This window comes from Bidens hawaiensis, unplaced genomic scaffold, assembly GCF_021521415.1.
Source record: "Bidens hawaiensis isolate Kalapana, Puna unplaced genomic scaffold, B.hawaiensis_p1.1 tig00000670_1, whole genome shotgun sequence".
NCBI classification, from domain to species: Eukaryota; Viridiplantae; Streptophyta; class Magnoliopsida; order Asterales; family Asteraceae; genus Bidens; species Bidens hawaiensis.
In genome coordinates this window covers 1,748,730-1,820,818 of record NW_027491040.1, presented here as the reverse complement: position 1 = coordinate 1,820,818, position 72,089 = coordinate 1,748,730, and positions in this window count along the sequence as shown.

Genomic DNA, 72,089 nt, shown 5'->3' with positions numbered 1-72,089 from the left:
AAATATTTTCAAAACATCAAAATGAATTAGTCTAGGTCATTAAGTTGGACTTGAATATTTCAATAATTGTGAAATTGGTTGTTTTTTTAAATTAAAGTTGTTTCAAAATTTTCAAACGGATTTATCAAGTTCATTAATTTGGACTTGATCGGGATCGTATGTGTGAAATTTGTCAAAGTTTAATCATGTGAAAATTGCAAACGTATAAGTAATTAACTTCTATGGCTTATAAGTCTATTTGGCTTATACGACACATAAGTCAATTAACTTATACAAGCGTATATGTGTTCCATATAAATAAGATGGTTATACGCTATGTTTCATTATTACAAACTTATCCTCTTGTTGAGAACATACACACTGCTCTCTAATCGTTATTCATCTGTCCGTATATGTTGTGTGAAATTGATTTCTGAGATTTCTTGTCGTTGATCTGCACACCACTTGAGATTGAAAAGGTATAAAAGTATTCCAGAATCATAGATTTGAAAGTGTTTAGTTTCGAGGAACAGTACCTTATACACTTGGATCTAATTGGAGTTGATTTTGATATGTTGACATAGGGTTTCTGGTCTTATTTGTGCATCGAAGTTTTTCCGAACCCATTGATCTATATTAATTTGATTATCGCTATTGATTACTTCCAGATTGTATTTGACCTATATTTGAACGCATAAAGTTATGAACTTATACGATGTATAAGTCCCTTTGACTTATACGGTGTATAAGCTTTATAATTTTATTTGTTGAATGGTTTCTTACGGACTCATACGTGTAATGTACTTATACGCTGAACTGAGCTTATCCGTTTGTCTGAAATTACATGTGATATAGACTTATTCGTGTGATCTGTACTTAACCGTTGCATCATGCTTATCCATAATTAGACTTATCCGTTTTCTGCCTTATACGTTACAAGACTTACACGTTGAAATATAGTTTGATCTTATACGTGTGTTTGAGCTTATAAGTTTATAAAGACTTATCCGCTCATAAACATATACGTGCATACACATACAAGTTTTAAATATTTTTATAAATTTTACTAACTTGTTATCTTGTTTGTTTTTTTGTGTGTGCAAATCGTAAAAGTAAAGGATTTTGACACTATCATAATATCTGTTCTTTCTTAGATAGATCGGATGACAAGATGGAGCCGTTTTGCATAATATTACCGTTCTTTGAATGATCGAGGATCTTTAAAGCTATTACTGCTAACACGTTAATAATCAAAGAGTTTGTTGCTGAATTCTAGAAAAATTCAAAGGATGGTGAAAGGTGTTAAGGGATATTTTGGAATTATGTGATGAATCTACTGATCGTACTTCGTTGGATGAAAGGTTGTTTGCTAAGAATGGCTTACAAGAAATATTTGGATAGAGTTTTCTTGAAGACTAGGCTGACAAGACCTTGTAAGTTCTTGGTGCATGTGATAGTACATTGTTTTGGGCATCGAAAGGGTGGTTATGAAGAGATACTGGATTACCAAATGTGAATGATGGCATCTTTATGATTTAACTGGAAGTATAACTTTTCTAAAGTTGTATTCGAGCATATGAAGCTATATTTTGATAACCAATGGTTGATGTTTCGAGGTTTGTGCAGCTGATTATTGATCATCTATTTCCTAATATTGACAAATCAGGTGAGGAGATGAAGCTGGCACACATGTCTGTTACTGGATTTGCTAAGATGAAATCTTACAAGCATAAATTTGAAGACGAAATTCCTAAGATTTGTGCTTTATTTGGGCATTTATTAAATCCTAATTATGTTTCTCCAACGAATAATCAATGAAGAAAAGAGGAAAGTGATTCTGATAGGGAGAATGAGAATGTAAGAATGCAGGGTTATGTGCCTTTGGGTGGAAAATGGTTTATTAAAGCTGATGATGAAGAAGTTGGAGGTTCATAAAAGGTCAAGAGGAAATGTAAACTTGTGATCAAAACTGAAGTTGTTACTCCTCCTGCTGCTATTCCAGATCCTATTATTGCTCAACAACAAAAACCTATTGATATGAACCTGCTATTGTTGATTCAAATGTTGATATTGATGGACAAGAAACAGAATCTGATCTAGAAGTGAAAAAGTCTATATGGGGTGATCCTCGTGCAATACTTGACTGGAAAAAGGAACGTCGATCAAAGAAAAAGTTTGATGATGATGAGACATATGTTCCTGAAACGAGTCAGCCGAAAAGGAAACAAGTTAAGCATATGGTAAAAAGGTCAGTGATTGACGAATGTTTAGATGATGAACCAGAGAATGTATTGGTTAAAAACAGGAGGTAAATGTTAAAAAGACTCTTGAGAGATCAAAGGATGTTGAAAATGAAAAGACTCTTGAAGTAGTAGTAAATTTGGATGATGCCATTGACCAGTTGATGAAAACACCAAAAGCTCAAATGTTTACACAAAATGTTGATGAACAAGTGCATCAAGATACACCGAAAGATGATCCAAAAGCTTCTCAACAATATTTTACTGATATATACTTGCAACTAGATGGTCCATCAAAAGAAGAAGTTGAGTTGTTGAAAGAAAAAGTTGCAAATCAAGATGTGAAGATTACAAGTCTAGTTTATGAAATTGATCGTCTAAGGGCTGATAATGTCAAGATAAAGAAGAGGTTAGACGAGAGTGAAAGGAAAAGGATGTTAGTTGATGATTTACTTGTTGAAAATATGAAATACTTTGTTACCATCGAGCAAAAATTTGGTATTCGTTTTTAATTCAGAGGTTGACAGAGCTGAAACCGGTAATTATGTGTTTGAAAGGGTTTATGTGAAGATATTTGTGTGGCCGAAGCGTCTTTTCGTGTTGAGTATGATTCTGAAAGAATTGCAGATAATGGAAAGTCTAAGATAGAAGAACCTATTGTTGTTGATGATACTGTTGATGCTTCTTTGCAAGCTGGGGTATTTAGTCATGTTGATATACAGGTTACTGAATTAGTGGTAGAACCTATGATTGATCCTGTGATTGTACAACCTGTTGAACAAAAAATTGTTAAAGTTGCTGATGAAGTAAAGGTTATAGAGGAAGAGGAAGAAGACAAAGAAGACAAAGAAGATGAGGAGATTGTAGATTTTGAAAATTCAAATGATGATGATTATCATGATCTAGAAGATGATGATGATGATGATGATACACCACAAGGCGATGCAGGTGCTATTGCTGGCAAGTCTGATAAGAAGTTTGATTCTGTTGGTGGTGATGTTTAACACGATGAACCACAACAGGAATCAGAATATAAAAGTGTACCGACCGATAAGCCTTTAGAGAATTAGAAGATTTGATTACTTTTAACTTCCGTGTTTCTAATATGGTGGATGAACTTGAAGAGGGGGAGATTCCTATCGATAAGTCTGTGTTAACATTTGATTTTGAGAAGGACATTCCTGCACCTGAAATCAATGAATACTGGTTGAATCCTAACGTGGAATTTATTGTTAAACCTGAAGCAGTCAAGTATGTTGGTGAACAAGAAGAGTTTGATGCTTTCGATGAAGTGTTGATGAGGAAATCGATAGGTTGCCGAATCCGAATAAACAATCAAAGAAGTTTAGTAAAGATGAAATGAAGGATTGGTTTCCAGAAAACTCAGAAGGATGTTGCTTTTGGAAAGTGTTTGATTATTGCTTATTTAAGTAAGATTCGAAAGATCGGGATACGAAAACTATTTGGAGCACAATACTTCAATAGTTTAATGGAATTGAAGAGTTTGCCGTGGTTTGATGTATATGATATTTGTATGCATTATGATTTGTTGTATAAACCAAAGAGTGGGCTTGTGAAAGAGATTTGGGAGTTTATGTTTAATGAGGCAAAGCGTGGTGTCAAGAAATGGACACCTCAGTTGCCTAAGGTGTTCAAATCAAGAAATCGTAAGAATCCCGAGGAAGAGTTGATAATGACGTTGAGGTATACAAGGCCAGACTCGCTACGCACAATACTGTTGTACCCAATGGAACAGGATTTTCTACCTTATTTCCTTTGTTGGTGATATTTAGCGTTGACTGGTGAAACAAGTATATATTTGGATCATGGGAATGAAAAGTATGATGTTATTCGAGTGTATGATCCAATGTGGCTAGTAAATTGTTCATTGAATGACATTGAGACATTACATATGAACAAGATACACTGCAGTGATGATCAAGTAAAGACGAAAGCAAACCAGTTCCAGAAAATTGTGGATTTGTGCTTTGATAAGAAGATACATTCTAGTAGAGCTTGGGAAAATTATTGGAGGGCAGTCAGTGAAGAACATGAAAGGCTTGAGTCTGAAATGGAGGCTAAACGTCAAGATCAAGTTACTGACGCTTCAAGGAATAGATTTCAATATAAGGATATGCGTGTATCTCGACCTACCTCACAACAAGGATCAACCAAGCCGTCTTTTGAAGAAGTTACAAGGAAAAAGTATCGAAAAAGATTTTGTGGTATGGATTGAAGACCTAGAAATATCCAAGGGGGAGTTTGTTAGAGAATTAATGTCTAATTCTAGGTCTTATGGGCTTATTATGTAATAGTTGTAATGCAAAGGGCTAGAATTGTCAATTGTGTAAAGATGTAAGGAACGTATAAGTCATAATCAACCGTATAAGACTTATACGGAGCGTATAAGTCTTATACACTGATAGTTGACTTATATGTCTCACTGTTAGTATATATAGGTTGATCATGTCATATTTTGTAATAGGAGTAACAGTTCTGATAATTTTGTACTTGCATTTTTATATCAATATACGAAGTTTATGAGTGATTGTGTTGTGAATCCTTTATGATATTATTCCGCGTTATCGTATAGTTTAGCAAATATATGTTAATCGATCCTAATCATATAGTTTACACGTACATGATGATTTGCATGATCTTGATCATGTTCTCATATCGTCAATGTAGACCTGGACTATCAGCAAATGACCGTCTACTTCCTTTGTGAAGAGTGTACAATCGACGGTGCCATGAACAAAACTATTGTCTAACAGGTGTTGAGACAATGTTTCATACAAAGCTCTCGGTGCTTGATGTAATCCTTAAAGAGCTTTGTCGAGCAGGTACACCTTGTCTTAATGAATAGGATCGACAAACCTCGTTGGTTGTCCCACATAGACTTCTTCAACCAATTCTCCGTTAAGGAAAGCATGCTTTACATCTTGTTGATAAACCTTGAATCCTTTCCAAGATGCAAAAGCCAAGAAAATTCTGATTACTTCAAGTCTAGAAACGGGAGCATAGACTTCGTTGTAATCGATTCCCTCCCTTTGATTAAAACCAAGAACCACCCGTCGAGCTTTGTTTCTGACAACGATTCCATTTTCGTCCCTTTTGCAATTGAAAACCCACTTGGTATTAATACATCATTTGCCATCAGGTAAATCAACAAGTTTCCGCACACCAAGCTTTTTAAATGGTAACAATTTATCTTGCATCGCATTGACCTAACTTTCTTCTTTCAACGCTTGTTTATATTTCTTTGGTTCAATTTCTAAAATAAAACATTTGAACGAGAACCGGTTTTGAAGAGGAGCAACTTGAGTATAGTAACAGCTGAGATTCTAATCAATTTGACTTCAAGTTCGTACTCCAGTATAATGATCACCAATAATATTCTCTTCTGGGTGATATGATAATGGTCGAGGAATAACTTCATTAGAAACCACCACATCAGTTGGAAGATTATTGACATTCTCTTCACTAACCACTTCATCAGGAACCACTTCATCAGAATTAATTGTTGGTTGGAACAAGGACTCAATGACATCATCATGATCTTCACCATCATCATCAAAAGATGGTGTAGCCAGTGTATCTTCAAATGGATCATCAATATCTGGTGCCAGGTCATCAGTAAAGATTGGAATATCTTGTGGTGCAATAATGTGTGTCAAAGGAGTGTTTCTTTCTACGGGACTGACAATTAAGCTTTAAATTTTAAAACGGATTATTCTAATAGTACCACACACAACCGGCAAGTGTAGCGATCGTAAGTAGTATAGACTAAGAAGTCCGAGTATCGAACACAAGGACACATGAAAACACCTATGATTACTAAACCCTAGACAAGACCTTCCTAAGAATAATATTTTTTATTTGATTTTTAGTAATTAAAACTACCTGACCTAAATTACCTTAAACTAACTTAATTAACTTAACTTAATGGAACCAACTGAAACACAAAACGAAACTTAACGAGGTTTTAACGAATATGGAGAAAACGTCTACCTAGGTAAGAACCAAATTGACGGTCTAACAAGTTAATGGATTGAATGATCTCAAGATGCAGGGAATCGTGAAACTCCCAGGATATGACATATTCTCTAGTAACTTTCTCTACAAGAATGCAGAGCAACTAGCACTCAATGGGATGGAAGAGACCTCAGCTAACTTCTCCTTATTTGAAATAATATCCTTAAGGAACTTTGCATATTTCGGCATTTGAGTGAGTGTTTCAAAGAAATGGAATGATAAGGTGAAGCTGCTTTAAAAGATCAAGGAATTTGGAGATCTTCTCCACGTCTTTATCCTTGCGGAGTCTCTTGGGGGTATGGAACTCTAGGTTTATAGACTCTTGCTTGTGTGTTGGGTAACTGCGGGTTCTCAGCATGTGCTGTACTTCCTGGGGCTGCGCCTCTGATTCACCTTGGCCGGCAGAGACTCTATCTGAATCTCCTCGTCCACCTGCTCCTCAACATCGACTGCAGTCTCCTCAATGACTCCACTAGTCGCCTCCTGAATCAAGGGCTCGTCGCGAGCCCCTGCACCACTCCTCATCATCACTGCCTTTGCGAATCCCTTCAGGGTTTGCTCGGTATTGCTCGGAAGTGTACCCGACGGCCTCTTATTCAGAGGACTTGCTATTTCTCTCATCTGCTGCTCGAGATTTTGATTTGACACTCCCTGATTTCTCATGAATGACTGGTTGTAACGATTCCGGCAAATCCAGGTATACCCTAGCCGGTATATACTATTTACGTGTCATTAATATTGATTATATGAGTTATAGTACGTATATACGAGTATACATGATTCATAGTACGAATCATACTCGATTATATAGTGAATCGTATTGGAATTACAATTAACCAATGAACGATTATTGAAACCCGAACGAATCGGGAATTACATTATAGACGAAGTATATAATGTTTAGTGATGTTTACGAAGTATTAATGCTTCGGGATAAGTGAATTTTAGCACAGAAAAAGGATTTCGATTTATTAGTACGTCGGTACGATAAACGAAACCTTTAACATCAAACCAAGCAAGAAACGATCGATCAAGCCGAAAAAGATGCGTAATTATTAATAATATGATGTTTTAATGTCATGGTTTAAGTTTTTAAAGTTTTTAAGTCGGTTTTATGTAAATTTTATTTTAACCCGAAAAACAACCATTTTAGGCTCGTTTTAAGCCGAATTACGAGTTTAAACGAGAAACGAACTGAGCCAGATTATCCAAAACATTATCCGGATTACGGAAATCCGAATATGTGGCTAATATTGAAGTTGTGGGGCCCACCCCCACCCATTACTTGGACCGATCGGTCCCCTTTACACACATTATCAATTCATTTTCTTTTTTTACACATCAAACTCTCTCAAATCTTTCAAGTCTTCAAACATTCAACCCAAAAACCCTTGATCCAAACCAAGAACACAAGGTATAACACATGTTTTAATGTTTAAATCTTGTTTCCAACTTCATGATCTTGAGAAAAGGAGGTTTCAAATGTAAAAATGGGTGAAAACCCGAGTTGAAACCGATTCTCGCATGATCAAGTGATGTATACAAGTTATACAAAGGATCTTGATCCAAGTGATGAGTTAAAAGAGTTTATAACGAATTTTTACGGTTAAAATATTTAAAAAATGAATTTCCAAGTGAAAGACGGGTGAAAACCCGAGATGAAACCGACTCTTGCATGATCAAGAGATGTATACATGTTATACAAGGGATCTTTGTCCAAGAAATGAGTAAAAAGAGTCGAGAACGGATTTTTACGGTTAAAACCTTTGTTTTTATATCAAAACCGACACTATGAAAGAAATGGTTTGATTGTTGGTGTAACTTGCTTGGTATAGTGTTATTGTGCTTGTAAGTGTTGTATCTAGTGGCTAGCAAAGGCTAGAAACCAAGATCTTTGCGATCTAACGCTAGAAAACACAAGATAGTTCGGTTTTCGTGTGACTTAGTGATTTTGGACAGATTGTAATGTGCTTAGAGTTGGGTCACGAAATTTCACAGAGATGATCTACACATGAAAATATGAGATCTGTGAATTTTTGGTAATTTTTGGATAAAAGATGAATATTTGGTGAATTTAATGCTCGGTTTTGGCCAAAAATGGTGAAAAATAGCTAAACTTGATGAAAAATTCTGGAAAATTTAGGATAAGCTTTTTATAACATATAAAAGTCACACACAAAATTTGAGCTCAGTTGGAAAAGTCTAAAGGGGCTTTTCGGTAAAACGAGTTCTAGAGCTTTCTAGCTCGGTTTTTTGTGAAAATGGCTTGAAAAAATGAGTTTTGGGTTCTGGAAAAATTCCAGGGAGTTATGAGGATGGCAGGGATCATCCCAGAAAAATTTGGGATTTTTCTAAAGTCTTTTGGTATTTTTGACATATTTAGTGTTTTAATAAGGTTTAAAAATAGATAAATAAATGTAATATAAGAAAATAAATCTGGAAAATTTTTATAAAATTTCTTACTGTCAAAATAAGTTTTGTACAAAATTTCAAGACCCGAGACTAAACGGGTAATTATTTGTGCTAAAAAGAACATAAAAACAAATTTTTAAAGCTTAAAACGTGTAAACCGGCAAAACTCGCATAAGCGAGCTGACTGGTATATGAAAACCCTAAAAATGGACCATTTCCATAAAACTAAGTAAATTAAGTAAAAATAAATCATCCGAAAATAATTCGGATGATTTGGGTAATTTTACCCGATTTTATTGTTTCCGGCACCTAAATGACGGAAACGGGCCCCGCGGCCAAACGGGGTGTCCAAACCGAGCTCTAATTTCATCACTTTAACTAAATTAACAGTCAAACACCATTTTTGGGTCGGGTGTGACCAAACCCATTTTTTGAAACTAAAACGGATAACCGTGCTAGGCACGCAAATCAAGGAAATCATAAAAATGATAATTTTGACCGTCAGACTCTAAGCAATGTCACAATCTGAGTCCTTAGAAGTGTCACGGGGCTAACATTGTTCCCGAATCAAGTACAGTACTGGGCTAACAATGTCCCCAGATGTACCGATTGATACGTATTTAATTTATGGGAATTATATAGTAACGACTAGATATTATATTACAGATCCAGGCTTATAGCAGTTCATTGTATCACGTCTCGACTCACAGAAAGGTGAGTTTTCACGAGCCCCTTTTACTGAACTGTTTTAAATATTTTCCCGGGGCGGAAAGCATGTATTTATTAAAGTATTTAAGTACATACTGATCGTATGGAAATACTTGTATATTTAAATATATATATGGTTTGATGCATAGAATATATAAATTGTTTATCGTGTGGGATTGTTCTGGGGTAACATAGTTCCCAGAGGTTATTATTGTTCTGGGGTAACGTAGTTCCCAGAGGTTATTATTATTCTGGGGTAACCTAGTTCCCAGAGGTTATTATTGTTCTGGGGTAACGTAGTTCCCAGGGGTTATTATTATTCTGGGGTAACATAGTTCCCAGAGGTTATTATTGTTCTGGGGTAACGTAGTTCCCAGAGGTTATTATTGTTCTGGGGTAACGTAGTTCCCAGAGGTTATTATTGTTATGGGGTAACTTAGTTCCCAGAGGTTATAAATGTTCTGGGGAAACATAGTTTCCCGCATAATTACATCGTTTAATAAATGATTATTAAAATGATCTGTCAGTGTTTATTTAAATTAGTGAAACTCACCAACTATTCGTAGTTGACCCGTTTTCTTTACATGTTTTCTAGGTATGCCCAAGTTGGAATGATTGATATGTGCTTAATGATCTGTGCTACTTGTTGGAAGCTTGCTGATCTATATTTTGTAATGAATATATTAATGTCTTATCGGTAAAACTTGTGTGTAACACCTAGACAGTAACGAAACTAGCAACAATGTAATATGTTATAAGTTAATGTAGTGGTATTTTCTTTATAAGCAATGCTGTTGATATCAGATGTGTCTGCTGCATCCCGTGTACGTTTCCGCTGCGGTTACGGGGTGTTACAGAACTTGGTATCAGAGCCATTGGTTATAAAGAATTAGGATGTCTGAAAGAGATACCTAAAATATAACCAGTAGCTCAAGTATTATAGGATCTGAATATCAACTAATAATTTATTGTGACGGGATCTGGATGAACTTGGATGGACAAGTGAGTTATTATGGTCCGGAACATAATAACAGACTTGTCTGCACGGGAGAATTCAGGGGAAGTCACGAGGAACTTTAAATAGGTAAAATTGGCAACATATGTGTAAATATGTGATAATATTATTATGTGGTAAAGTTGTATAAATAAGTATGTATTAATTTGATTATGAATTACACTATGGAAAGAACTATATGCTTGTTAACTTGTGTGCAGGTAAAAATGTCAAGCCCGCATAGCTTATCAGTAGAGGAGGATCCGGAGGAGGTTAGCCCCGGAAACTCCGGGAGCCTACACATGTCATCCGACTCCGAGCCTAGCGAGGCGAGTCACAGGAGCTCGAGCCAGTCCTCCCCGGCCCGGGTCGTCAGATCCCCTACTCCACTCGCACCGCAGGCCACCTCTGTCCCTCCGGGATTTGGTCCCCGCCTTACGGCGCGGATCAGCATTCCGCGTGTCCCACCGACCTCTCCCCCACCCCGACCTGCTACTCGTCGGGGAGAGTCCTCATCTCAGCCCGAGCCGATGGCTCCACCTGTCTGGGGCCTTCCTAGACAGGAGCGGGATGCGGCAGCCTGGCTACGAGTGCTCACAGAGCAAGTAAATGAGCACTCAGCCGCCCTGACCATGGGGGTACAGAGACGGGTGTACCTTGGTGACCGCATACTGGATTGCCAGTATGCAATCGACCTGTTGACAAGGGAGTGCTCGTACTCCCTATTGATGGTTCAGCGGTTAGAGGCGTGGCTCCGGGGGGTGATGGCAGTAGTGGTGGCGTTGGTGGCAGTGATGATGTGGTGGGCATACCACCGTGTTTAGTAGTTATGTTTGGATGGGGATAGTCAGGTACAATTTTTTTTTGATACTCTGTGTAAGTAGTTAGTGGTGATACTAACACGGAGTGAATCTTGTTTAGTTATGATACAACCACTGGCCCCTAGGGTGGGTCTCTTTTGGGGCATATCTTTATAGATACTTTTGGGTATCATTCAAGCACTGACCCTTTTACGGGTTATGTCGAGATGATACCGACATAGGGCACTTGTATTAAAACTTAGTTGTGTAATGTTGACTGGAAAGTATGTAAACTGATGTTTGTGTAATATGTATCAATGTTTACTAATGAATGAAATATGTATTGTGTTTTATAATTTGAGATGGTATTGATTATATGTATTTCTTGATGTTGTGTAGAATGGCACCGAAACGATCAACGAAAATATCGGAAGTAGATGTGAGCCGTTTGATTGCTCAACAGTTGGAGGCGGCGATACCGGATATAGTATCGCGCATCGCCGCCAGTATTAATAACTCGACCAATCCAACCCCTCCGAGCAATCAAACGCCCATAAATAATGACGGGGAACAAAATGCTAATCCTCCAAGTAATGATAACACTATTCCGAGTAATGACGCACCGCCTAGGGTGGTCGTTACTGACAGCAATGGCCCTATACCTACGGTAGAGACAAACTGTACTGAACCAATTCGTGCATCCAGGGGATGTTCGATCAAGGATTTTATGTTGTGCAAGCCATTAGAGTTTAGCGGGTCTGAAGGACCGAATGGGTTAGTTAAATGGATAGAGAAAATAGAATCAGTGGTGAATATTAGCAACTGTCCCGAGGATTGTGTCGTTAAGTACGCCACCTGTACATTCACCGACCATGCCTTGACATGGTGGAACACCATAGTACAGACTCGAGGTCAGGCGGCAACAAACCACATGACCTGGACGGAGCTTAAGGCTCTTGTGTTGGAACATTTCTGCCCAAAGAATGAATTGCAGAAATTGGAAAATGAGTTGTGGAATCTGGAGATGAAGGGGGCGGACCACTTGGGTTATACCAATCGGTTTAATGAACTGTCACGATTAGTACCGTGGTTGGTCACCCCGGAGACGAAGAGGGTGGAACGTTATATTTGGGGACTTACTCCAGTAGTGAGGAGTATAGTCAACGCGGGGGGACACCGGACGTATGAAAGTGCAGTGACACAGGCTGGCATAGTCACGTATGATTTCTTGCGGAGCGGATCACTAAAGGTGACAGGAGAATCCGCTGGGGGAAAACGGGGTACACATGATCATAGAATCCAGGAAAAGCAGCAAAGCAAACGAGCTAGGCCCGCTGCCCAGAGCTATGCCATGACTAGTTCGGGCGGAAGGCAAGAACCGCAGAAGGGAACGTTTCCTAAGTGCGGGAAATGTGGTTACCACCATAGTGGCGTGTGCAAAGAGGTGGTGTGCCACCGGTGTGGCAGGATTGGACACTACGCACCAAATTGTAAGACAAATCTGAACAACCTGAACCGACAACCGCAACCTATTCGTGCGCAACCATTTAGAACTCAACCAGCCCGACAGCAAACCAGATGGTGACCACTAGCCGTGCTTGCTACGAATGCGGCAGCACGGATCACTTCAAAAGGAACTGCCTGAAACTGAACCAGGGAGGAAACGGGAGACAACTCACGGGTCAGGCATCGTCGTCCAATCCGGCGCGAGGCCGAGCATTCGTGATGGGAGCAAACGAGGCGCGCCAGGACCCCAGCGTAGTGACAGGTACCTTCCTCGTCTCTGATCATTACGCTTCTGTATTATTTGATACAGGCGCCGATAGAAGTTTTGTCTCCGTTAGATTCCTTTCGATAGCAAACCTTCGTATTGGTGAAACCATAGAACCTTACACCGTAGAAGTCGCTAACGGTAAAACCATGATAGTTAATCGGATAGTTCGGAATTGCCCTTTTATTCTGAACGAACAATCCTTCCTGATCGACTTGTTACCGGTAGAATTGGGTAGTTTTGACGTGATAGTGGGAATGGATTGGTTGGCACGTAACAGGGTAGAAATAAACTGTGAAAAGAAAACCGTCAAGATCCGGGTGTCGGATGACGAGGAGGTATTAGTGCAGGGAGAAAAATCCGGCACCATGATACCATTTATATCCTACCTCAAGGTGTTGAAATATATACGTCAGGGATGTGTGGCGTATCTAGCGAGCCTGACGGCCGCTGATTCTGAGGAAAAACGGGTGGACGATATTCCCGTGGTACGCGAATTTCCACAAGTTTTTCCAGAGGAACTTCCTGGATTACCGCCAACCCGACAGGTCCAATTCAGGATCGATCTGTTACCTCAGGCTGGCCCTGTTGCTAAGGCGCCCTACCGACTTGCACCATCCGAGATGCAAGAATTATCCAACCAGTTGCAGGAATTGTTGGATAAAGGATTTATACGTCCCAGTTATTCCCCGTGGGGTGCACCTGTTTTATTCGTGAAAAAGAAGGACGGGAGCCTTAGAATGTGCATTGATTACAGGGAATTGAACAAGTTGACAATCAAAAATAGGTATCCTCTTCCCCGAATCGATGATCTGTTCGACCAACTACAAGGTGCGAGCTACTTTTCAAAAATAGATCTTAGATCGGGATACCATCAGGTTAGAATCCAGGAGGAGGATATCCCAAAAACTGCATTCCGGACTCGCTACGGCCATTACGAGTTCTTAGTTATGCCTTTTGGGCTAACAAATGCGCCAGCAGTATTCATGGATCTCATGAATCGAGTCTGTAAACCCTATCTCGACAAATTCGTCATTGTATTTATTGACGATATTTTGATATACTCGAAGAGTAAAGAAGAGCACGAGCAACACTTAAAGTTAGTTCTAAAGCTCCTGGATCAGGAGAAGTTATATACAAAATTCTCCAAGTGTAACTTCTGGTTACAAGAGGTGCAATTCCTCGGTCACGTTATAAACCACCAAGGAATACACGTTGATCCGAGTAAGGTTGAAGCAATTAAGAATTGGCAAGCGCCTAAATCTCCAAAGGAAATCCGCCAATTCTTAGGCTTAGCTGGATACTATCGTCGATTTATAGAGAACTTTTCCAGCATCGCCCAACCTTTAACCCTCCTGACTCAAAAGGATCGGAAGTATGAATGGGGTGAAGAGCAGGAAACGGCGTTTCAAACGCTAAAACAAAGATTGTGCCAAGCGCCAATCTTAAGTCTCCCCGACGAAGATGATGGTTTTGTCGTGTATTGTGACGCATCCCGGAGAGGGTTAGGATGCGTATTGATTCAAAATAGTAAGGTTATAGCCTATGCTTCGCGACAATTAAAAGTTCACGAGAAAAATTACACTACTCATGACCTAGAACTGGGAGCAGTCATCTTTGCACTTAAAATTTGGAGGCACTATCTCTACGGTACAAAGTGCACCATCTTCACTGATCATAAAAGTTTGCAACACATATTCGATCAGAAAGAACTGAATATGAGACAACGAAGGTGGGTCGAGTTACTAAGTGACTACGACTGTGACATCCGATATCACTCCGGCAAGGCTAACGTTGTAGCCGATGCCTTGAGTAGGAAAGATCGAGTTAAGCCACTACGCGTGCGAGCGTTGGGAATGATAGTCCAGTCGAACCTTTCGGATTTGATTCGAGTCGCTCAACGCGAGGCGTTGAAAGGGGACCAATTGGAAAAAGAGGGACTTTTCTGTAACGAGAAGAATTTCGAACAGCGTGTGGACGAAATTCTCTATTTCAAAAATCGGATTTGGATTCCGACCCTCCATGACCTTCGTGAATTGATCATGGACGAAGCACATAAATCAAAATATTCCATACATCCGGGATCGGATAAGATGTATAAGGATGTGAAGGAGTTCTACTGGTGGCCGGGTATGAAAAAGGATATAGCCACTTACGTCGGCAAGTGTACGACTTGTGCGAGGGTTAAGGCGGAGCACCAGAAACCCTCGGGGATGTTACAACAACCGGAAATTCCTGAATGGAAGTGGGAGCAAATCACAATGGATTTCGTGACACACCTCCCTAAGACATCCCGGGGACATGATGCAATTTGGGTAATCGTGAATCGATTAACCAAATCGGCACATTTTATTCCGATTAGAAATAATTATAACACCAAGAGACTTGCGCAAATTTATATAAATGAAATAGTGTCTCGTCATGGCATCCCCATCTCGATCATCTCCGATAGGGATAGCCATTTCACCTCCAAACTTTGGCAAGCTGTCCAAGAAGCATTGGGAACACGTATTGACCTAAGCACAGCTTACCACCCTCAGACCGATGGTCAGCCTGAGAGGACCATTCAAACTTTGGAGGATTTGCTTCGTGCCTGCGTACTGGACTTTAAGGGAAATTGGGATCAACATCTCCCACTCGTTGAATTTTCCTATAATAACAGCTACCATAGCAGTATAAAGGCAGCACCTTATGAAGCATTGTATGGACGGAAGTGCCGATCACCACTTTGCTGGTCTGAAGTGGGTGACTCGCAGGTCATTAGATCGGATCTGGTCCAGGAGACGACCAGCAAGATTCTTGAAATTAAGAACAACCTGAAAGCCGCACGGGATCGGCAGAAGAGTTATGCCGATACCCGTCGAAAACCGTTGTCATTTGAGAAGGGTGAAAAGGTATATTTGAAAGTATCACCGTGGAAGGGTGTGGTTAGATTTGGAAAGGCGGGGAAATTAGCCCCGAGATACATTGGACCATTCGACATTATTGCAAAAATCGGTCCTGTAGCATACCGATTAGAACTGCCTGATGAACTAAGTGCAGTTCACAACGTGTTTCACGTGTCGAACCTGAAACGGTGTCTGTCGGATGAGACATCGGTATTACCCTTAGAGGGAGTTCAAATAAGTGATAGGCTCAACTTCGTAGAGGAGCCCATTGAAATAGTGGACGGTAAGATCAAGCAACTTAGACACAATAAGATCTCGTTGGTCAAAGTTAGATGGAATTCGCAACGAGGCCCAGAATTTACTTGGGAACGAAAGGATGAATTTCGGAAGAAATACCCCCACCTATTTCCTCAAAAGGAAGTAGTTGACGTGTAAAATTTTGAGGACGAAATTTTTATAACGGGGGGAGAATGTAACGATTCCGGCAAATCCAGGTATACCCTAGCCGGTATATACTATTTACGTGTCATTAATATTGATTATATGAGTTATAGTACGTATATACGAGTATACATGATTCATAGTACGAATCATACTCGATTATATAGTGAATCGTATTGGAATTACAATTAACCAATGAACGATTATTGAAACCCGAACGAATCGGGAATTACATTATAGACGAAGTATATAATGTTTAGTGATGTTTACGAAGTATTAATGCTTCGGGATAAGTGAATTTTAGCACAGAAAAAGGATTTCGATTTATTAGTACGTCGGTACGATAAACGAAACCTTTAACATCAAACCAAGCAAGAGACGATCGATCAAGCCGAAAAAGATGCGTAATTATTAATAATATGATGTTTTAATGTCATGGTTTAAGTTTTTAAAGTTTTTAAGTCGGTTTTATGTAAATTTTATTTTAACCCGAAAAACAACCATTTTAGGCTCGTTTTAAGCCGAATTACGAGTTTAAACGAGAAACGAACTGAGCCAGATTATCCAAAACATTATCCGGATTACGGAAATCCGAATATGTGGCTAATATTGAAGTTGTGGGGCCCACCCCCACCCATTACTTGGACCGATCGGTCCCCTTTACACACATTATCAATTCATTTTCTTTTTTTACACATCAAACTCTCTCAAATCTTTCAAGCCTTCAAACATTCAACCCAAAAACCCTTGATCCAAACCAAGAACACAAGGTATAACACATGTTTTAATGTTTAAATCTTGTTTCCAACTTCATGATCTTGAGAAAAGGAGGTTTCAAATGTAAAAATGGGTGAAAACCCGAGTTGAAACCGATTCTCGCATGATCAAGTGATGTATACAAGTTATACAAAGGATCTTGATCCAAGTGATGAGTTAAAAGAGTTTATAACGAATTTTTACGGTTAAAATCTTTAAAAAAATGAATTTCCAAGTGAAAGAAGGGTGAAAACCCGAGATGAAACCGACTCTTGCATGATCAAGAGATGTATACATGTTATACAAGGGATCTTGGTCCAAGAAATGAGTAAAAAGAGTCGAGAACGGATTTTTACGGTTAAAACCTTTGTTTTTATATCAAAACCGACACTATGAAAGAAATGGTTTGATTGTTGGTGTAACTTGCTTGGTATAGTGTTATTGTGCTTGTAAGTGTTGTATCTAGTGGCTAGCAAAGGCTAGAAACCAAGATCTTTGCGATCTAACGCTAGAAAACACAAGATAGTTCGGTTTTCGTGTGACTTAGTGATTTTGGACAGATTGTAATGTGTTTAGAGTTGGGTCACGAAATTTCACAGAGATGATCTACACATGAAAATATGAGATCTGTGAATTTTTGGTAATTTTTGGATAAAAGATGAATATTTGGTGAATTTAATGCTCGGTTTTGGCCAAAAATGGTGAAAAATAGCTAAACTTGATGAAAAATTCTGGAAAATTTAGGATAAGCTTTTTATAACATATAAAAGTCACACACAAAATTTGAGCTCAGTTGGAAAAGTCTAAAGGGGCTTTTCGGTAAAACGAGTTCTAGAGCTTTCTAGCTCGGTTTTTTGTGAAAATGGCTTGAAAAAATGAGTTTTGGGTTCTGGAAAAATTCCAGGGAGTTATGAGGATGGCAGGGATCATCCCAGAAAAATTTGGGATTTTTCTAAAGTCTTTTGGTATTTTTGACATATTTAGTGTTTTAATAAGGTTTAAAAATAGATAAATAAATGTAAATATAAGAAAATAAATCTGGAAAATTTTTATAAAATTTCTTACTGTCAAAATAAGTTTTGTGCAAAATTTCAAGACCCGAGACTAAACGGGTAATTATTTGTGCTAAAAAGAACATAAAAACAAATTTTTAAAGCTTAAAACGTGTAAACCGGCAAAACTCGCATAAGCGAGCTGACTGGTATATGAAAACCATAAAAATGGACCATTTCCATAAAACTAAGTAAATTAAGTAAAAATAAATCATCCGAAAATAATTCGGATGATTTGGGTAATTTTACCCGATTTTACTGTTTCCGGCACCTAAATGACGGAAACGGGCCCCGCGGCCAAACGGGGTGTCCAAACACCATTTTTGGGTCGGGTGTGACCAAACCCATTTTTTGAAACTAAAAACGGATAACCGTGCTAGGCACGCAAATCAAGGAAATCATAAAAATGATAATTTTGACCGTCAGACTCTAAGCAATGTCACAATCTGAGTCCTTAGAAGTGTCACGGGGTTAACATTGTTCCCGAATCGAGTACAGTACTGGGCTAACAATGTCCCCAGATGTACCGATTGATACGTATTTAATTTATGGGAATTATATAGTAACGACTAGATATTATATTACAGATCCAGGCTTATAGCAGTTCATTGTATCACGTCCCGACTCACAGAAAGGTGAGTTTTCACGAGCCCCTTTTACTGAACTGTTTTAAATATTTTCCCGGGGCGGAAAGCATGTATTTATTAAAGTATTTAAGTACATACTGATCGTATGGAAATACTTGTATATTTAAATATATATATGGTTTGATGCATAGAATATATAAATTGTTTATCGTGTGGGATTGTGTGGGGTAACATAGTTCCCAGAGGTTATTATTGTTCTGGGGTAACGTAGTTCCCAGAGGTTATTATTTTTCTGGGGTAACCTAGTTCCCAGAGGTTATTATTGTTCTGGGGTAACGTAGTTCCCAGGGGTTATTATTATTCTGGGGTAACATAGTTCCCAGAGGTTATTATTGTTCTGGGGTAACGTAGTTCCCAGAGGTTATTATTGTTCTGGGGTAACGTAGTTCCCAGAGGTTATTATTGTTATGGGGTAACTTAGTTCCCAGAGGTTATAAATGTTCTGAGGAAACATAGTTTCCCGCATAATTACATCGTTTAATAAATGATTATTAAAATGATCTGTCAGTGTTTATTTAAATTAGTGAAACTCACCAACTATTCGTAGTTGACCCGTTTTCTTTACATGTTTTCTAGGTATGCCCAAGTTGGAATGATTGATATGTGCTTAATGATCTGTGCTACTTGTTGGAAGCTTGCTGATCTATATTTTGTAATGAATATATTAATGTCTTATCGGTAAAACTTGTGTGTAACACCTAGACAGTAACGAAACTAGCAACAATGTAATATGTTATAAGTTAATGTAGTGGTATTTTCTTTATAAGCAATGCTGTTGATATCAGATGTGTCTGCTGCATCCCGTGTACGTTTTCGCTGCGGTTACGGGGTGTTACACTCGTGCTCCCGAAATTTCTCTTGGGTCTCTTTGTGACGGGAATCCTCTCGAGTAATGAGTTGTGACAACATCCATGTCTGTTGTGCCATCATCTCCTCTAAAGTGGGCTTCTTCTCTTTATTTGATCTTTCACTGGAATCCTGGAATAGACTCTGATGCTGCAGGAAGCTGGACTGGGTGTCGGAGGCAGATCCTCCACAGATCTCGCTGAAAAACTCCTCAACATGTTCCATGATGGTATCGATGAATTATAAGGAGTCATCAACAGATTTAGGGTGTTTCAGTGAGCGTCGAACGTCAAAGGTGACGTTCTCATCCCCAAATTTAAAAATCAACTTACCCTCGCATACGTCGATTAACGCCTGTGCAGTGGCAAGGAACGGTCAGCCTAAGATAAGTGAGACAATATCATCATCGTTCATGTCCAAGATGACAAAGTCAACCAGGAAGATGAACTTGTTGACATGAGCAAGCATGTTCTCGACCACCCCTTGGGGGTATTTCACAGAACGATCACAAGCTGGATACTCATCTGGGTAGGCTGCAGCTCGCCTAAGCCCAACTTGTGATACACAGAATACGACATGAGATTAATACTGGCACCAAAATCCGCCAGCGCATAAAGCACCGTATCATCACTCAAGATGTAGGGACCGTGAAACTCCCAGGATCAGTCATCGTCTCTGGTAGCCTTCTCTGCAAGACTGCAGAGCAACTAGCACTTAATGGGATGAAAGAGACCTCAACTAACTTCTCCTTATTCGAAAGAATATCCTTAAGGAACTTTGCATATTTTGGCATTTTAGTGAGTGCCTCAAGGAATGGAATGTTAAGGTGAAGCTGCTATAAAAGATCAAGGAATTTGGAGTTCTGCACCTCGTCTCTATCCTTGCGGAGTATCCCGGGGTATGGAACTCTATGTTTATAGACTCTCGCTGTTGTGCTGGGTAACTGCTGGTTCTCGGCATGCGCTGTATTTCCTAGGTTGCGCCTCTGATGCACCTTGGACAGCGGAGACTCCATCTAAATCTCCTCGTCCACCTGCTCCTCAACGACCCCTCCTCTAGTCGCTTTCTGAATCACGGGCTCGATGCGTGCCCCTGCACCGCTCCTCGTCGTCACAACATTTGCGAATCCCTTCGGGTTTTGCTAAGAAGTGTACCCGGCGGCCTCTCATTCTGACGACTTGAAATTTCTCCCATCTTCCTCTCGTTATGTTGAATTGACGCTCCTTGATTTCTCATGAATTACTCGTGCTCCAAAAATTTCTCTTGGGTCACTTTGTGACGGGAATCCTCTCGACTCATGAGTTGTGACAACATCTGTGTCTGATGTGCCATCATCTCCTCTAAAGTGGGCTTCTTCTCTCCACTTGCTTCTTCACCGGAATCCCGGAATATACTCTGACACAGCTGGAAGCTAGACTGATTTTCGTTCATCTAGTTGGAATTTTGAGTGCCTCTCCACCCCGAATGATAAGAATTGAAAGAATTTTGATTTCGGTTTGGATTACTAACAAAGTTTACCACCTCCTCTTGGAAACCGATGGGGGGTATTGAACAGTATCATGCCCTCCTCTACAAATCTCGCACAACTTGCTTTTCACCTGCAAGTCCTTCACAATCTTCGCTAACGCCTCAACTTGTGTCGCAAGTGCGGTGCTCGTGTCAACTGAATGCATGTCGCGTGATATGGAGTCGACGGTCTTAGTGCTCTTAGATGGTGGTGGCTGGTATCCACCCATGGTTAACCCGTTAAACAAAGAAATGCACTCTTCGGTATCCTTCGTCGTCAGCAAGTTACCTCCCATAGCCGTGTCAAGCATACTCTGCGTTACGTACGTCGCCCCATTATAGAACTTCTCAACAACTGCCCAGCCTTGCAGGCCATGGTTCAGACATAAAGCAAGAAGATTTTTAAATCTCTCCCATGCCTCGTATCTTTTCTTGATGAGAATTCCATGTCTGCGTGCTTGTGTTTATGCATTACTATGATTTCTGATTATGTTTGACTATGTAAATAGTTTGTCTTTATCAAAATTACTTTTGTGCTGAAACTTATGTGTCTAAATGAATTATCAAAGAAGTTTTCAAAAGTAAAATGCTTTTGATAAAAGAGTGAACTTTTGGTGAAGAGAGATGATAAGATTATTCAGTTCAAGATTTATAGAAGCTTAAAAGTTTTTGAATGGAAATTGATCCAACCTTTTGTGAAATGATAGAAAATTGGCTATTTACACTAAGCTTATGGGTTTAATAGGCTAAAAAGACACTTAGTGTAGTAATTAATGAATATGGTAGCTTTTCATGATGTGTAAAAGCTGAGGTAATATTAAACTAAATGAAAAATGTTAAACTTAATGTGGAGATACATTGTTGAAATATGCATGTTTCAAAATAAATCTCTCCAAATGAAAGACAAAAAGGTAACTACCTAGTCATACATAAGCGTGTTGGTATTTGGTCACAAAAAATGATTCATTTTATATACGAGAAAGAGAAATTTTATGCAAAAAGATTATATATCAACCAAAAGTTGACAAAAATACAAACTTGAGGGTTTAAACTAGAACTACAAAGGTGAAACATCATTATAAGTCCTAATCACCTTGAACGAAAGGCATGTAAGTCCGAACTACGTGGCATGTAAGTCCAACATTCAACCTCAAAGTTTGAAAAAATTTGAAATGATAAATTAATTATCAAAGAAAATTATTCTTGTACTGTCCTTAAAGATATTTTGATCAAATATCAAGGGGTTTAAGTCAATTTGGGGTGATTCGGAGAAAGCTAAATAAGCTTTGAGAAGAGATATAAGACATCATAGTGCAATAAGTGTTATCCATGTATGTATTATGCAAACAATTGAACTCTGTGCATATCACCAACGTAATGAAATTCATGCCAAGTTGTTACCTGCTACCAACCTGCCTGATCTCTCATAATGATGCTGAGAATGAAGTATAGAAAGGTGGCTTAATCAATATGATCCCATGTTGAGATTTTTTCATAAAAGAAAAGGATTTGAAAAGATAAACTGGAATTTTATCTCAAAATGCATGATTTGTTCCCAAAATTTTGATCCAAAAGGATAACTTGTTTAAAAGTAAAGTTTAAGCCAAAAGGTTGGAATGTAATAGCAAAATGCTAAAAATGAAACATTTATTGATGACTTTTCTATTATGATTATGTTGTGTGATTACTAAGTGTCTTGGAGTATACTTGTGTAATTATTGTATGAATATGTGCTTTCAAGTAAACTTGGATGTTTATTTGACAATTTTGTATCATTTATAGTAGTCTAGCATGACTTGGTCTTCAAGCCATCCACCTTTGGTTGAGACCAAACAATATATTTTTCACCCACAAATTAATTCGATGCGTCGGTCTAAAACATATGTTCCAACAATCTCCCCCTTAGACCGATGCCATCGAATTTCTTCCATGATCACCTCATAAATCATTGTCTTTCGTTGAAATTCTCCCCCTCACGTTAAGCTTCTCCCATTGTTCATTTCGAATTATCACTCTTATACCACTTCTGGATATAGTAGTATGGGCATATGAACGAGGCTTTGAACTTCAAAGATCAACTTCAAGTAACAAGGTCATCACAAAAAGAAATAAACTCAATGTGATCATCAGATAATCTTCAATTCTTCAAATTTGTCTCTTCCTTTGTAAATCATCTTCAAACTATTCCCTGAATCAAGATAGCATTCAAGTCAACCATAACCCGTTCTTGACTGTTCAATTGACTATTTCATAGGAGGTTAGACTCTACTGATCATCCTTTCAACAATGTTACTCGTGATGACTCTATCTTCTCTTCCGTACTAGGAAATCGGAAAACTTACAACTGATGAAACATCTTTGACAAACCTGGGATTATTGATCTTGATCAACTTTTCCTTATCTTGAGTCTTTTACTTGATTTGAAGCATGCCATTTGCAATGAAATTCAAAGATTTTTACTCCCCCAGTTTTGTTGCAATTGTCATTAATAAATGTGTCTTCAAATCAAGTGTGGGTGAAGCAATCTTGACCATCCTTATCAAGATTGTAAAAATCTGAAAATAAACATATTCATATGTTGGTTGACACTAAAAGTGATTAAATCCTTAAGCTTGGTCAACACTTGTTCTTGTAAAGCTTTTGATGAAGTCGTAAAATTGGATGAGGTTTGAATTCCATAAGCTTGTTGATGATTGGAGAAAAATTACCAAAATACCCCTGAGTATATATCTTCTGTAGAGAACAGCTTGGTCAAACGGTCAACAGTACCAAAAATCTCAAAAGTTTCTTCAAAACTTTGAAATGTTTCACAAATTCTGTTTCCTAGCACAAACTTTGTTCACTAGCACAAAGTGTGCTTGGGAGCACTTTCCTAGCACAAAGTGTGCTTGGGATCACTTTCCTAGCATAAAATGTGCTTGGAAGCACTTTCCTAACACAAAGTGCGCTCGGAAGCACTTTCCTACCACAAAGTGTGCCGGAAAGCAAAATACTTGTGATTTTTCATTTTTTTACTAGCACAAAATGTGCTCGGAAGCACTTTCCTAGCACAAAGTGTGCCCGGAAAGCAAAACACTTGTGATTTTTCATTTTTTCACTAGCACAAAGTGTGCTCGGAAGCAATTCACTAGCACAAAGTGTGCTTGGAACTTAAAAGATAGTTTTCTTGAGAAGACCAAGGATATGCAAGGGGTTATTCGACACTGGAACTTGATGTGCCCAAGATAAGATTTGCCCGAGATAAAGTGTGCCCGAACCAAAAGTTGTGCTTGGGCAAAACACAAATTGTGCCCGAAGCAACACTTAACCATTATCATTACTCGAGATCAATCTTATATGTTCATTGTGTGCCCGGTACATCAAAAATTCATTTCTTCATCATCAATCACTGATTTGCCCTTGCAGAACCTATTTGAATATTCACTTTGTATTTGCTACAACAAACAATGATAATATTGCATTTAGTACCTGTTCATTCTTGACTTGTAGCTTCTTCATACCAGTTTGTACCAACGGCAATGTTTTCCAACATACCATATCCTGTTTGTGCAGCACACTTATCAAAATCAATATCGAGCAAACAAAACCCTAATTCTTTTAGATCGAAAACTGGTTTCGAAATCCAAAAACAATCGATGTAGCAATATCCACGTCGTTTCGAAATCAAAGAAACCAATCTTCATATCATCAATCAACCTTTTCAGATCTGGAAATCACCAAATGAACAGATTTGCCCCAAAATGAGCCAAATAACACTGTTACATCAGATCTGGACCATTCTAACCAAATAAACATGAAATTGATGTTGGATCTTGTTTGATCCCCTGACTTACACTCGTTCTAATCAATAACTCAGATCTGATCCAGATCTATATGTTGATATTGATTATACGGATCTAACTCTTTTATACCTCAGTTTGATTGTTATGTAATATATATATTATCAATATAAGATTAATGTGAAGCTTGAGAGAGAGAGAGAATACTTTAAATATTTCTGAATAATGTTAATTCTCTCAAAACTTCAACTATTTACAAGTGAACAGTGGTTCACTATATAAAGAAGACGATCTGGTTCGCTAACATCCCCTAGCGAACCAGCTTCCCCTTCGTTAACTTAAATTAACTTAACGAACCACCCCCTGATTCGTTAACATCCCCTAACGAATCAGGAGGGAATACATTATAAAGTCCTAGTTCGCTAACATTCCTAGCGAAGACCTAACCTTAACGAACTAGTCTTAGTTCGCTAACATTCCTAGCGAACTAGACATAACATAACGAATTAGATAAATAAACATTAAATATTACATTAAAATAATCAAATAAACATTTAACGATAAATACAAAGACTCGAGACGCAAAACCGTGCACTAACAGACACCCCCTCGTCTTGAGCTCTTTGTCTTTAACTTATTTGAAACGCTTTGTCTGCTAATCTCTGTAACTATGAATCCCGTGCTCATGGCATACACGAACAACAACTTGGAATTGCATAGCCAGGTCGTAATCTTCTTGGCGTTCAAACAAAATTTGCTTCCTGTATAGCACGTCATTGTCTGTCCCTGATAAATTAACCAACCACATCGGATCGATTATCTTGATGAGCTCAGTCTGTAGTCCTCGACCACGAACAATAACGGCCTCGCCAGTACGATTGTCATAGTACCAACGGTTGAAAGACAGATAAATATCTTGCGGCATTGTCTTCACAGGAACTCTTTTCATTGTCTTTGGTGGCTTTACTTTCAAAACAAGTTTCTTCCAGCCAGTCCTCGGATCAATCTCATCAGTACGTTTACGTCTTGGGACCTGGGGCTTGAAGAACTTGAAGCCATAATTGACCTCGAACAGTAAGTGTTGATGAAACCACTCAGCAGTTCGGTTGCCCCCACGATTGATAAATGGACGTCTCGCGAGGGTGCGTACATCCCAACGCGGTAATGTTAACACATCCATTATCCTCTCGTAATATTGCACACCTTTTTCCCATTTCATAATACGTACCTTCAGGTCTGAATCATAGAACCAGGAGACAATGTCACCATGTACCTTAGAAACTGTCTTGAAGGTAGTTATTTGATTTGCCTCAATCCAAGCAGCAGCAGTATCCTTTCTTTCTTTATCTACATACCGAAAAGCACTGATGATCTTACCCACTTTCTGGCGTTTGAACCATCTTTCAATGTCATCATCAGTCACTTCTTTGAGTGAAGGAACCGTTCGCTGCACAATCTTCTCCAAATCGTCCTCAGTTTCTTTAATTACGTCTTCATGAAATACCGGAGCACCTTGATCAACATTTGCGTGTTGATACAAGTCCGGGTACTCTTCAGCAGTAACATCCTCCATTTCAATCTCTTCGTTCTCATAAATAAAGTCCTTATTCATAAATAACGGATCATCTTCCATTTCTTCCTCATTGATCACTTCGACATCGGGCTCAGTCTCTAATGTAGTCAGCTGATCGTCATTCAGCCCAAGTAGAATCGAGATCTGCTCCCTTGTCAAAGATCTAACCACAAACTCACCAATCTGTATCTCATCTCTGTTCATCATACTTCTAACTATCCCCAATTCATCAATAAATATTACCGTGTTAGCCTCAATCATCTCTATCGGCTTGGCCGCTGTTGGATCTTGAAATGAAATTATCTGTTTGTTTGAATCATCAGCGCCACTCACCCCAGCACCAGAGGATGAACCATGTGATTGTTTAGGCTCACCTCCTGCATCAGACTCGTCAGGATCATCATCGTCATTTTTGAGTTTCTTGAGGGCATCATCTTTACAAGTTAATTGTAAAATTAACTCATCTTGTTCTTTTAATTTCACCCCCTGAGACTCAACAATCGCACGCAGCGACTTGGTCTCCTTCTGACAAAACGAAATGTAACTCATCATTTTTCTTTGATTCTCCATGAGTCGTTCTTGATTGAGTCGGTCAGCTGCCATTTGATTTTCATATAAGTGTAACAGATTAAGCAGCATTTCTGTTTGACGTCCAGGTGTCAAATTGTATACAGATGGATGAACTAGTTGAATAGGACCCTGAGGCCGAGTGAATCTCATGAAAGAGACATCACTAGGCAGAGATGGAGGAAATGTAGTTGTTGGCAGAGGAGGAGGTCCCATTGTAGTTGTGGAAGAAACGGTTGACAGCACAGCAGGAGGCCTTGGCATCTCGGTCAACGCCGTTTGAGGAATTAAGCCGAGCCTCTCATGTGACACCATCGTCGTTGTTAATGTGAGCATCGGGGTGCTAGTAGTTAGCGGCACCGCCGAGCTTTGAGTAGTTGATTGACGAGGTGGTGGTGCACCAATAATTACACCAGCCCCAGAGGACACACGGGGCTTCTTAGGTGGCTCATCAGTAGCTACAGCCTTACCCTTTCGTTTTCTTTCTTGATGAGCTTTTATGGTGGCAGCTAGAGCAGCATCAACTGCATCTTGTTGTTCTTTCAGAGCTCGCTCACCAGCTCCATCATCACCATCGTTACCATCATCATCCCCACCATCATTGTTCCCACCTTCTCCCCCTTCACGCTCGGAATCCGAGTCATCATGGATCCAGCGCTCATTAGGAGGACATAAATAATCAGGGTTGATTATATGGCCAATCATCCTTTTGTCCTGTGGCTTATCCTTTCGATTAATTAACATCCGATGCACCGTTTTGGCTTTCATATGTTCCATATCAAGAACATCATTCACCAACGATAGATCAATCACCAAATCCGGTATCAAATCTTGAATAATTAATTGTAGAAAGCGTGGATACATCAAAAACTTCTTTGACGGTAGATTTTGCTGAACTTGCTCTTTCAAATGATCAAAGATGAGTTCTGAATAGTTGAATGGCTTGTTCAGGATTAAAGCAACAAATGCCGATTGTAGGCTCAGTCTACATTCATCGAAACCACCGCGACGTCCACTCAAGCAATGAAGCAAGACATGCAACAGGTACTTGTAAGGTGGACACAACCCATTCTTGTTCAACATGGACCGACGAATATCACCCCCATAATTTAATCTTGTGAATAGACCCCGAACCAGCGTCCTGTCAAATTCACTTGGGTAATCGTCACTGTCGTCAAACTGAAGTGCCCGACGAATGACCTCAACATCAATCGTGATCGAAAGTTGGTTAATTGTAGCTTTAACCCAATTACTTTCCTCAACATATATCGCCGTGTTCCAGAACTGCCTGATTATACTAAGATACACCTTAGGTTTAGTAGTGATTGCATAGTGTATCTTCGAACGGCGTAAGAAATTCAACATCGCTCCGAACGTCCTTAAATCAGCCACATCATGATCGAAATAAGCACAGATATTGTGCTTCTTATCGAACGGTAGTAAGACCATTTCAGCTTGTTGTGGTGGTTGTACTTTTGGTTGTTCCTGTGGTTGTTCTTGTTCAGCCATGATTCACTGTATAAATAACACGTATATGAGAATAGAGATCACCGTATATATTCAAAAGATAAATGTATTTACTCTAGTTACGCATATTAAACGATTTAAAACCTTTAATTAAATTAATTGAATATTCAATTTAGTTAATTAATTTATAAAATTAATAATATTTATGAGATTTTTTTTTATTGTCATTCGTTAACGATCACCCTGATTCGTTATACAAAGATAACGAATCAGGCGATTCGCTATCAAGTAAATTACTTAACGAACTGGACTTAGCGAATCACTAATTAAATTAACGAACTAAACTCTAGTTCGTTATATTTTAAACGAATCAAACTCTGATTCGTGTGACGTCTTATTCGCTAAGCTAGTTCATGTGAAATCTTAACGAATTGGACACGAAACAGTTCCAATTCGCTAAGACTAACGAATGGTCAAAATTATGTTTTTTTTCTTTGACTTCACAAAGTCAAGGTCAAAATTATCAAGAACAATAATAGTCAACATCGTAACCAGATTCAATTCGGCCATAACCATCGTTGAACCAACACGATAATCAACTCGTTGAGCTCGGAAACACATTGGTAAATGTAGGTGAATGAGATTGAGACTCATTACCTAAGTGTACTAATGATCAACGAACCAACAGTAACCATCAAGAACACACAATCATAATTAACCCAGCAAACAATAATCAAAAGATGATTAGAGTCCACCAAGGGTATCGGAAAGAGATTCCGATCAAAATTATATCAAAATCAGACAATTAAAAACATAAATTCTACACAAAATGGTTTCAGAAGTTCAAAACCCTTAAACCTCTACAATTACATAATTAAACAATCAAATCAATGTCATTGTTGACGAAAATGATATCGCCAAAGACATGTATACCTTAGACACTCAAATTAATCTTTGAAATGTTCAAACACAAAAATCGAAAATATCAGAGAGAATTTGAACAGTTTCTTAAAAATGAAGAAAGAAGACGACTAGTGAAATGCTTATTCGTTATCTTGTCTTATATAGCGATTCACGAAACCCTAGGTACATCTTGCGTGAATCAGACGATTCGTTTAACTTTAAAGGTTAGCGAATTAGTCCATTCGCTAACTCAATTCGTTACCTTATTTTAGCGAATCACAATGTGATTCGTTAAATTAAAGATAGCGAATCAAGACACGATTCGTTTCATGATTCGTTAAATATGTATAACGAAGGAATGATTCGTTACAGAGTGCGGAAGCGAATTAGGTTAGCGAACCAGATGCTAGTTCGCTAAGGAATCACCTAGTTCGTTATCCATAAATAACGAATGGATTTTAACGAATTAAACCCTTTTTATTTAATTTTAAATTAAATAAATAAATGAATAAATTAATGAAATAAATCAATAAGTTAAATTATCTAGAAATCCTAATATCCCGACAATCTAATACGTTAAAATTGTTTCAGATTTCTGAAACATAACTTAGATTTTATTTAAATATGTTGTATAAAGAAAACAAAACTATTTTTGGTATTTTGTAAACATTTAAGAATTAAATAATGTATTTACAGAAAAATATCCGAACTATTAAAAAATAGACAATCTTTTTGTATTTTTCAAAGATTTTATCAAAAGCAGTACATATTTTTGTAATTTTGTCGAGTTTGAGCAGAGAATCATATTGACCAAATTGCCCTTCCATCACAGTTTTATATTTCAGCTATATTATGACTGGCGATAAGTCGGTCATTGATATTGTTGTCCACATAAGTCTAATAACACACATTCAAGTATTTTTGTGATATGATTAAATAGTTCAATTAGAGCACAGAATATCAGAAATTATCAGCCTCTAATCTCGGTTCAAGCGTAGTTTGATTTTTGCCAAATCACCCCAACTTGACTTAAACCATTATATTGTTGATCAAAATTTTGATACCAATTGTAGAAATTTTGAGCAACGCATCAAGTTTCCTTAACTGTGAGTGAGTATGCACGAGTCAATCTGTCGGCTTACATACATTGTATCCCCTGGGGTTCGTTTCTTAATGGTATTAAGACGCATGCAAAGGAGGAACAATTTGTATGACTAACAGCGGATTTTGATCAAGTCAGTAATGTAAATTGTACGGGGTACAGCAGTGATCAAGTTTAATGACTTTGGGTTTGCTCTAGAAAGCGAGTGAAATATTCATGCATATGAATACCCAGATGGTTAAACCGCATAAAGACTCACAATATCCAGAAATTTAACGCTTGTTATTTGCTTTATTTGATTTTTGGGTGATCAACAAATATAAGGCTTGAGTATGACTGGTTATTACATTTCTGCCATCCTCACCAAGACTTTTGCTAGAGACTAACACCCCTTTCAATTTGGCGTTTCTTTATGTTTATATCGCATACTTTACTCTACTGGGTTGTTTAAGACATACCAATGCACCAATGCAATTAAGCACACAGTCTTTTAAGCTTACTTTTTGCTGAACTTGGGGTCAAAATAATCAATGTACTATCATTTTCTCTTTTTGCTTCAAAAACTCAATATTTTGAGGAGCATAAAAAACAAAATAAAGATAAATTTAATCGCCCCATTTAACTTAAGTTAATAAATAAATGGCTAACCTTCAATCCACAAGACATGCAGGCATGTTTCACAAACTTAAATAACCGACATAATTTTCAGCGAGAAAATAATCTAAAAATCTTTTTGGTTTTTCTCTGTACAAACTTTAAAAACACAATATTTTTGGTTTTTTTTTTAGATTTTTCTGTACAAAAACATAAATCACATTCTTTTTGGTTTTTCAAAAATTTTAAAAAGTTTTTGGTTTTTCTAGATATTTAATGGGAAAACATTAAAGAACAAAAATCGCAATATTTTTGAATTTTGAAATTTTTTTTTTAATGTTTTTGGATTTTATCTATACAGACGAAAGCACGTTCTTTTTGCATTTTCTATACTTTTCACCCCCTAAAATCTAAAACATAAAAAAATAAGACTAAATTTATAAAGCAATTAAAAGATAATTATCCTATTTTTAGGATCTCAGCAAGGGTCTTCAATCCATTTAAACCAAGCAAAAAAGTAAAACGTGTTTTATTAAACGCTTTGGTAAATAGATCGGCTTTTTGAAAATCAGTGTGTACTTTCTCAAGATCAATTAGTTTCTTTTCATAACAATCCCGTATAAAATGATATCGAATCTCGATATGTTTCGTTTTAGAATGTTGTACGGGATTCTTGGTGATACTTATAGCAGCAGAATTATCAATCAAGATGGGAGTAGTAAGAAACTTCAAACCGTAGTCGCGAAGATGTTGTTGTATCCACAGAACCTGGGAACAGCAACTCGAGGCTGCAACATATTCAGCTTCGGCTTCTTACAGCAACTCGAGGCTGCAACAGTAGAGACCGTTTTCTGCTTCTTACACTGCTAGGAAACAAGCCGGTTTCCCAAAAATTGACATCCTGCAGTCGTTGATTTGAAGTTGATCTTGCATCCTCCATAATCTGAGTCTGAATAGGCGGTAAAATCGAAAGAATTATCTTTGGGGTACCATAACCCGATGTCAGGATTTCGCAGTAGATATTGCAAAATACGCTTGACCGCTGCAAGGTGAGTCACTCGGGGACTAGCTTGGTACCTAGCACACACACAAACAGCAAACATTGTGTCGGGTCGAGAAGCAGTTAAATACATTAGAGAACCAATCATAGCACGATAAAGGGTCGGATCAACGGTATCCTCCAATTCATCCGGTGATAAATTGTGACCCACTGGAAGAGGAGTTGAAGGGATTTTTCCGGCAGTTATCTTGAATCGGCTCAAGACGTCGTTCACATACTTAGTCTGATGAATGAAGATTCCCTTATCAGATTGATGAACCTGCAGCCCTAAAAAGGAATTCATCTCTCCCATCGAGCTCATTTCGAACTTTGTTTGCATGGACTTCTCGAACTCCTTACATAAAGTGTCGTTTGTAGACCCAAATATAATATCATCAACATAAATCTGGACAAGAAGAAGATCATCACCAACAGTTTTATGAAATAAAGTGCAGTCAACAGTTCCTCGTTTGAAGTCATTATCCGTCAGATGGTCGGCGAGTGTGCCATACCAAGCTCTCGGGGCTTGATGTAAACCATACAGGGCCTTGTTTAAACGGTAAACACAGTCAGGATAATCAGGATCTTCAAAACCAGGTGGTTGTTGAACAAACACTTCCTCATGTAGTTCACCATTGAGAAAAGCACGTTTGACGTCCATTTGATAAACCTTGATATTCTTGTAAGCAGCATATGCCAGAAAGATTCGAATCGACTCTAATCTTGCAACTGGAGCATATACCTCAGTATAATCAATACCCTCTTGCTGATGAAAACCTTGCACCACTAGACGTGCTTTGTTTCTGACAATCACCCCTTGATCGTCCTTTTTACATTTAAATACCCACTTAGTCGGAATAGCTTTCTTGACTCTAGCAGGTTTGTCTATTAAATCCCAAACACCCAATCGTGCAAACTGCTGTAATTCCTCTTGCATAGCTTCTACCCAAGAAGGATCTTCAAGTGCCTTACGAGCTGTCGTTGGCTCAACTTGAGATAGAAAGCAATTGAATTTAGCAATATTCACAATTCTCGAAGAGTGTAAATTAGTGTAAGCACACAATACGTTATTGTCGCTTGACGAAGCAACTTGATGACGTGTACGAAAGCCCACATCAAGTTCTCCAATGATATTGTCCTGTGGATGATATCCATGAATCCGAAGAGTAGGATTTTCAGGAACAACAACATTGTCAAATAAATTAGTGTAATGTTCACCCAACTCGGGAGATGAGACATTATCACAATCAAGATCGATAACTTGAATCTCAGCTTGATCATCATCGGAAGAGGTAGAAACACTATCAATAAAAACTGGAGGAACAACTTGAGATTCTTCAGTTGTAGCATTAGGTTGAACTTCATCTGCATTAGTATTTGAAGAGCTTGGAATGTTCAATTGTTCTTCAAAGTAAGCTCTAACCAGATCTTCATCGATGTGATCAGTCGAAGGAGTAAACGAATTAAATAAACTATCGTAGTCAAACATCCAGTCTGGACCTTTCCCTTGTGGAGGAGTTGTGTACTTTTGACAGTTCACATGGTACCATTCTTCAACACAGCCAGATGTAAAATTAAATACTCTTTTCTTTGGAGACGCATAGCCCAAGAAATATCCTTCGATAGCCTTTTCATCAAATTTACCCGAATCCTTCTTCAACATTGTACACGGACACCCAAATGGTTCGAGGTACTTTAAATTAGGTTTTCTGTTATTTAAAATTTCATAGCTTGTCTTCTTGAGTCGTTTAACTGTTAGAACCCGATTAAGTGTATAACAAGCTGTGTTCACTGCTTCATTCTAAAATTGAATAGGAAGCTTTGAATCAGCAAGCATTGTACGTGCAGCTTCAATCAGAGTTCTATTTTTCCTTTCAGCAACACCGTTTTGTTGTGGTACATAAGGTGCACTATATTCTCGGTGAATTCCCTTTTGAATACAAAAGAAATCCAAAATAGTGTTTTTGAATTCAGTACCATTATCACACCGGATTCTCCTAACCTTTTGTTTGTACAGTGATTCGATCTTGGTAATAAGGTTTTGTACCAAAACAGGTGTTTGATCTTTTGAACTCATAAATAACACCCATGAATATCTTGAATAATCATCTGTCACGACAAGACAATACCAGTCTCCAGAAATACTAGCACGATTCACTGGACCAAACAAATCCATATGAAGTCGTTCAAGAGGAGTATTAATGGAGTTCAATAACTTAGATGGATGTGTCTTCTTCTTCTGCTTGCCCTTCTTGCATGCAACACAGTGATCAGATAACTTAAAGTTCATTAGCGAGACACCCTCAACTAAGTCATTTTCCATTAAATAATTCATCTTTCTAACATGAATATGACCCATTCTTCGATGCCACAGAATCGAGTCTTTCTCGGTTGCTTTCGAGACAAAACATGTTTCGATTGATGTTGATATCTTAGAACTCATGTTTAAGACATAAATATCATTTGATCGTGGTGATCGCATGACAACCATGTCCTCGGGAATCACGTAACCCGGTTTCAAGATAAGACACTCTTTGTCAGTAAATATTGTAGTGTACTTTTTATCACAAATCTGCGATACACTCAATAAGTTATGATCAACCTTGTCACAATAATTTACTTTTTCAAATGTAATATGACCATTTGAAACATCACCCTCTTGTGTGATCATGCCTCCAGAATTCCCAGCAAATGCTACATAACCACCTTGAATATTTCTTACGTTGGTTAATAGGTCGAGATTTCCGGTGATATGACGAGAACATCCGCTATCCATGATCCAGTTTTCACCAGAAATGGTCTTGGATGAACCCTACACATAAACAAAAGTGATTAGTTCAAAAAGGCAGCCCAGGCCTCAGTCTTGGGCACCTTTTGGTTTTCTCGTTGATCATTAACATTAACAGATTTCAATTGTTGTTCAGCCACTTGTGAATAAGTTACTGGCTTCTTAGACTTTCGTCTTAGATAAGCTGCCTGAACAATGTTTGAATTCCTGTTTTGACATAAAGGTTCAGTTGGAATGAATTTTGGTTTCACTTGACCGTGTGTCTCATTGATCTGAAACACCTTCCGAGGATTCACATCAGAGAACAAAATATGAGTATCATCAGCATACGACATTGGTCGTTTCAGAATCTCCTTAACCACTGGAATTGGCTTAGATTTATCCTTGATATAAGGATGAAGATTCTGATAATTCTGTTGATTACAATTTCTCATAACATGACCTTGTTGACCACATAAGAAACACGTTCGCATGTCCACAAGATGATGTTTAGAAGTAATTGGAATAGATGATTTATGATGACTCACATTCTTAGTCATGCTCTTAGCAAACTTATCAGATAATTCAGATTTCTTGTTTAAATAAAAATCTAAATTAGAACTGTTTGAAAAACTTTGTAGTGTATCTGTTCCAGTTGACTTAACAAAATTAATCTTCTTAGCTTGCTTTAAAAATTGTTATGCCTTAGTCAATGGATCAGATGAGACTGATGCTTTCGCTTGAGCATACACACGTTCAAGTTCACGAACCTTGGAAGTTTCATTGTAAAACACACTCTCAATTAGCTCAGGCTTAATGATACTAATTAGAATATCCTTTTCAGTGAACATTGTGTCCATCCCTTTTAACTTAAAAACTCTAGCAGCAGATGGCTTAGAATTAGAAGGATTAATGAAACGCATTAAATCCTCATCAGAAATTTTCGGTTTAACTGACTTCTTTGCCTTCATAGAGTTCACTTTCTTTGAATTTTCCTTTTTTTCTTGAGGTTTGTGTGAACTATACACTGCTTCCTCAAATTCGTGAGGTTCGCACAGAATATGATTAGAACTGGGAATGTTCTTATTCTTGTGTATAATCTCTGGTTCAAACACATCCTCGATAATGACCTCGTCATTGTGTTCAACAAACACCTTTTTGCTTTGGACATGAGATTTTTGAGGAGCAACTTAGGGTTTGACAATTTCAGGTTTAACCATTTTTGGTTTTTCAGAAATTACAGATTCCTTTTGAATCAAATCCTCTTCTTTTCTTGCAAAAGGATTAATTTTATAATCATTATGAAAAGGTGGTGGAATTTCAACAAAACCAATACCTTTCTTAGAATCCTTTTGTTTTCCAGAAACTTCAATAATTTCATTCAATAAAAACGAAGAATTTCGAAATTTACCCAACTTGTTCTTCAACTCAAGAACCTCATTCTCAAGCTCAGTTATTTTAGAACGATGTTTCAAGATTTCCTGAAACTTTTGTTCATTAATGGTCATTTTCACAGATAACTCGGCTTTGAGATAATGATTACTTGTCGACAATGCTTCAATCTTTTCTCGAGATTTCATTTGAGACTCAAGAGATTGTCGATAAGTGTCCTTAAGAGAAGCAATTTCTCTTATAAGATTATCATTTTGATTTTTCAAAGCTTCTAACTTAGAGTTATTAGATTCACAGTCAACACATGATGCTTTAACAAATGAAGTAGAAGAGATAGAATTACTAACCTCATTGATCTTAGCCATGCAAGCAAACATTGATTCAGAAGACTTGTCGCAAGAATCATCAGAATCAGATCCAGAATCATTATCTGAAGACATAACACTAGCAGTAGCATCTTGACAATCTTCATGTAACCCAAACATAGCTAAATTTGCTTGAACATCATTGCACAATAGCCTTTGAGACCAATCAGTTCCATCTGCTAACATCGCTTGTGTTGTAGACGTAGACGGTTTCTTTTCAGCATCACTTCCTCGTGGTGAAGAAGCGTTTTGACTTTGACCACGAGGTCTAGTGTATTCTTTTCTTGGTTTGTCGCATTCCTTCGCGAAATGACCGAATTCTTGACAATTATAACACTTCACCTTCAATTTGTCAAAACCCAACTTCTTGTTTAACGCTGGAAGATCTTTTCCAGTTCTCTGCATGAATCTTTTAACTTTACGAACGATCATGGCCATATTCCATTTTAAATCCATGATCTCTAAATCATCCGGATCTATTTGATCATAATCCTCATCTGTTAACTCACTCGTGGCAATTTTACTACTCACCAGGTTTTCATATGAAGACATAAATGCCGTCAGAAAAGCAAAGTTTTGCTCAGCTTCCTTCATATTCACACTAGGAGGTGTAGCAAATGGATTAGTACTAGTAGAACTTCCAGAACCACCTGAATTACCAGCAGAGTAGAAACAAACTTTTGGATCATTAAATAAAGCAGATTCTTTTTCACTTGCGGCATGAGTAAGAAAAGCAGTGGTAGGTGAGATTGTTGAACTCAGAGGCATACTTCCACCATAGAGAGCCGGATCTTGATTTTCTTTTGAAGACTTATGACACTTAAGATCATATTCTCTTGCTTCGATCTTTTGTAGGAATTCAAGTGCTGTCAAATCTTCATTCAGAAAATAATCATTCTCTTTCAAAACCATGAGAAATGTTGAATAGGAACTAGGAAGCACACTCTTGATAGTGTCAATTTTATCTCTTTCAGAAATTTCCATTCTCATTTTATCCATTTCAGCAATCAAATGACTAAATCTGGTAGTCATTTCTTCAACTGTTTCTCCTTTTAATAAATTAAAGTTTCGAAATTGAAACTTGAGTATCACTTTCTTACTCTCAGCTGTGTTTCCCATGCTTCTCATACGCAGATGTTGAAACAAAGATGCACATCTCTTGATACTTCCAACTTGATGAAAATATTCTCTGGTAAAGCCATAGTCAATGTAGAATATGCTTTTATCTCAATTTCTAAAGCTTTCTTCTCTTCTTGTGAGTATTGAGAGACAGCTTTAGGAGTATACCCAACAGTATCATCACCAATCATTGGTGCAACATAAACCTCATCCAGACAATATGAACAGTCAGGATGAACCGATCCTAAATGTGCACGAAACCGAGGTTCCCATTTGGTAAAGTCACTGAACTTCATCAATCTTGGACATTTAGAATGTGAACCAATCTCGGTATCAAGTTGCAACATCTGTTGCATCAACATATTTTGAGACGCCAATGCATACATACCAGCCATCTTTGAAAATAAACAAGTAATAAAATATCTTAACGAATCAGTGAACAGTAGTAGCGAATGGTGAACAGTTGTAACGAACTGAGACTTAACGAATCAAGTCTTAACGAATGAGGAAAATTAGTTAACGAATCAAAAGTCAACTAAGCGAGTCAACCTTAACGAATCACAACTAATTTTAACGAATCACCCAAATGGCGAAACAGATAACGAATGTGATAAAGGCTTAACGAATCACAAGTCAACTTAACGAATTGACTAAACGAATTGACCAAGTCAACTTAACGAATTATTAAGGAATGCTTAGCGAATTAAGATAACGAATCAGCTACAGTTGATAACGAATCAACACTATAGCGAATTATAATATAACGAATCAGGTTGTTACAACCGTTTGTAACAAACTTGATTCCTTTTTGCCACGTGGCAAAAAGTTGTTAAAGCACAAATTCCAAGACTAACACGTGTCAAACGAATCAGTTATTGTCACACCCTCAAAATCCACTAACGGAGTTTTACCGTCAGAGGTTGTGAACTAACAGGATCAGAATCATTAGTTATAATCAAACCATAAAACAAAGTTTCAAAACCATGAAAACGTTTACGAGTAATTAAATGCGGAAGCGTAAAACCATAGAAACCAATGTTGCGTCAAGCAGGACGACTTAAAACCCAATGATAACAGTTTAAAATAAGTTTGCATAATTAAAAGTGTTTCAAGCAATGCGTGATCCTAAACCGTGCGCCCGCCTCGGCTACCTGAGAATAACATACTAAAAGTGTCAACACAAGGTTGGTGAGTTCACAAGTTTATATAAAATAAAGCGTTTAGCGTTTGCGTTCAGCGTTCAGCGTTTGGCGTTACAGCGTTTTGCGTTAAGCGTTTTGCGTTACAGCGTTTTGCGTTACAGCATTTTGCGTTACCAGATAGTGTTATGTCAATTATATATCTATAGGTAGCTAGCCTATAAAACAAGTATCAATAAGTGTTCGACAACGAAGCTGACTGTTTATCATTTGCCTTGCCACCAGGTCATCCAGACCATGGTATGTGTTTAGCCAAAATTATACCCACTCGACCTCAAGTCGAGTTTAGCGTTGGGTGGGGTTTGTCAAACCCAGTAGTACTACTCAACAATGACTCGCTATTATCCAATATTAAACGGTTCGATGTGAATGAAGGACTTTAGTTAACGCGTTTTCCACTTAGTCTTTACAAGTGATATATAATCTATATTAACAAAATCTTAAATGCGTTTTCGGAGTATGTTATCTCCCCCAAGTGAAAAGCGTTTAAAAAGTTTAAAAGGGGTAAGTGAAACTCACTGTTTGCGAAGTATTCCCAAAATAATTCACCAAGATGCGCGTCACAGAAAAACTCTCTCTAGCGTTCTAAAACAACAAAGAGATTTTTCTAAGTGTCGGAATATTATCGAGTCTCTAGACCCGGCACATAATACCTATGCACACAACAAGTTTCGTGTTTCGTTTGTGAATCGTGTGTGACTTTAACAAGTACATTTGTGATACGATACGTGTGTGAACAATTATTTATGTGTCATGTATTAATAACGTATATCACTAGCAACTATTCCCCGCAGGGGCAATTTGGTCAAAATACCACACTTATTTAGCAAGTATTCCCCGCAGGGGCAATTTGGTCAAAACATAACAATTAACTAGCAACTAGCACTTTTCATGCATTTTCACAAAGTTCGGCAGTTAACTTTACCGAGACAGAATTCTACTTGAAAGATTATACTATTCCACCAATCATAGCATCTCAATTAATTCATCAAAAATCATCACAAAAGCATATATGTCTTAGGTTTCCAGAACATATTTTATTATATTTTTATTCTACATAGGTTTCTCACAATCATCAAATCATTACAGCAAACTCATAACAGTCAAATTCATGCGCAACAGAGTGTTATTTGAAATTCCCGTTAAACGAAAAATCCAATAAATGCAAGACCACTTGGGTTAGGTTTCTAACTCAATAAGTCAACTTCCAGAAGTGAAACCAACCCAATTGGTCTCGTAGTTCATGAGATATAATATTTACATAACAACCTAACAGCAGGTCTAACAACTTAGCTTTGCACAACATTTTTGTAAAATCATAAAAGTTAACCTTTACTTGTCCAAAAATTACAAGTTTGGACTTTATGAAAACTAGACTCAACAAAGAACCCTGTAGTGTTAACAACCTCAACCAATTTCCATATTAACATTTATTTACAGTCGTCTAAACATAACTTACAATCTGTCCAGTACCAGTTTTGACCTTTAATCACAATTAAATCGTTTGACCAACCAAAACACCTCCAAATTTGGCGTGGTTGGACTTTCTGAAAACTAGACTCAGAGTACTACTTTGTAGACTCATAATTTGCTCAGTTTGCTTTTATATTCAACAAGTTACACATCATTCAATCTTAACAATCACTGCTGTCAAAAACTCAGCAAGCCTAAACAATCATCTAACATGCATCCTAAGCATACGACATAACCCAAAACATGTAATACACATAATTAATCATAGAAAATCAGTAGCAATCCTCTAGGGTTTACAAACAATCAACGATTCATCAATCTTTCACCGTTCAAAATCACATATGATCCTCAATATCAACAACCAATACATAATCAATCATAAGAACACTTAATATGATATTCAATAGTTAGGGTTTCATATTTATACCTTAAAACGCAGAAATAAACCAAGGGAAACGTGAGGGGTGCTTAGAAACGAGTGTAGGATGCTCCGATTATGAAGAACAATATCAAAACAAGGTGATATGTGGGTGTGTGTGAGCTGCCGATTGCAAGGAGAGGGGATGAAGGGGCTGCCGATCGGGGTAGAGGGAGAGGAGAGAAAAAGTGAGTTAGGGTTTAGGTTTATTATTATTTATAATAATACTATGTTACACTCAAGTCCCTCAACTTTTGATTGTTGCTTTTCTAGCTTAACTAACTAGTTCTAATACATTGAGTTAACGTTTATAAAGATGTTATCACACAACACATAAGTCTAACACATAATTATCACATAATTACTGTTTTGACGTTTTTCGTTTATTCACCAACTGTTTGCGTCAACTCGTTTGCGTTTCGGTGCAATTTTCCCGAAAAACTACACATGTAGTAAGTGTTAAGCGTCATTTAAACCCTAGTTTAAATGCAATGAGGTGTGCGTTATAGATTCAGTGATCTTTAAGTTTGAATTGACGGAGTTGAGTTAACGGAGTTAACCTAAAATTGACGATTGTCACATCATTCCCATGTTAAAGTATTTTCGTCCCGAAAATTTGAGTCAAGTCGTGATGAGTGTCTGAAAAAGTAAGAAAAAAATTTTCAGTTTGTCATATCATCCCATAGTAGAAAGAAATTTCGTCCCGAAATTAATTCATACCTCCGGTGATTTCTGACAGTTTGCCGGGTTTCGCGGTTTTCTGTGTTTGGTCAGCCCTTCAAAAAGGTGAGGATACTTTTTCATCAGTTGATCCTCGCGTTCCCACGTGAACTCCGGTCCACGTCTCGAGTTCCAACGAACCTTAACGATTGGAATTTTGCTGTGCTTGAGCGTTTTGGTTTCCCAATCCAAAACCTCGACTGGTTCCTCAATGAAACGTAACTGTTCATCAACTTGCAGTTCATCCAAAGGGACTACTTGGGTTTCATCAGATAGGCATTTCTTCAAATTGGATACGTGGAATACATTGTGTACGCCACTGAGTTCCGTTGGTAGGTCCAGTCGGTACGCCACCGGACCAATGCGCTCAGTTATTCGGTAGGGACCAACATATCGTGGGTTGAGTTTGTTTCGCTTACCAAAGCGAACCACACCTTTCCAAGGTGAGACTTTGAGTAACACTTGGTCATTCACTTGAAATTCGAGAGGTTTTCGGCGCTTGTCGGCGTAACTCTTTTGGCGATCTCATGCTGCTGCCATGCGATTTCGGATTTGAACAATCTTTACGAAGTTTCGAGTACTAGTTCTGGACCAGTGATTTGGCTGTCACCCACCTCTGCCCAGCAGAGTGGTGATCAACACTTCCATCCGTACAGTGCTTCAAACGGCGCTGCTTTAATACTTGTGTGGTAGCTGTTATTATACGAAAACTCTACCAAAGGTAAGTGAGGTTCCCAACTTTTTCCGAAATCCAATACGCATACACGCAACATATCCTCCAGGGTCTGAATAGTTCGTTCACTTTGCCCATCCGTCTGAGGATGGTATGCTGTGCTCATATCAAGACGGGTGCCTAGTGCGCTTTGTAGTGACTTCCAAAGTGCGAAGTGAAACGAGAATCTCGATCGGAAATGATTGAGAGAGGCACTCCGTGCCTAGACACCACTTCTTTCATGTAAACGCGAGTCAATCTTTCCATTTTGTCCGATTCCTTAATCGCTAAGAAGTGTGCAGACTTAGTCAACCGGTCAACGATCACACAGATGGTATCGCATCCTGTCGGTGTCTTAGGTAAACCCGTGATAAAATCCATTGAAATGTGTTCCCATTTCCACATTGGAAGTTCCGGTTGTTGCAGTAGACCAGATGGTTTCTGGTATTCTATTTTGACTCTGGCACAAGTCAAGCAGTTGCTCACGTAGGTGGCAATGTCGGCTTTCATATTCGACCACCAGTAAAGTGCCTTTAAGTCATGGTACATTTTATCTGAGCCAGGGTGGATAGAATATCGGGACTTGTGTGCTTCGTCCATCACCAGAGTTCTCAACTCTCCGTACCGTGGAACCCAAATCCGGTTCTCAAAATATCGGACCCAGTCCGATCTGGTTTCAAGTTGCTTGTTCATGCCCCGCATGAGTTCCGATGGAAGATTATCATCTTTCAAAGCTTCGAGTTGCGCCTCGCGAATCTGGTCGGGTAAGTTTGCATGAATCGTGAGTTGTAATGCTCGCACTCGTCTGGGTTTATCTGTTTCTTTTCTACTGAGGGTGTCGGCCACTACATTGGCCTTGCCAGGGTGGTACTTGATGGCACAATCATAGTCCTTAAGCAGCTCGACCCAACGACGCTGTCGCATGTTCAGCTCCTTCTGATCGTAGATATGTTGGAGACTCTTGTGGTCGGTGTAAATGGTAAACTTGGTACCGTACAAGTAATGCCTCCATATCTTAAGGGCAAACACCATAGCTCCGAGTTCCAAATCATGGGTCGTGTAGTTCTTCTCGTGAACCCGTAGTTGTCGAGAGGTATAAGCTATAACCTTCTCGAGTTGCATCAGCACACAACCGAGACCTTGTATTGATGCGTCACAGTGTACCTCGAAATTTTCCGTTCCCTCGGGGAGGGCTAGAATAGGGGTGCTACAGAGTTTGGTTTTCAACAGTTGAAAAGCGGATTCTTGCACGTCACCCCAATTGTACTTAGTGCCCTTGTGAGTCAAAGCGGCGAGGGGTTGAGCAATCTTTGAAAATCCCTCGATGAAACGCCGGTAGTAGCCGGCCAGTCCTAGGAATTGCCGCACCTCAGTCGGAGTCTTAGGTGCTTCCCAGTTTTTGATGGCCTCTACCTTACCGGGATCGACATGGATACCATTCTCGTTGATCACATGTCCTAAAAAGTGAACCTCGCGAAGCCAAAATTCGCATTTCGAGAGTTTTGCGTTCAGTTGTTCCTTCTTCAATAATTCCAGAATTACCCTTAAGTGTTCTTCATGGTCAGCTTCGTCCTTGGAGTAGACGAGAATATCATCAATGAAAACAATCACAAACTTGTCGAGGTACGCCTTGCATACTCGATTCATGAGATCCATAAATACGGCTGGTGCGTTGGTTAGGCCAAAAGGCATAACCGAAAACTCGTAGTGACCATACCGTGTTCTGAAAGCCGTCTTTGAGATATCTTCTTCGCCCACTCTTATTTGGTGGTAACCGGATCGCAGATCGATCTTCGAGTAGTAACTCGATCCTTGGTGCTGGTCAAACAGATCATCAATTCGGGGTAAAGGATAACGGTTCTTGACCGTCACCTTGTTCAACTCCCGGTAGTCGATACACATGCGGAAGGTCCCGTCCTTCTTTCGGACAAACAAGACAGGGGCTCCCCATGGCGATGTGCTAGGTCGGATAAAACCCTTATCCAACAAATCTTGCAACTGAGTGGACAACTCCTGAAGCTCCGCCGGTGCGAGCCGATACGGGGCTCGTACTATGGGTGCCGCACCGGGTGTCAACTCGATTTAGAATTCGACTTGTCGTACAGGAGGGAGTCCAGGCAAATCCTCCGGGAAAACTTCCGGAAAATCTCGCACAATCGGTATATCTTCAATTCGCTTCTCCTCCGCGGGTTTCTCAACAATATGCGCCAAAATTGCCGGATGACCCTTTCGTAGATACTTCTGCGCCTTCATGAGGGTAATGACGCTGGTGGTCATGCCGCTTCTCTCACCTCGGATCGAAACGATCTCGCCGGAAGGGATAGTAATGTGAACTATCTTGTCGTGACATATAATCTCCGCTCGGTTCTCGGATAACCAGTCCATGCCGACAACGACATTGAAACTACTAAGCGTAAAAGGAATAAGGTCGATGTCAAAAACATGACCTGACAGTTTTAACTTACATCCCGCAAGTACATGAGTCGTTACTATAGTCTTACCGTCAGCTAATTCAACAGGAAACTTAGCATTTAACGTAGTTGGAGTTAAGTCTAAGAGTTGGCTAAAGGCTTTCGACACAAAACTTCTATCAGCTCCAGTGTCAAACAATACAGAAGCAAAACAATCGTTCACAGGGAACTTACCAGTCACCACGTACGGATCGTTGCGGGCTTAACCCGACCCAATAACAAAAGCTCTTCCTTTGCCATTGTTTCCACCACTACTGCCACTTCCATTACCTCCATTGTTGTCGTTCTGTTTCAGCTTGGGACAATCTTTCCTGAAATGACCTTCCTGCCCACATTCGAAACATCCCTTCGTCGTCATAGGTGGTTTAGGAGCACCCTTTTCCGCAAGGTCTCCTCTACATTCCTTTGCCTGGTGACCCATCTTTCCGCATCTCTGACACTTGACACGGTCACACGGGCCAGCATGATGATAGTTGCACCTATTGCACTTCGGATATTTCCCAGCATATCCGCTCGAACCCTGCCCGCCACCATTGTTATTGTTGTTGTGACCCTGATTGTTGAAGCCCCGAGTGAGTTCGGGCTTACGGTAGTGTTGTTGCTGTGGGGGGTTCGAGGATGAGGATCTAGTGTTGAAAAACTTTCTCTTTCCATAGCTCTGGTTGCTGTTGTTGTTGTTGTCAGTGCTCGAGTTGTCACGGGCTTTAGTGGTTGAACCCCTAGGTGGTAACGCACCATGGGTCACAGCTTGATCTGTCAGTTTGTGAGCTAAACGGATCGCTTGTTGAATCGTGGCTGGTCTGGAAGACGTCACCATGCCCTAAATTTGCGGTGCTAACCCATCAATATACATTTCAATCCTCTTACTCGGCGGATCTACCATCCGTGGACACATCATAGCTAATTCGTGAGAACGGGTAGTGTAGGCTTCGATTTCTGAACCCACCATCTTCAATGACCAAAATTCTGACTCTAACTTTGCAATCTCTTCTCTCGGACAGTACTCTTCTCGCATCATGTTTTTGAACTCCTCCCAGTTCATCGCGTTAGCCAGTTCCAATCCAAGGATCTGCACGTTTGAATTCCACCAAGTGAGGGCAGAATCCTCAAGTGTTCCAGCAGCGAATTTGACCCTACTGGCAGGGGGACAATTACACATCTCAAACGCCGACTTGGCCTTCTCAGCCCAACGCAGGAAGCCTATAGCTACCTCAGTGCCCTTAAACGTACTGGGCTTGCAGTCAAGGTAATTCTTGAAGGTACACGTTCCAATTGGACCTCCAGCTTGGTTCTGTACATGTGCGGCTAGAGCGGCTGCCGCGTGGTCATTCAGCAAAGTTTGGAGTTCTGCTGCAGTCAAGTTGATATTACCGCTACCGTGTCTAGATGTCATCGTCTGAGAACACCTCTGAGTGTGCCTCCTCCTCAGCCGGTTCTTCCTCCGGTTCTTCTTCAGGCTCTGCCTCAGGCTCTGCCTCGGGTTCGGCTGCGTTCTGAGCAACTTGCATTTGTAAGACATCGCAACGCTCTAGAGCTATCTCGGTTCGGGTCCTTGCTACTTGGAGTTGCTCTTGCAAGTCTATCATCTCGGCTTGCATCTTTCTCATAATCTTCATCTGTTGATCACTAGCCTCTTGCATTTCCTTCATGGCCGCTGTCATGCGGGAAATTTCCTCCTTAGTCTCGGTTCCATCTTCTAACAGTCCGGAAACGTTAGCTCTCGTATAGCGCATGTAACCCACGTCACGCTCCAAACAAGAAACGACAGCTGCGAGAACTTGCTCTACAGGTTCGGTTATGGGTGGTAGGGTGTTGGGATAAGCAGGATGGTTCGGGTGAGGTAACGGGGGAACTTGTTCGCGATAGACCATACGTCTGATCATGTTAGGGTACCAATCCCAGCTAACTTCGTTTTCGTACATGCCTCCGGATAAGCGGTACCTCTTCGGTGCGGAAGCTTCGAGTTCCGGGACTACACGGGGTGGCGATAAGGTAGGTAACTGCGGTTCCTTCCCATGAGCATGAGTCATCGGATCGGATGATGATGAGGGTGGCGTCGACATTCCTACAGGTAAGCCGTGTATGCGCGCGCGTATGAGTGAAAGAGGTAAAGAGATAAGATAACAAAGACTACACAAACCTATGCAGTGCGTATCATTATAACTAATGGGTCGTCGCGGTTATAGTCCAGTATGCATGCAGCTTCTAGTTCGCTATAACCAATGTCTCTGATACCAATCTGTCAAACCCTAAAAATCCACTAACGGAGTTTTACCGTCAGAGGGTGTGAACTAACAGGATCGGAATCATTAGTTATAATCAAACCATAAAACAAAGTTTCAAAACCATGAAAACGTTTACGAGTAATTAAATGCGGAAGCGTAAAACCATAGAAATCAATGTTGCGTCACGCAGGACGACTTAAAACCCAATGATAACAGTTTAAAATAAGTTTGCATAATTAAAAGTGTTTCAAGCAATGCGTGATCCTAAACCGCCCGCCCACCTCGGCTACCTGAGAATAACATACTAAAAGTGTCAACACAAGTTTGGTGAGTTCACAAGTTTATATAAAATAAAGCGTTTGGCGTTTGCGTTCAGCGTTCAGCGTTTTGCGTTACAGCGTTTTGCGTTAAGCGTTTTGCGTTACAGCGTTTTGCGTTACCAGATAGTGTTATGTCAATTATATATCTATAGGTAGCTAGCCTATAAAACAAGTATCACTAAGTGTTCGACACCGAAGCTGACTGTTTATCATTTGCCTTGCCACCAGGTCATCCAGACCATGGTATGTGTTTAGCCAAGATTACACCCACTCGACCTCCTGTCGAGTTTAGCGTTGGGTGGGGTTTGTCAAACCCAGTAGTACTACTCAACAATGACTCGCTATTATCCAATATTAAACGGTTCGATGTGAATGAAGGACTTTAGTTAACGCGTTTGCCACTTAGTCTTTACAAGTGATATATAATCTATATTAACAAAATCTTAAATGCGTTTTCGGAGTATGTTATCTCCCCCAAGTGAAAAGCGTTTAAAAAGTTTAAAAGGGGTAAGTGAAACTCACTGTTTGCGAAGTATTCCCAAAATAATTCACCAAGATGCGCGTCACAGAAAAACTCTCTCTAGCGTTCTAAAACAACAAAGAGATTTTTCTAAGTGTCGGAATATTATCGAGTCTCTAGACCCGGCACATAATACCTATGCACACAACAAGTTTCGTGTTTCGTTTGTGAATCGTGTGTGACTTTAACAAGTACATTTGTGATACGATACGTGTGTGAACAATTATTTATGTGTCATGTATTAATAACGTATATCACTAGCAACTATTCCCCGCAGGGGCAATTTGGTCAAAATACCACACTTATTTAGCAAGTATTCCCCAGGGGCAATTTGGTCAAAACATAACAATTAACTAGCAACTAGCACTTTTCATGCAATTTCAAAAAGTTCGGCAGTTAACTTTACCGAGACAGAATTCTACTTGAAAGATTATGCTATTCCACCGATCATAGCATCTCAATTAATTCATCAAATATCATCACAAAAGCATATATGTCTTAGGTTTCCAGAACATATTTTATTATATTTTTATTCCACATAGGTTTCTCACAATCATCAAATCATTACAGCAAACTCATAACAGTCAAATTCATGCGCAACAGAGTTTTATTTGAAATTCCCGTTAAACGAAAAATCCAATAAATGCAAGACCGCTTGGGTTAGGTTCCTAACTCAATAATTCAACTTCCAGAAGTGGAACCAACACAATTGGTCTCGTAGTTCATGAGATATAATATTTACATAACAACCTAACAGCAGGTCTAACAACTCAGCTTTGCACAACGTTTTTGTAAAATCATAAAAGTTAACCTTTACTTGTCCAAAAATTACAAGTTTGGACTTTATGAAAACTAGACTCAACAAAGTACCCTGTAGTGTTAACAACCTCAACCAATTTCCACATTAACATTTATTTACAGTCGTCTAAACATAACTTACAATCTGTCCAGTACCAGTTTTGACCTTTAATCACAATTAAATCGTTTGACCAACCAAAACACCTCCAAATTTGGCGTGGTTGGACTTTCTGAAAACTAGACTCAGAGTACTACTTTGTAGACTCATAATTTGCTCAGTTTGCTTTTATATTCAACAAGTTACACATCATTCAATCTTAACAATCACTGCTGTCAAAAACTCAGCAAGCCTAAACAATCATCTAACATGCATCCTAAGCATACGACATAACCCAAAACATGTAATACACATAATTGATCATAGAAAATCAGTAGCAACCCTCTAGGGTTTACAAACAATCAACGATTCATCAATCTTTCACCGTTCAAAATCACATATGATCCTCAATATCAACAACCAATACATAATCAATCATAAGAACACTTAATATGATATTCAATAGTTAGGGTTTCATATTTATACCTTAAAACGCAGAAATAAACCAAGGGAAACGTGAGGGGTGCTTAGAAACGAGTGTAGGATGCTCCGATTATGAAGAACAATATCAAAACAAGGTGATATGTGGGTGTGTGTGAGCTGCCGATCGCCAGGAGAGGGGAGGAAGGGGCTGCCGATCGGGGTAGAGGGAGAGGAGAGAAAAAGTGAGTTAGGGTTTAGGTTTATTATTATTTATAATAATACTATGTTACACTCAAGTCCCTCAACTTTCGATTGTTGCTTTTCTAGCTTAACTAACTAGTTCTAATACATTGAGTTAACGTTTATAACGATGTTATCACACAACACATAAGTCTAACACATAATTATCACATAATTACTGTTTTGACGTTTTTCGTTTATTCACCAATTGTTTGCGTCAACTCGTTTGCGTTTCGGTGCAATTCCAGAAAGACTACACATGTAGTAAGTGTTAAGCGTCATTTAAACCCTAGTATAAATGCAATGAGGTGTGCGTTATAGATTCAGTGATCTTTAAGTTTGAATTGACGGAGTTGAGTTAACGGAGTTAACCTGAAATTGACGATTGTCACAGTTATCTAGTTAACGAACTAGATAACACGAATTAATTAACTCACACGAATCAGTTAGCGAACTGATTAGCGAATGGCACGAGTTGATAGCGAATCAAGTTAAAAACTTAGCGAATCGCTTGAAACTTTATAGCGAATTGCCTTCATCTTCAAATCTTCAAATATTCAAGAACAAATTTCCAGAAATATGAAGTTCAAACCCAGAAATACATCAATTCCAGATCTGTATTACACACTCAATTGTCAACTAAAACTAACAAATAATATACCAAAATGCTCGTAATCGCAAAACGAATTCAATCCAGCACAACTCGTAACCGATTAACACCATACATGAATCAATTTTAACCAAAACCACTCCCCTGTTCATGGACTCAAACCGAAAACCCAATACACATCCCAAATCTAATTCACACTCCAATTCCACACAATTGAACCTCAATTATACCTTAACTAAACCAGTTTCACTCTAATCCATCCATAATCAATCCAAAACAACCCAAATTAATTTAAACTCAAACTAAACAGAAAATAAATCAAAAAATATAATAATAACAATCAAACCAAGTGACTTGAGCCTCGAAAGCTCTGATACCACTTGTTTGATCCCCTGACTTACAATCGTTCTATATGTTGATATTGATTATACGGATCTAACTCTTTTATACCTCAGTTTGATTGTTATGTAATATATAGTTATCAATATAAGATTAATGTGAAGCTTGAGAGAGAGAGAATACTTTAAATATTTCTGAATAATGTTAATTCTCTCAAAACTTCAACTATTTACAAGTGAACAGTGGTTCACTATATATAGAAGACGATCTGGTTCGCTAACATCCCCTAGCGAACCAGCTTCCCCTTCGTTAACTTAAATTAACTTAACGAACCACCCCCTGATTCGTTAACATCCCCTAACGAATCAGGAGGGAATACATTATAAAGTCCTAGTTCGCTAACATTCCTAGCGAACTAGACCTAACCTTAACGAACTAGTCTTAGTTCGCTAACATTCCTAGCGAACTAGACATAACATAACGAATTAGATAAATAAACATTAAATATTACATTAAAATAATAAAATAAACATTTAACGATAAATACAAAGACTCGAGACGCAAAACCGTGCACTAACAGATCTCCAAACGAGTCATCAACCCAAACATCAATCCATAAAATTTTCTCCGAATCATCAAATAATTTCAAAACCTCCAAAATTAATTTCAACAAACTTCATCATTTAACGTTCATGGTGGATTCAAGAGCGAAATGAATCGGTTCATCGGTTAGTCTGAACGATTCGGTAACACCTCTCTGATACCAATTGAGAGAACCGAGCCCCGGTGCGGAAGCGTGAATAATCGGTATTAAAAAACGGTGTGGAGCTCGGATCTAGGATTGGGATCGTATCTCACTCAGATTCACTCTTGAAAGATGTTTGAACGGATGAGTTGTATTGGGAGAGAGCCTGATTTGATTAACAATCAATAATAGGATGAACAATTGTAATCAAAACACAAAAGATAGAAATGGTAGTATGAAATATTAGCCAAATGATTCTTAATAAGATGAAACATTCATACATACATTCATACATACATTCAATTAAGAAATATCAGCCGCCACCAGGAGAGCTCATCCTAGAGGCGGAGACTATCTCAAAGGGATAAAACCCTAGATCTTACTAATACACAATACAAACACTCATACTAGACAAATGAATAAAAAGAACTATATATACTAGTCTAGCATGACTTGGTCTTCAAGCCATCCACCCTTAGTTGAGACCAAACAATATATTTTTCACCCACAAATTAATTCTATGCGTCGGTCTAAAACATAAGTTCCAACAGGTTCCTAAACTTCTTATGTTAAGTGGTTTGATTCACAAGTCTTAGCTGATGATTTGAATTAAGAATTTTGATTAAGTAATGTTTTTCCTTTTAAGTAATGTAATTTATTGCTTTTAAGAATTTGATGTGTATTTCGAACAAATGTATGTAATCTAGAGGTGTTTAGGGGCATCTGAGTTTGTTCCAATCTAGGGGGAGATTGTTGGACTAAAAATGATCAAGGAAGATTGGAATATTCTCAACCTCCTCAAGAAATATGCTAAGTATGGAATACAAGCCTAATACTTGTTCTAGCAAGGTATCTTACTTCGAGAAAGGTTATCATCTGAGATTCTTCTTAGTGTTTAGTTCGACAAATTACACTTCACCAAGCAAGGTTGTTCTACAGTCGAGCAAGGTTTTTTTTTTCAGAGCAAACCCTTGAGTTAACTTAAACCAAGTAATTTGGTGGGGTGAGCAAGGTTTCAATAAAGTTGATCACAAGCACACTTGTAGGAAGTTAAAGGAATTATTCTTAAAGGACTTCTAAGAGCAAGGTTCAACCTCGAGTAAGCAACAGTACCAAAGCACACTTAGTTTGCTAGGAATAAGTCTTTGATAAAAGGTTGAAGAAATAAAGAAGAACAAGTTTGCTCATAGGATACTCTCAAGTAAAGTTTGATTATATTATAAAGATTGAAGTCTGCTTGAAGATTATTTTCTAACGAAAATATTCAAGAGTAAAAGCTTTCTCAAAGAACTATTCCAGCACACTTATGAATTACAAGGTCAAATCGATAAAGACAAAGCTTACTCGAAGACCTATCTGACACTTGTAATATATTTGAATACATTTGAATATCTTTTAACAAACATTAGGGTTCTTAGAAGGTTCACATGTGCCTATTTAAGGAAATACTAGGTCATATTTTTGACAACGGCTGATTACACACTTTCCAAGCATACATAATACTAGCTCTGTTCAGAAATTTCAAGTCTGGGAACTAGTTGACAAACAAAGAGGAAATTTTGCAATTGGTACCAAGTGGATTTTTAGAAGAAGGATGAAAGAGGGATTGTAATGAAAAACAAAGCAAGATTAGTTGCACTTGGATGTCTACAAGAAAAAGGGATTGACTTTGAAGAAGTGTTTGCTTCTTAACCTATGCTGCATCTAAGAATATACGAGTTTACCAACAAGATGTTAAATATGCTTTCTTAAAATGAAAGATAGATGAGGAGATGTATGTCACTCAACCTCCAGGTTTTGAGGTTCCTGATTATCCAAATAGAGTGTATAAACTCAACAAGGCTCTATATGGATTACATCAAGCTCCAAGAGCTTTGTATCATGAGCTATCTAATCACCTACTTGCCAATGGTTTGCAAAGGTCAGCCATTGATTGACAAGACCCTTTTCTACATGAAAAGAGGGAGATTTACTTCTACTACAAGTGTATGTTAACGATATCATCTTTGAGTCAACAAATGAAAATATGTGTTTAGAGTTTGAAGAGGTCATGAAGTCTAAATACTATATGAGTTCTATGGGAGAGAGAAATTTCTTCCTTGGGTTGAAAGTTCAACAAAAGATGGATGGAATATTCATTTTCCAATCCAAGTATATATAGGACATCTTAAACAAATTCAAATGTCAAGACTTGAAACCTGCTTATACTCCAATGGACACAGACTTGAAAAGGGGGAGCCTATGGATCAACATGAATAAGGAGCTAAGATTGGATCATTGATGTATCTGACTACTTTAAGACCAGGTGTCATGTTTGATTTGGGCGTGTGTGCAAGATTCAAAGCAAATCCTAAGGTTTCTCATATGACTACTGTCAAGAGAATCTTTAGATATCTGAAAGGAAAGTCTGACTTGGGTATTTGGTATCCCAAGAATAATGCTTTTGATCTCCTTGCCTACACAGATAGTGACTATGATGGATGCAATATGAGTAGGAAGTCCACATCAGGTGGATGTCAATTCTTGTGAGACATGCTGGTTTCATGGCAATGCAGCTAAAAACTGTGTCAATTTCAACTACTGAAGCTGAATACATTGCTGAATCTTCTTGTTGGTCTCATGCCCTATGGATTCAAAATCAACTGTTTGATTATGGTTTGAATTACTTGAACACTCCTATATTCATTGATAATCTGCTTCTTTGTTCATTGTTAAAAATCATGTTCAACACTCAAAGACCAAGCATATTGAAATCATACACCATTTTATCAGAGATTGCAATGAGAAAGGACCAATAGAAATGAAAAGAGTTGACACTAGTGACAACTTGGCTGATTTATTGACCAAGCCACTAGATAAAACTAGATTCAACTTTCTATTAAAAACTTTAGGCATGAAAAACTCTAATGAAATCTGATTAATGATATATGTTCAATGTGCTAACTGATTATTAGCTTAATGGTCTTGAGTGAGTTATGTTTGAATATGTGCATTTTCTACGATTGATATGTATTTGAATGAACATGTCTGACTCAAGTATCTATGATGCTTAGGTATGTTTCTGTGATGAGTTTGATTAAATCTACTTTGAAATGGTTTTCTACATACTTATCTGCTAACTTGATCATGGTTTGATGATTTGAAATGATTATGTGCTTAGGGCAGGATAGACTATATATGATTTATATTGATTAAAACTTCATGTTAGCCTGCTTGTTTTAGTGCATTAGTGTCATTGTCGATTATGTTAAAGTTTTCTTGTGTCAAGAATTTTCTTTGGTCACAATAATATTTTTTTTTTTGCTAAAATGAACATTTTTAAAGAAGGTTTTCAATGTAAAATATTTTTGAAAAATGAGTAATTTAATGGTGTACAAATATGATAAAACTATTCAGTTAAAGCTTTAAAGAAGCTTAAAAGGTTTTTAAATAAAAAATGATCCAACCTTTTGGGAAATGATAGTAGATTGATTATTTATACCAATCATATGGTTTTAATAGGCTGAAAAGACTATTAGTGCAGTCATTAATATGTATGGTAGCTTTCAATGATGTGTAAAAACTGAGGTGATATAAAAAAATGAATGTGCTAAACTTGATGTGGAGATACATTGTTGAAATATGCATGTTTCAAGATAAATCTCTCCAAATGATACATTGAAAAGTAACTACCAGTCATTCATAAGCCTGTTGGTATTTGGTCACTCAAAATGAATCATTTTATATACATGACAAAGAACAAATTTGATCAAAATGATAATACATCAACCAAAAGTTGATGAAGTTCACAAACATGAGGGTTTAAACTAGAACTACAAAGGTGGGGCATCAATGTAAGTCTTAAACACCATTAATGTAAGGCATATAAGTCTGTATTGCATGTCATGTAAGTCCAACATTCAACCTCAAAGTTTGAAAAGTTTTGAAAAGTTGAATTTGTTAAGAAATTTATAAATGTTCTGTCATTAAATATTTTGAACAAATATCAGGGGCTTGGAGTCAATTTGGGGTGATCTGGAGAAAACCAAATAATCCTTGAGAAGAGATATGGAACATCATATTGCAATACGTGTTATTCATATATGTATTATGACACTAATTGGATCTTAAGCATATCACCAAAGTAATCAAATTCATGCTAAGTAATTGCCTTCTATTGACATGCCTAATGTGTCACAATAATGCTGATAATGAAGTATTGAAAAGAGACTTAATCAATATGATTCCATGTTGAGATCTTTTCATAAAAGAGAAAAGGAATTCTAATGATTAAACTGAAATTTGATCTCATAATGCACCATTTGGTCATAAACTTTGAACCAAAATGAGAAAATTGTTTAAAAGTAAGGTTTAAGTCAATAAGTGTTGTATTTTTACTCTGAATATGTCTGAATATATACTTTTGAGTAAGCTAAAATGTATATGAACTTTCAAGTAAACTATGTTGTTTTATTTGAAGTTTGACTCATTCGAGCTTACTTAATAAATGGGTGATATGAATGTCTAAGTATGTTTGAATATGTGTTTCGAGTAAACTTGTGTGTTTATTTGGAATATGTCTATTTCAAGCATACCTGATAAGTTCTAATTTAAAATGGTCTAAGTAACTATTTTTATAAGTAAACTTGACTATTTACTTGTTGTTTAGCTCTTTCAAGTAAACTAGGTATATATTCGAGCAAACTTGTTAAAAGATTAGCTTACTTAAGTATTGATTTTGTCTGAATACTTTTCTTATGAAATTGCAAGTGTTTTCGAGTAACCTTTGTTTATCGAACAAACTTTATGCTTAAAGCACACTTGTATATTAAAAAGTTAATTTCTCAAGTGTTCTTCAAGCATACTTGCAAATTTCAAGTGTTTTTTTAGCAAACTTTGTTTCTCGAGTACATTTTATGATTTGAGCACACTATTATGTTAAATTTAACATTATAATATTCTCAAGCATACTTATATTTTTGAAGTATTTTCGAGTAAACTTTGTTCTTCGAGTATACTTGATAGTATTATCTCGGAACAATGTTAACTCTTTGTTTGTCTAAGTAGATTCAAGTAAACTTTGTGTTGGTAAGGTATTCGAGTAAGGTTTGACATTTAGGAATATTTCTAAGCTACTATTTTGGGATTTTTATTGATCTCGAGCAAAGTTGTTTATTTGAACAAATATACTTGATTACAAGGCTTGTGATTAACTTCTCGACCAATCTGGTATATTCGAGTAAAATTCTTTCATTTTATTTCCTTAGTATATTTCTAATAACTTTAAAACACGAGTAAACCCTGCATACGAGCAAGCTTGGGTAAAACACTTTATTGAGCAAGCTTTGTGCTTGAATATCCGAAACTTGGCTTTTTGGCAGTATTCATGTACTAAATGACAAAGATCCAAAAAAATCCACTTTCAAATGCACAAAGGGTATACTATAAAGGGGGGACTCAGAAAAAAATTTTCTTTCATCTTTTTCCTCTCTCTCTCTCTCTCTCTCTCTCTCTCTCTCTCTCTATCTCTTCTATTATCATACAATTTCTCGCAACCTAAGATACCCAAACGTTGCTCACTATTCCTTCCCAAATATTATCATCCACATAATTCCGACTAGGTAAGCTTTAATTGAATGATTTTCGACACTCATTATATGGGTTTAGGTCTTTAATTTTATATTTTACTAACATCTCTGTTTTCTGTGTAGGTTTTTATATTATTGTTGAGTCAAACAATTGACCTAAGGGGGAGATTGTGAGACAAAGATTTGTTCTAAAGAGACATATGGGAGATTGGAATCTTCTCAACCTCCTCAAAATTCGCTAAGTATGGATCCGGGCACACCTTAGACTTCCGAGCAAGCTTTTACTTAGCAGGGTACGATATTTTGTCTATCGGGCAGGGTTATCTTCTTTAAGTCTTCTTTAGTGGAAATCCGGGCAGGGTTTGCAAATTAGTGTATTACCGGGAAATGTTCACTAGTTTATGAAAGACCGGGCATGGAGCACTTTATCAAGTAGGTTTGTTCTTTATAGCCAAGTAAAGCCCTCTCCCAAGTAAGCTTTAGGCTAACCAAGCTCATGAAGCCAAGTGATTGGAAGACCGGGCAAGGTATTCATTAATAAGTATGGTCCAAGTTTGCTTGATGTCTTAGTGGAATATCATAAGGATCATAGGGAAAGGTTCAACTCAAGCAAGGAACAGTGCTACCGAGCACACTTTGCTAATAAGTTATTTTCTAACAAAGAGTTGAAGGGACCATTGAAGAACAAGGTTGCTCGTAAGGGTTTGTCGGCCAAAGTCTGGCAAAGTCAAGAAAATTGAAGTCTACCCGGTGAATATTTTACTTGGTAAAAAACTCTTCAAGTAAAGTCTACCCGGAAACTGATTCCAAGCACACTTCTATGTTACCAAGTTATGAAGGATGGCAGAGCATACTCGGAAAGACAAAATTGATGCAAAGCCTACCCGAAATACTTGTTTTACACTTAGGATTATTTCTGAATATGTAATTTGAGTAAGTTTTATCATTTAGGGTTTCTAGAAGGAATGACAACTGTTAAGGAGGTGTCAGGCCTATAAAAGAAATAAATTAGGGCACGCCTCCTAAGGTTGACAGTCTCATTCAATACAGAGAAAATATTTGAGTGTGGCGGCTTTCTTAGAATAGTACGGACATAACCTTCCTACAAGAAACCCTAAATTGATTATCCTTTTGTATGATGATCTTCGTATAAATGGAAATCTTTTGAGTGAAACATGTGTGTGTTATTTTCATATGAATATTGACAGCAACTACCCTGTTTATTATTGATTCCGCCTTTAATAAACAGTAATCTTTCTAAATATAGCAACCCGCCATTAACTCCCTTGTCGACACATTTATTTGTGAGAGTTATGACATGATTTTAGTAAGATCCAATGTTAAAATCAGGGACCTGACAAGTGGTATCAGAGCCATTTGCTGCTATTTTAGTAAGATTCTTGTTGCTGATTGAAGATTTGAAGAAAGATGACGTAAGCAGACAACTGTTCTATTGAAAAGTGACGTCAGCAGCTCTGTTTTTCATTTTTCTTCCAGATCTACAATCTATTGGTGTTTTCTCTTCCTTATTTCAATTAAAGTTTCAATCTTTATTTTTAATCTTGCTCTAATCATATCAGACACATCAGATCTAAAAAACCTATTTTCAGATCTGATTATTTTGAAACCCTGCTTTTGCCAAGAAACTGATTTTGATTCTTTAAAAAATGTCTGGATATGAGGAACAAAAAGAGTCTACTAACAAGATTCCAAGATTGTATGGACAGGAAAACTTTACCAAGTGGAAATTACTCTTTGAAGCAGTCGTTTGCTACAATGACGTTGATATGTGGAATTCAATCAAGAATGGACCACGGGACAACAGTGAAGGTGCAAATGCTAATGCTACAGATGCTGTAAGAGAAAGATTGAGTAAGATAGATGACATGGCATTAACTATGATTAAGCTAGGAATGTCTTGGGAAATTTTAACCAAGGTGGAACATTATACAACTGCCAAGGCAATGTATGATGCCATTCTTGATATGTATGAAGGGAATACTGAGCTGAAGAACATAAAGAAGCAAAGATTGAAGCAACAGTTGGAAAGGTTCAAGTATAAGGAGGGTGAAAGATTGAAATCAATTCTAGAACGATTTCTAGCTATTGTGAATGAGTTGAGGACAACTGATTATGTTATGACTGATTTTGATCTGAACACAAAACTGCTCAATTCAATGCCCAAAGATTGGTATACTGCCTGCAAGTTCATCCTTCAAAAACCAAATTTCAATGATTTGAAGGTTGATGATGTTGTATGCTTCCTTCAAGCCGCAAAAATAGAAATGATTGAGAATGAAATGATCAAAGAAGAAAAGCAATGTTTTCATGTAACTAATGCTCTCATTGCACTAATGGGGAACTTGTCAACCAAAAACCAGCAACAGATTCCCATCATTGAAGAACCAATTGAGCATGGTGTTGATACACCTAAACCTTTTGTTGGTCGTAGTTCAAGCAACTCACAAAATCAGCAAAGGTTTAATGTCTAACTCCTAGAAGAACATGATCCAGCCTCAATGGTTAGTGGATATACACCTTTTTTTGGTGGCAATGGAAGTCAGGGATCAGATTATCATGGTTTACTCTCAATGTTCATTGAATCTTATAATGCTTTGTTGCCAAAGAACATGGTTCATACAAGCATTGTTCAAGATGGTTTGGAGCAAATCGATGCAGATGATTTGGAGGATATGGATTTGAAATGGCAAGCAGCCATGTTGGCTCTAAGAAGCAAGAGGCTATATAACATGACTGGTAGGTCTCTTCTATCAGGACCTAAAGAAAAAATTGGTTTTGATAAGTCAAAAGCCATTTGCTATAACTGCCAACAACCTGGTCACTTTGCCAGAGAATGCAATGTGCCAAGAAACTTTCAGATGAACCAATACCAGAATCAACCAAGAAATCAGCAGCATCAATATCAACAGTTTCAAAAGACTTCAAGGAACAACAATTTCAATAACAACAACTCCAACAATTATAACCCCAACTTCAACAACTTTCAACAACCTCAAATGAACAATAATCAACAAGTTGTGCCACAGAATCAAGGATTTCAAAGGAACAACAATCAGAATCTTCAAAGTGTTCCAAACAATTCAGTTCCTACCAACCAAAATCAACCAAGAAATCAAGGAAATGTGGCTGTAACTTCACAGCATGAGGGTAATTTTGATTGGAGTAATCATGAAGAAGACATTGCAGATGACATCAAGAGGGAAAATGTGGCTTTCATGGTATTGATTGAAAACGAAGTTGGATCATCATCTCAGGTACACTCTGCTCCTACTATTGATTTAAATGAAATTATCAATGAATTGAAAACAAAAGTAGGCAAGCTGGAAAGTGAGTGTTTTAGGAAACAAAGTATAATCAATGGGTATGAGTCTAGTGAACTGATCAGTGAAGAAAAGATTAAAAGTCTGGAAGATGATTGCATGACCAGTTACAGAACTCAAACCAGATACATCACTGAGATAGATGGACTAAAGAAGATGTTGGTTGAAGAAAAGGTGCAGAACACAAAACTGCAAGTTGAAATTGAATTCCTGAAGAACTTGGTATCTACAGGAAACATCTGTGGTATTCTAAACCAAGTAAGTGACAAAGACAGATACAGAGCAGTTCCACCTCCATTCAACAACAATTTTATGCCCAAAGTTGATAAAGAGAAAAGAGATGCATACGTGCAACAGTTCAGAGATGTCTTTAAAGATAAAAAAGATTTTATTAATCTATACAAAAATGTTGAAGTAAATGAAGAAGGTGAATATGTTGTGAAAGAAGAAGTAAAATAAGATAAGTCAATTGGAGTTCAAGTCTCTGAGGATGACTTTGATTCCAATGATCTCAATCAAGATGATCTGAGTGATTTGAGTGATCAGATCACTGATGAACAGATCAAAGAAGCTGAAAGAGGAAGAAGATACAAGAAACCAGAATCCATTGACAAACTTCCTATGTATCCACCTGTAACACCTAGAATGAAGAAACGGAATGTGAAAATAAGAAGAGAGCATGTGTCTTATGACAGTTATGAAAAGAGAAAGGTAAGCTACAATGCAGTCAAGCCACCAAGCAAGGATGTGTTGGAAAGGATAAAACAAAACAAAAAAAAGAAAGTAACTGAAGAAGTTGATACAAAAAATTTTATCTCTGTTTATCCAATCTTTTCAAGTCATGAAGTGCTTGATGTTGGAGAAGTGGAAACTATGGAAGAATATGAGAAAATACAGTCAAGGCATAAAGAAAGCAGTGATGAGGAACCTATGATTATGGAGAAAATTGTCTTTGTTAAAAGCAAATTGAAAAACAAGACATCAAAATTGAGGAGTTTGTTCCCTTCTATATTGATTTTGATAGTCTGAAGACTCAGAAGACTCTTGGAGTCAAGCAACCTAAACCAAGTGAAAGATTCAAGAAACCAAAAGAACATGAGATATTCAAAGGAAAGGTTTGGTGCAAAAGGTGTGATGAATATGGTCACCACACAGATTCATGTAATGAAAGATTCAAATTCAAACCCTTTCATGTCCCGGATGAAACAAAGTATGGCCAAGACTTTGTTCAATACAAGCAAAAGTATGATGCATACCTGGGAAAAGGAAAGGTGCATGGAAATGAAACCATGAACAAAGATGAATTAACATCAGCAAAGGAGACAAGAAATGAAAAGAAAATTGATATCAAAATAAAGAAACAAGTGACCAAATCAGTAAGAAGAAGTATGTCTCCTAAGAAGCATGAGAAAGCAATTAAAAAGGATTGTCAGCCTTTGAAAATAAAGCAAGACACTCAATCAGTCAAGTCTGATGAATATCAATGTTCACCGAGTAATGAAAAGACCAGAAACAAAGGTGTCTTTTCAAGAAAGAAATCAAAAGAACTAACAGGTGATGAGAAGTTCTTGTTAAAACATGGATATAAACCACAAGGATTTCTTTGGAAACCCAAGGTGGAAACCAAAGCTGAAAGGACTGATGATGTAACAGACTATTCTGAAAAGAAGGAGTATGTTGTGCAAGAAGTTACAAAAACAGATGTTGAAAGAAAGAACATCACATCATTAGTAAAAACTCCTAGAGAGTGTAGATATGAAACAGATAACTCAGACAACCTTGAGTTGACTCATGAAAATCCTAAACCAACAACACTCACTTCTAGTGCAGCTACTGAAATTGAAAATGATGAGTTGCAAGATGAAATGACTTGCACTTCATCACCTAACTAATAAACCTTTTCTTTTGTGGTGGAACAGTCCACTCCACTGAATGACATATGGTACATGGATAGTGGATGTTCTAGGCACATGACTTATGACAAGAGGTCACTGGTTAATTATGAAGACAAATTTGACGGTCCTGTGGCATTTGGAAGTGATGAAATGGTGGAAAGATAGTTGGGAAAGGAATTTTAACAAATGGAAAAGTTTCATTTGATAATGTGTTCCGTGTGGAAGGCTTACAATACAATCTTCTAAGCATATCACAAATGTGTGATAAGGGATACAAAGTTGGTTTTGATGACTCACATTGTTTCATCCTAAAACCTGAATTTGTTATCCCACCTGAAATGATTATGATGATGGCACCTAGAAATGGCAACCTATATGAGCTCAACATGAAGGAAGCTGTTTCAAGGGGTGGTACATGTTTTGTTTCCAAAGTCACTGAAAATGAGTCTAAGTTGTGGCACAAGAAACTATGTCATGTTAATCTGAAGAATATGAACAAACTTGTTAAGGGTGAGCATGTCATTGGCTTACCTACTAGAGAGTTCAAACTGGATGAACATTGCAGTTCATGTCAAAAGGGCAAACAACACAAGTCAAAACATAAGTCAAAGCAAATCATTTCAATTGATCAAGTACTTGAATTACTTCACATGGATCTTTTTGGTCCTGTGAGTGTGCCAAGTATAGGGAAGAAATATATTGTCTTGTGATCATTGATGATTATTCAAGATATACTTGGGTTTATTTCCTGAGTACAAAGGATGAGACTGCAGAGTTGATTAAGGGCTGTGTTATAATGATTGAGAACAAACTGAATAAGAGAGTTAAAACAATGAGAAGTGATAATGGTACAGAGTTCAAAAATGGAGTTATGGAAGAATTCTGCACAGAAAAGGGAATATTTCAGCAGTTTTCAGCTCCTAGAACTCCTGAACAAAATGGTGTTGCAGAAAGAAGAAATAGAACACTTACTGAAGCTGCAAGAACCATGATAGTAGATGCAAATTTACCAGTGACATTCTTGGCTGAAGCCGTCAATACTGCCTGCTATGTTCAGAATAGGGTACTTGTCAACAAAAGGCATAACAAGACACCATATGAAATTTTCAACAATAGAAAGCCTTATATCAAGTTTTTCAAGCCCTTTGGATGCAAATGTTTTCTTCTAAACACCGGGGATTACTTGAACAAGTTTAAAACCAAATCCTTGGATTGTTTCTTTGTTGGATATTCTACACACTCAAAAGCTTACAGAGTATATGTGAAAGACCATATGAGTGTAACTGAATCATCTGACATCATCTTCAATGAGAATCAGTTCAACACAGTTGATGGTGCAGCATGGCTGTTTGATCATGAAAAATTGATAAGGTCTTTCAAAATTTATTCTGAAGATATTGATGACTCATTCTACAAGACCAGTGTATCTGAAGAGAATAAGAAGAAAACATTGGACTTAGAAAGGTTATGGAAGAAGGTTTCTAGCAAAGAAAAAGAGTATACATTTATCAATGGTATCTCAAATGACCCTGTTGACCAAGAACAAGATCATGTAGAGGTTAATCAAGACAAACAATAAGTAAAGAATGATCAAGTTCAGACTGAAGAGAACCCAAGCAACCATACAACTGAAGAAGATGTAACTACTGCAAGATTTCAACATTTGTTTGAAAGCTTGAATATTGGAAACAATGGTGCATCCACCTCAAGACAGAACATTGAAGAAGCACCTGAGTTTCATGATCCTGAAACAGATTTGATCATTGAAGAACCAGATCTCAATGAATCAAATCTTGACACAAATATGTCTGCAGATATGATAGTTCAAACCCCTTATGTTGAAAAGAATCATCCCTCTGAAAACATCATTGGAGATATAAATGAAAGAGTTACTAGAAGTCATTCTAAATATGCAAACATCTGTTTATAATCCTACTTTCTATCTCAAATAGAACCAAAGAACATTGTTCAAGCACTAAAGGACAGTAGTTGGGTGGAAGATATGCAGGAGGAACTTGCACAATTCAGAGATCTACATGTGTGGGATCTTGTTGACAAGGCAAGGAACAAATCTGCAATTGACACAAAATGGGTTTTCAGAAACAAAAGGGATGAGAGGGGTATTGTGATTAAGAACAAAGCTAGACTTGTAGCATTGGGTTGCCTTCAAAAGGAAGGAATATACTTTGAGGAAGTCTTTGCACCAGTTGCAAGACTTGAGGCAATCAGGATATTCCTTGCATATGTTGCCTCAAAGAACATTAGGGTGTTCCAACTTGATGTTAAGTCTGCATTTCTAAATGGGAAGATTGATGAAGAGGTGTATGTTGCTCAACCTCCAGGTTTTGAGGATCCAATGTATCCAAACAGGGTGTATAAGCTAAACAAAGCCCTTTATGGATTGCATCAGGCTCCTAGAGCATGGTATGATGATCTATCAAATCATCTTCTTGAAATGGTTTCAAAAGGGGAGCCATTGACAAGACCCTCTTCTACAAAAGAAAGGGATCAGACTTGCTGCTACTACAGGTCTATGTTGATGATATCATCTTTGGTTCAACAAATGAATAAATGTGCATGGAGTTTGAAGGGTAATGAAATCCAAATACAGCATGAGTTCAATGGGGGAAATGAACTTCTTCCTTGGACTACAAGTTCAGCAGAAGGCTGATGGGATTTTCATCTACCAGTTTAAGTATGTGCAGGACATCCTAGACAAATTCAAATGCAATGATTTGAAGACTGCTTCAACTCCTATGGATACAAAGGAAAAGATGGTAGCTGATGAAAAGGGGGAGCCAGTAGATGAACATGAATACAGAGCAAAGATTGTGTCTCTGATGTATCCTACTGCTTCAAGACCAGATATCATGTTTGCTGTGTATGTCTATCCAAGATTCCAAGCAAGTCCAAAAGTCTCCCACATGAATGCTATTAAGAGAATCTTAAGATACTTGAAGGGTAGACCAGACTTAGGAATTTGGTATCCAAAGAACCAATCTTTTGACCTTATTGCCTACAAAGACAGTGATTATGATGGCTGCAACATGAGCAGGAAGTCAACCTCAGGAGGATGTTAATTTTTGGGTGAAAGGCTAGTGTCATGGCAATGCAAGAAGCAGACTACTGTCTCAATCTCAACTGCTGAAGTTGAATACATTGTTGCATCTGCTTGTTGTGCACAACTTCTCTGGATTCAGAATCAAATGCTGGATTATGGTTTGAATTTTCTGAACACTCCTATTTTCATTGATAATATTGTTGCATACTTTACTGTTAAGAATCCAGTACAACATTCAAAGACTAAGCATATTGAAATCAGACATCACTTCATAAGAGACTGCAGTGAAAAAGGATTGATTGAAATGCAGAGAGTTGACACAAGTGACAACTTGGCTGACCTATTCACCAAGCCACTTGACAGAACCAGATTCAACTTTCTTTTGAAAGCTCTAGGTATGATCAACTCAGATGAGGTCTGATTGAAGATATGTGCTTAGTGTGTGTCTCTATGTGATAACTGACTACACTTGATTGAAGACACATACTTTGAATGTTGAATGAATATGTCTTGAATATGTTACTTGTTTGATGTTAACTGATTAGTGCTTAAGTGACTATCTGTGCTATTTATGTGTCATTGATGCTAATGATTGATTATCAGTTAACTGTTTTGATGTTTTGATAAGTAGTTTGAATTGTCTATGATAATAAAATGCTTATATGATGTCATGAGTAAACACTTGATAATGATTGCTTGATTATGTGTGTTATCTGATCATCTAGACGATATTAGAATAGGATAGACTATGAATGTTGAAAATGTCTGCATGTATTAATTATGTTGAAAATGATTAAGATTTGAATATGTTACAACTGTTTGTGTCGAAATATGTCTTTATGTCAAAGTTAAAGGTTTCAAATGAATCATTAAAATGAATTTTTGCATAATAACAAAATTTTGATCAAAAAATGAGCAAGTTGTTAATGGTGTAGAGATATGATAATTGACGTGTTGAATAACACACTTATATTTTCTTACAATTTTATAATGTTTTGATGATTTAATATCAAATTTCTGTAAGTTTAGGGGGTTAAGTGCAAAGTTTTACAAAGTTAAAATGTTTTGTGTAGGTTATGGAAAGATGTGGAAAAAAAGGCAAGAAAAAGATAACTTGGAGGGTTTAAGTGTCAAAGTTTCAAAGTTTAATCAAGGCCCGACCCAAGCCCACAAGTTAGGAGCCTTGTATAATATTATATTAAGTTAAAATAATGAGTTTCCAGCCATAATTCATCATCTAAACCCGAAATTAAAAAACCCTAACACTAAACCCTAAGATTCCGATCGGAATCTGCAGCCGCAAGAAGAAGAAAGAAAAAAAAGGAAAAGGCGGCGGCTTGGAGGCTGTTGGCGGCTGAGGAAGAAGAAGGAACATCGGGGCAGCAGCTAGGGGCTTCAAACAATCAATAATATCAGCCATACTCTTAAGTAAAACACTCATAAACTTTAATTATCTTTCAAGAACCCTAACTCTATTGATTTGGTCTTTTGTTTTACATTGTTTTGCAATTGATTGATAGATTGACTTATAATTGATTGTGTTTGGATCTTGAATGAGTTTTATCATGTTTATATTGATGTTTATGATGTTTACTTTGATTGTTTGTGGCTGTCCAAAATCTATGTTAGGCTAATCTTGTTTGTTCTACCTAGGATAGATGATTGTTGAGTAGTTTTGACTTGTTTAATGGATTGTTAATGTTCAAGACTTAAATTATTGATGTAAAGTTTAACTAAACCATAAATTAGATTGTGTGTGATGGCTGTGTTTTATGTTTATTTACTTATAATCCTCTTGCATTCGTTAATTGAATTGGTTTTGATTAATTGATTGCTTGTTAGACTCTTAACTTAGTGTTTTGGGTTTATTTGCGGGGTGCGCAACCGTAGGGATAAGTGGGTAATATAATCATCTAAAATCAGTTAAAATATACCTTCTTTGAGACCGAGAGGTGATAAGAAGTAATATTGTCTCGTTGCTTTTACTTGTTAGAATTAAGACCGCGCGAGAGCGGGTTTTTGTCTTGTCAAGTTTGAGTGTTTATGTGCAATTAGTTGGTTTAATTTGGGTTAAGTTAAATTGTTCCTCTATCATTGGTTGCGTAGTATTCGTTTCCATTAGGCTAGTGTGTCGGTGAGACCGAGAGGTGAGTCGTCATTTGAACACGTTAATAATTGTTTTTCCGGTTTGTTCTTTAAAATCAACTAAAATAAGTTAAAGTTTGTTAGAGAGACTGAGAGGTAATTTGACTTTCTTAAACAAGTTTTGGTTGTGTCATCTTTTATAACCGGTATCTTGAATATTTTAAATCCATTGTCTTGTTATTTCTTTCAACATGATTCATTCCTAGGTAGACGTTTTTACATATTGAATTTAAATCAAAGTTTTCTAAAAGTGTTTTGTCAAACGTTTTCGTTTAGTTAAATTATTTAAGTAGTTAAATAGAATCTTAAAAATTAAATAAATATTATTTTGGTAAGTCTTGGTTAGAGTTTTCTTAATCATAAACGTTTTCACGTGTCTTTGAGTTCGACATCCGGACTTCCATGATGCTATACTATTTATGATCGGTACACTTGCCGGTTTTGTGTGGTTTCTATAGGATTTTCATTTTTATAAATTTAAAGCTTAATTGTGATTCGTTCTTTATTTATATTATACATTTTCACACATCAAGATTTTGGCGCCGTTGCCGGGGACACGGTTTGAGGCGTATTAAGAACGACTCGAGTTAAGACTTGCCTTGTTTACTACTTGTCTTTCTTAATTGTTTTGTTTGTTAGTTTAAAATAGTTTAGCTAATTAAAATTTCTTTTATTTACTACTTGTCGTACAAAACCGTCTTCCAGTTCATCTACATCCGTCGGTAATACGATCTCTTCTCCTACTTTTTCTGAACCAGTCATTAGGGATAGGATTATGGGCGACGCGAATCCACTACCGAGGAGGACAGTTGCAGACCGGGCCCGTCCGGTCGATGCTGGCGCGAGATCCAGCATTGCTCCACCAGCTATAGGAGTTCAAACGACTTGGAAGATTCCATCTAATGTTTTGAACACGATTGCTCATTCTGCTCAATTTCACGGGTTGCTCCACGAGAACCCGCATTCTCATCTCACTCGTATTGCACGTATCTGCGACACGTTTCATCTTGCCGGCGTATCCGAAGACGCCATCAAACTCCGAATCTTTCCGTTTTCACTCGTTGATCATGCGAGTCTGTGGCTTGAGTCCCTTCCACAGGGATCCATTGCTACTTGGGCTACCATGCAGACCCAATTTCTTGAAAAATACGATCCTCCGGCTAAGGCCGCTCGCTTGCGTAACCAAATTCACTCTTTCCAGATGGAGGACACCGAGAGCTTCTACGAGGCGTGGGAATGGTTCAAAAATCTACTCGCGTTATGTCCAAACCACGGCCTACAAGACTGGGCGGTTGTTGAGAAGTTCTACAACTGAGTGACGTACGCAACTCAGAGTATGCTCGACACTACTGCAGGAGGCAACCTACTGACAACGAAGGATACGAATGAGTGCATTGCCTTGTTTAACGGTTTAGCCATAAGTGGATACCAGCGACCACCAGTTAAGAGTACCAAAACCGTTGATTCCCTATCACGCGGCATGCATTCGGTCGACACGAGCACCGCACTGGCGGCACAAGTTGAAGCGTTAGCAAATATCGTGAAGGACCTGTAGGTGAAAAGTAAGTTATGCGAGATCTGCAGAGGGGGACACGATACCGTTCAATGCCCCGTAGGTTTCCAGGATGAGGCAGTCGACTTCGTTAATAATCCAAACCGAAATCAACATTCTTTCAATTCTTTTAATTCGGGGTGGAGAGGTAACCAAAATTCCAACTGGAGGAACGGAAATCAGTCCGGCTTCCAGCAACGTCAGAGCCTGTTCCAGGATCCCGGTGAGGGAACGAGTAGTGGGGAGAAGAAGCCCACGTTAGAGGAGATGATGGCACAGCAGACACAGATATTGTCGCAGTATATAACTCGGGGGGACTCCCGTCACAAAGAGACTCAAGAGAAATTCCGGGAGCACGAGTCGTTCATGAGAAATCAAGGAGCGTCAATTCAAAATCTTGAGCGTCAGATGGGAGAGATAGCAAGTCGTCTAAATGAGAGGTCGCCAGGTACACTTCCAAGTAACACTGAACAAAATCCAAAGGCGTTTGCGAAGGCTGTGACGACAAGGAGCGGTGCGGGGGCACGTAGCGAGCCCGTGATTCGAGAGGCGACGATAGGAGTCGTTAACGAGACTGCGGTAGATGTAGAGGAGCAGGTAGACGAGGAGATTCGGTTGGAGTCTCCACCGGCCAGGGTGCATCAGAGGCACAGCCCAGGAAGTACAGCACAGGCCGAGAACCAACCACCACCGAGAGTCTACAAACCTAGACTCCCGTATCCCGGGAGAGTCCGTAGGGATAGAGACGAGGAGCAGAACTCCAAATTTCTTGATCTTCTGAAGCAACTTCATCTTAATGTCCCATTCCTTGAGGCACTCACGCAAATGCCCAAATATTCAAAGTTTCTTAAGGATATTCTTTCGAACAAAGAGAAGTTAGCCGAAGTCTCTTCCATTCCTCTGAGTGCTGGTTGCTCTGCAGTCTTGCAGAGAAAGTTACCAGAAAAGATGTCCGATCCTGAGAGTTTCACGATTCCCTGCATCTTGAGTGATAATACGGTTGTTCATGCACTGGCAGATCTTGGTGCCAGTATTAATCTCATGCCGTATTCCGTGTATCGCAAGTTGGGTTTAGGCGAACCGAGGCCCACCCGTATGAGTATCCAGCTTGCTGATCGTTCTGTGAAATACCCCCGAGGGGTGGTCGAGAACATGCTTGTTCGTGTCGACAAGTTCATCTTCCCGGTGGACTTTGTCATCCTGGACATGAACGATGATGATAGTGTCCCACTTATCTTAGGCCGACCATTCCTTGCCACTGCACAGGCGTTGATCGACGTCTGCGAGGGTAAGTTGATTCTGAGAGTTGGGGATGAGAACGTCACCTTTGACGTTCGACAGTCACTGAAACACCCCAAGTCTGCTGATGACTCCTTATACTTCATCGATACCATCATGGCATATGTTGGAGAGTTTTTCAGCGAGATCTGTGGAGGATCTGCCTCCGACACCCAGATTCTAGATAGGGAGATTTCTGAGATTGAAATGGTTGCCGTAACCAATCAGTCCTAGATGACGACACCGAGTCGCATACCCCTGAATCTGGCATGTCTACTAAGATCGTACGAGACGATCCGATGGACCGACCTTCGGTCGAGATTCCTCCTTCTTCCTTAGATATTAAGGATTCGCCTGCCCACCTTGAGTATGCATTTTTAGATGAAGAGAGGAAGCTGCCGGATATCATTGCATCTACTTTGACGGAGGTCAAGAAGGCGAATGTGGTTATCTTTGATATCGAGGGTTGTCATGAAGAGCTTGTGGAGGATACCTCTATGGAAGTAGATGATACGCAATTTGACCCGGGAGGTGACATTGAAGGAATAGGAAGATTAATTTTCAGGGAGACATCACAGAAGAGGGAACATGTATACTTGGATCAAACGAACTTAAAAGTGAGGATACGACATACGAAACAAAATAAAAAGTTGACACACAGCAAAGATGACATCCTCCTTCATTACACGACTCGTATAAAGTTTGGTCCGGGCAAGTATAAGTCTTGGTGGTCCGACCCGTTTCAGTTTTTCAAAATCTCTTTAAATTTTTCTGGTAAGTTTTTCCTGACTACTACTAGACGAATAAAACGAAACGAGTCGAGTGGGAAACGGATAAAGGAGAAGCCACCTGATTGAAATTGAGATTTGGGGTCAGGCTGAGGACCCGTTAAACTAAGCGCTCTCTGGAGGCAGCCCGAGATTTAGAGTTTTGTTTCTTTTATTTTTGTTAATTAATAATTTTAATAAATTCCAAAATTCAAAATAAAATAAAAATAAAAAAAAAATTAAAAAAATACAAAAACACAAAAATATGTTATTTCTTATGTTTTTGTTTTCTGTTTTGTACGCCGCTACATGCGAGCGAGTTTGAGTTTTTACACGTATTATTATGCGCATGGTAGCTCTGATGGCGTTTTGGAACTGGTTCACCCGAGGTTGCGGCCGCGAATGAAATGCTATACGGTCGTTCGTTCGAATCATACACAGCTGATGAAGAATCTGCATCTAAACCAGGGGAGTAACCCGTTCTCTATTTTAATTTCTGTTCTTTAAAGTTTTAATTTTATGCTTTACGTTTTAGTTTTTATTTTATTCCTTTTCCTTGTTCTCATTGAGGACGATTTCGTTCTAAGTGTGGGGATGGGAATTTATTTTACTTAGTTGTAGAAAATTTTTTTTTTTAAAAAATAAATAAATAATAATAATAATAATAATAAAATAAAATAAAAAATAAAATAAAAAAATAAATGTCCCTTGTTTTCAGTTTCTTTTGCATTAAAGTCGGAGATGATGATTTTATTCGGAAATCGGGTTTTTCAAACTACTAATAATATGAGATAAATAAAAGAGAACGCACTTAACTTGGGATATGTCGGTAGGCTCAGCCTTGAAAATGAAAGGGCAAATTTGATAAAACGGTTAAATGGAAATCTTTTGTGGGTAAAGCGTTTTGTCCGTGGAAAATAAGCAATGAAAGGTCGGGCCATACTCAAGCCTCAAATTTTGGTATGAAAAATTGGAAATATTATGAGTTTTAAAAATTTGAATACGTTATCATATGATGCTTGGGTAGGTTTAACGTTAGAGTATGCCGTGTAGCCTGTGATATAAATCTTAAAATGATAGTTTAGTGTTTTACACCTCATCGGCGTATGGTTTTATAACCTTAAATCCTGTATTGATGGGATGTTTCGGGTCCGGAGACCATGGGTCTGTATGTAATCTATTCATCTGGGTATTCACAATTCCTAAGTGGGGTTGTGGATATTTAAAATAAAGCCAAAGAGCAAACCCGTATAAGTCTATAAACATGATCACAACAGTACGAAAGTACAAATACACTACAGACTTGATCATCCACGCTGTTAGTCATGTGGGGTCCCCTTGCTCGCGTCTCATTACCATTAAGAAACGGACCACAAGGGACACGCTACATGTAAGCCCTACAGATAAAATTTTGCATACTCACCTATGGTT